This window comes from Marmota monax, unplaced genomic scaffold, assembly GCF_021218885.2.
Source record: "Marmota monax isolate L192 unplaced genomic scaffold, Marmota_monax_Labrador192_F-V1.1 WCK01_AAM20220418_F8-fsc00024, whole genome shotgun sequence".
In the NCBI taxonomy this organism is placed as follows: Eukaryota; Metazoa; Chordata; class Mammalia; order Rodentia; family Sciuridae; genus Marmota; species Marmota monax.
The window spans coordinates 8,582,259-8,653,307 of NW_026695224.1; the positions used below are offsets into that span (position 1 = coordinate 8,582,259).

The 71,049-nt window shown below is 48.7% G+C and overlaps 1 protein-coding gene and 1 long non-coding RNA gene across 7 annotated transcripts; one reads left to right on the forward strand and one right to left on the reverse strand.

Moving 5' to 3' along the window:
• Positions 1-17,100: 17,100 nt before the first annotated feature.
• On the reverse strand, positions 17,101-28,874 carry LOC124086790 (uncharacterized). Of its 5 annotated transcripts, none has more exons than XR_006849915.2 (4): positions 28,449-28,874; positions 23,366-23,488; positions 21,859-21,925; positions 17,101-17,386 (listed from the first exon to the last, which is right to left on the reverse strand). It is a non-coding gene; the product is annotated as an uncharacterized LOC124086790 (long non-coding RNA). The 5 variants fall into 5 exon arrangements; XR_006849916.2 differs by lacking the exon at positions 28,449-28,874 and adding an exon at positions 28,306-28,430; XR_006849914.2 differs by lacking the exon at positions 28,449-28,874 and adding an exon at positions 27,015-27,146.
• A 155-nt stretch (positions 28,875-29,029) lies between these two features.
• On the forward strand, positions 29,030-34,544 carry Irx5 (iroquois homeobox 5). 2 transcript variants are annotated; one of them, XM_046434847.2, is made up of 4 exons: positions 29,030-29,739; positions 30,785-31,190; positions 31,363-32,139; positions 33,719-34,544. In XM_046434847.2, the coding sequence occupies exons 1-4, from the start codon at positions 29,491-29,493 to the stop codon at positions 33,970-33,972; spliced, it is 1,686 nt and encodes a 561-aa protein (XP_046290803.1). In that variant the 5' UTR covers positions 29,030-29,490; the 3' UTR covers positions 33,973-34,544. The 2 variants fall into 2 exon arrangements, with proteins under 2 accessions (XP_046290803.1, XP_046290804.1); XM_046434848.2 differs by lacking the exon at positions 33,719-34,544 and having other exon boundaries at positions 29,032-29,739; positions 31,363-32,781.
• Positions 34,545-71,049: the final 36,505 nt, after the last annotated feature.

Genomic DNA, 71,049 nt, shown 5'->3' on the forward strand with positions numbered 1-71,049 from the left:
ATTTTATAGAGTATGTCAACCTAAGGGCTGGGATGCTTGTCTTTAATGTCTACTGGCTAAATTTATGGAATGCTCTTCTGTCCGCCACTCTATAACCTCAAAGATATTAGCCATCTTTGCATTTGTCCCCGTGGAGTATGAATAATGGACATGGGGATGGGATCCCCCTAACTCCCAGCCTCCCCCCAGTTTATGATCAGTTAAATTCTATTCTCAGGTCCCAAACTCATACGTCCGCCATCACACAGGCAGGAACTGCTGACATTACAAGATTATACTATGGCATGGTTTTAGTTCTCAAATGTTTTCATGATAAGAATTTCCTGCATCTGCCTTTTTAAAACCTGGGTTAAAGATTTTAGAGTCACAGGGTGACTTAGGGTGCGCCATTCACTTCTTACTTCACCAGTGAAGGACATTTCAGACCTCTTCAACTGGTGAGAAGAGGCAGATTAAGACAGAGAAAAGACCTGGGGAGGCAGGAACTCTAAATTTTCAACCCCAGGAGGCCTCTGGCAGCTGGTAAGAGGGCGCTGCATAAGGGGGATGTTTTCTCTCTTCAGAATCTAGTCTGAAGCCTGTTTTTGAAAATGGAACACTTTTATAAGAAAATATCCCTGGAATACAGCCACCCCCGTGTCTACGGCTTCTGCAATGACAAAGTAGTTTCAAGAGAGATTGCCTGGTCCAGAAAACCCAAAATATTCACTGTCTGGAAAAAAGTTGACCAATCCCTGCTCTGGAGTGTCTCCCCTGAAAGGATGGGGACCCAGCAAAGAGCTTCCATGCTGGGAAGCTACTCCCTGCCACCCAGTCTTAATAACCTCTTCCCTGCCCCCCACCTCACCCCAGAGCTCAGATACTGAGATGCTGGCTCCAGTGTTTCTTGGCGATGACTTCTGTCTAAAGGTCTAAGACACACCCCTCTTTCCAGATGTGGAGATACCAGCTGTGAAACTATCCAAGGCTTGGCTCAACTGGTAAGCTCCCGCTCTGGCTCCAGGTTCACTCAGGACTGACTGAGCCCCTGGGCCTGTTCTGTGCATTTGGCCTCAAGTGTGTGAAAGTCTCAAAAAGGCAGATGTCGGTTGGGAGAAGAACACAATGGCGAAGTGCATGTTTAGCACGTGCAAGCAGCTGAGTTCAATCCTCTGCAGGCGCCCACAAAATAATAAAAATGAATAAAGAAGACAGATGTTAAAGGAAGTATGGACTGTTGCCTGGAAAGGCCAAGAGGAGGAAGAACCTTCTAGACCAAAGAAGGAGCAGAAGCTCAGGCCTGGAGGCGGCAGGGCACCAGGTCTGCTCTAGGAAAATGAGAAGGGCAGATGTGCTGGAGGGTGGGAAGCAGCAGTCTGAGTGTGTCAGTCAGGTGGTGCGACCTTGGGAATGACATTGAGGAGCGTTAGGCAGAGGGCATCTCTGAAGAATTTAACTAAGGGTATGACATGATTGGATCTCATTTTAGGAAGGTCCCTCTAATAGCAAGAGCGAGGTCATGGGGAGTGGTGAGGGTCTGCTCTGTCCACCACATCCACCCCGCACACTCATATTTATCCTTGCTTAAGCATGCCGGACTGCTTGACCTTCCTGGGCTCTCAGGAAACTCCTAGACAACTGGAAGGATGGGATAGAATCCCCAGTTGTCACCCTCTCCCTTTCTTGACGGCCTCCTGGTCCCATCTTCCTGTCTGTGCAGTGAAGGACTAATTGTTGTTGCTTTCTTTTCTTTCCAATGTCTAATCTGCCGTTTCTGTTAGTTAGTTTTCTGTTGCTACAACAAAATACCCAAGATCGTAAACTTATAAGGAGAAAAGGTTTATCTTGGCTTATAGTTTTGGAGATTCTGGTTCATCATCAGTTGGCCCCATTGATTTGGGCTTGTGGCGAGGCAGCACAGCATGGAGGGAGCATATGGCGGAGCAAAACCATTGACTTCACAAGCCCAGGAGCAAAGGAAACTGGGAAAGATCAGGGTCCCACAATCACCTTTGAAGCCACAGCCCCCAGTGAGTAGGCCTCACCTCCTGAAGATTCCATTGCCTCCCAATAGCACCACCCTGAAGACCAGCCTTTAACACAACAGCCTTTTGGGGACATTCAAGATCCAAACTATGGCTGCCGTAGAGAGATTTTATTTAGTATAGAATCACATACTTGGTTCTTGTGCAATGTCCAGTTGCTGGGAACGTCTCTCAATGCTTTCTTTCATTTTCTGCTTCTCTTTCTTTCTTTTTCTGTCATAGGCTGATGAAAACAAAAACAAAACAACAACAACAAAAAAATGTGTTTGCAGACTTCCAGTTCCCGGTTTGGCAAGTAAAGACCTTAAAAGCCACACCCCCATTCTAAGAAGTAAAAAGTTGGACCAATTGAAAAATCATCAACTTGTCTTACATCTGCCTGAGTGAGGTCACAGGGCAAGGTGCTGTCCCCAAAACTGGAGAGACGGACCGGTAGTACAGAGACCGACATACGAGAACAGGTAGCTCGGTGGGAACAGGAGCAGGTAGGAAACCTGATCTGTAATCCACCAACCACCAGGGACTTAATGTGCACAAACCTGACAGCTAGAAACTTGGATCTACAAAAAAGGAAAAAAAAAAAAAAAAGATGAGGAAGAAGAAAGAAAAGGGAAAGGAAGACCACTAGAGAAGGAATAAGTGAAGGTAAAATAAAAAATTTATTGGGCTGGGAATGTGGCTCAAGCGGTAACACGCTTGCCTGGCATGCGTGGGGCGCTGGGTTCGATCCTCAGCACCACATACAAATAAAATAAAGATTTTGTGTGCACCGAGAACTGAAAAATAAATATTAAAAAATACTCTCTCTCTCTTAAAAAAATTATTTATTTTATTTTTCATTGACCTAAAGGTAAAGACTATTCAAAATCATAGCGGTAACAGAATAGTAGTATCTGATTATGCGTACACACACACACACACACACACACATACACACATTTATGTTTAAGTTAAATGAATGGCAAGGAGATGAATGGGAGAAAGTAGGAGCATTTTATTATTGTAAAATACTTGCACTGCCTGTGAAGCAGTGTACTACTACCTGAAAGAAGACCTGGAGTGGTTGTGAGGGTAGGTTACAAACTTAATGTTTCAAAACTAGTGTAATTGCTTGCTAAGAGAGGAGAGAAAATGCTAAATTAAAAAACACAACGGAGCTGGGTGCAGTGGCACAGGCTGTCATCCCAGCAGCTCAGGAGGCTGAAAGTGGAGGATGGCGAGTTCAAAGCCATCCTCAGCAATGGTGAGGCACTAAGCGACTCAGTGAGACCCTCTCTCTAAATAAAATACCACATGGGGCTGGGGAGGTGGCTCAGTGGACAGGTGTCCCTGAGTTCAATCCCCAGAACCAAAAACAACATTAAGAAAAACAAAAACCCCACCAAGGGTAGAAAATCAGTGGAAGAAAAATTTTAAAAAGGATCAAAGAACAAGGGCAACAAATAGAAAACTGTAACAAATATGGTACATAGTGATTCAAATATACCATTAATCACTTTAATGCCAATGATCTAAGTGCACCAATTAAAAGACAGAGCATGACAGTGAATCAAAAAATAAGGACCAACTGGGTATTGTCTACAAGAAGCCCATTTAAAATTAAATACACATGCAAATTTAAAGTAAGTGGAGGAGAAATATAGATCATTTATATTATCAATTAAAAGAAAGTGAAAGTAACTGTAATAATTTCAGAGTACATTTTAGAGCAAGGAAAGTTATTAAGGATAAATATGGGCATTGCATCATGATAAAGGGTCAGAAAGACATAACAATCCTTAATGTTTCCATGCCCACAACAGGTTACCAAAACTATAGGAGGCAGAAACAGAAAGAGAAGTGGGTGGATCTGCTGTGACAGTTGGAGGTTTCAGCACACCTCTCTCAGGCATGGAGAGACCAGCAGGCAGAAAGTCAGCTCCTCTGTCCTGTACTTTTCTACAATTGTTATTGTATTTATTATTTTTATTCATTCTTGTCTTCTTCTTGCTTGGATTTAACTTGCTCTTCTTTTTCTACTTTCCTAAGGTTGATATTTAGATCCTTTATAGATCTTTTTCCTTTCCCAATAGATTTATTCAATACTATAAATTCAGCTCTACATCAGCAACCAACTGGATATTAACTGACATCTACAGACGACTTCAACCAACTAGAGCAGAACACACAGTTTTCTCAAGCTCACGTGGAACATTCATCAAGACAGAACACATGCTGGGCACTAAAACACACATTAACAGATTTAAAAGAATAAAAATCATATAATATTTGCTCTCAGAACACAAAGGAAATAAACAAGAAACCATTAACAGAAAGATAGGTGGGAAAAAAATCCCATATGCTTGAATATTTAACAACATACTTGTACTAATACTTAGGCCAAAGAAGAAATATAGAAAGAAAATTTAAAACATTTAACTAAGTAAAATGAAAACATAACAAAAAATTATGAAATTCAGAGGAAGTATTGCTTAGAGGGAAATTTGTAGCATTGAATAAATATAATAGGAAAGAAGAAAGATCTATCAAGAACCAAAATTTAAACCTTAGGAAAGTATAAAAAGAAAAGCAAGTTAAATCCAAAGTAAGAAGATAACAATGAATAAAAATAAACAAAGTAAATAAGTAAAAATAAATAAATAACACAAAAAAGTAGCAAGAAGCAAAAATCAATTGCTGTCCTATATACTAGCAATGAACAAGAATTTGAAATTAAAAACATGATATATTTTCACTAGCTACTCCCCCAGAAGAAGTACTTAGGTATAAATGTGTATATACCTTAAAAAAACTACAAAAATCTGATGAAAAAAATTTAAACCCTAAATAAGTAGAAAGGTATCCCATATTCATGGATAGACTCAATGTTGTCAAGAATTCAGCTCTTCCAACTTGATCTAGAAAGTCAATGAGATCCCAGAAAGTTATTTTGTGATATTGACAAACTGATTCTAAAGTTGATGCAGAGATGCAAGTGACTTAAAATAACTAACACAATATTAAAGTGGAAGAAAAAGTAAGAGTGCTGAGAGTATCAATTTCATGAGTTCCTGTAAACATACAGTAATAAAAGCACTGCTATTGGTGAAGAATAAGTAAATAGATCAGTGGGACAGGAAAGAACCTATAAATATATCCATAAGTAAAGTTGACTTATCTTGGACAAATAAAGAAAGGTGATACAATAGTCCTAACTATAGTACCTGAAATCGCAAAACTCCTAGATGAAAATATAGGAGAAGGTTTTTATGACATTGGTTTTAGCAAGACAGTATTTTCAACAAATGTTGCTGAAATAATCGAACAACCACATGCAATAAATAAACAAATAAATAAATAAATAAATAAAAAATAAGTGTCCAGGCAGATCTTAACCCCCCTTCACAAAAAAATGACCCCAAATGGATCATAAACCTAATATAGCTGGGGATATAGTTCAGTTGGTAGAATTCTTGCTTTGCATGCACAAAGCCCTGGGCTCAATCCCCAGCACCACAAACAAACAACAACAACAACAACAACAACCTTAAATATAAAATACAAAGCCATAAAACACTAGAAGATAATTGTAAGAGAAAAATATAGATGACCTTGGGGTTGGTGATGGATTTTTATATACAAGGCTGAAGACATGATCCATGAAGGATAGAATCGACAAGCTGGACTTAAATAAAACTAAAAAATTATGCTCTGTGAGAGACATTGTCTGGAGAATTAAAAGACAAACTATAGGACTCGGAGAAAATATCTGGGAAGGGCACATTTGATAAGGAAATGCTGTTAGGCTTTAAATGTGAGGTGTCCCCCAAAAGCTCACGTGTGAGACAGTGCAAGAAGGCTCAGAGGTGAGAAGAATTCTAACCTCATCAGCCCATTAATCCCCTAATCGGGAATAACTAGGTGGTAACTGGGGGCAGGCAGGTGTGGCTGGAGGAGGTGAGTCACTGTAGGGTGGGGACGTGCCTTTGGGGTATATACTTTGTTCCTGGTGAGCAGAGCTCTCTCTGCTTCCTGGTTCCATGTCCTGAGAGGCTTTCCTCCTCCACTGGACCTTCCCACCATGATGTTCTGCATCCTTCAGGCCCAAATCAACAGAGTGGGCCATCTTTTCCTCCTATAATTGTTGTTTCCAGATCCTTTGGTCACATCACTGAAACACTGGTATCCAAAGAACTCTTAAAACTCAGCCATTAAAAAAATAAATAAATAAAAGCAATCTGTTTTTAAAAAACAGAGCAAAGACTTTGACACCTCACCCAAGGAGACAGACAGATGGAAAATCATCCCATGTATATAAGGTTGACTGATCTTCAAAAAGGATGCCAAGAACATTGAGCGGGGAAAGACAGTCTCTTCAACAAATGGTGCTGGGAAAATGGAATAACAACCTAGGAAAGAATGAAACTGAGCTTTATCTTAGACGCAGCAAAAAATCAAGTCACATGGATTAAAGTCCTAACTATAGTACCTGAAATCGCAAAACTCCTAGATGAAAATATAGGAGAAGGTTTTTATGACATTGGTTTTAGCAATGATTTCATGGCTAAGACACCAAGAGCACAGGAATCAAGAGCATAAATAGACAATGGGGACTGCTTCAAACTAAAAAGCTTCTGCACATCAAAGGAAATAATCAAAAGAGTGAGGAGACATCCTAAGGAGGGGGAGAAAATATTGCAAGCCATAAGCCAGATAAGAGGCTAACTTCTGAAATATACAAGTGACTCCTGCAATTCAATAGCAAAAATAACAAAACAAACAACAACAACAACAACAAAAAAACCCTGATGACCCAGTTTTTAAAATGGCTAAAGACTTGACTAGACATTTCCCCAAAGAAGATATCAAAGCAAGCAATGTGGATATGGAAAGGTGCTCAACATCACTAATCAGCAAAGAAACGCAAATCAAAGCCACATTGAGATGTTGCCTTAAACCTGCTAGGGTGGTTATCACACAGAGAAAAACCCCCCAAACCAAGTGTTGACAAGGACGGGGAGAGACTGGGAACCTTCTACAATGTTTAGGAATGCAAAACTGGCAGTCTCTGTGGAAAACAGTATGGAGATTCCTCAAAACATGAAAAATAGAATTACTATATGATATAGCCATCCTGCTTCTAGGTATATATCTAAAATAAAAAAGTGAAGTCAGGTCTTGAAGACACACTGCACACCAGTATTTACTGCAGTACTATTCACAATAGTCGATATGTGGAAATAACCTATGTTTCTATTACCAGAAGAACAGATTTTTTAAATGAGGTATATACACATGATTGAATAATATTCAGCCTTAAAAAAGGAAAATCTGAGAAATGCTATAATATCCATGAACCATGAGAACATAATGCTAAGTCAAATAAGCCTGTCCCAGAAGGATAAATACTGTACAATTTCATTTATATGAGTTATTTAAAATAGTCAAACTTACAGAATTAAAGAGTAAAACTGTGGTTGTCAGGGATTAGGGGTTAAGAATTTGGAGAGTTGCTAATCATTAGATATACTGTCTCAATCATGCAGGATGAATAAATTCAACATTGTATAATTCACAGTACTGTATTGTGCACCTAAAATTTTGTTATGATTTCATACTATGTGTACTTATCGCAACAAAATTAAAAAATGTAAAAGAAGAAATACAAATAGCAAATAGACATATCTTACTAGGAAACTGCAGATTAAACGAGATACTACTATAAACCTACTAAAATAGCCCAAAGCCAGAATACAGACAACACCAAATACTGACAAGGGTGTGAAGTGACATGTGCTCTCGTTCATTGCTGGTGAAAATGCAAAATGGCACAGCCACTTTGGAAGACAGTTTAGCAGTACGTTATAAAATTAAATATCCTGTTACCATTTGAGTTAGCATTCAGGCTCTTTGGAATTTACCCAGGGAGGATGAAACACAGATATTTATAGCAATTTCATTCATAATCGCCAAAATGTGGAAGCAACCAAGATGTTCTTCAGTTGGTGAATGGATTAAAAAAACCTGACGTATCCATATTATGAAATATTACTCATCCCTAAAAGAAGTGAATTACAAAGTCATAAAAAGACATGGAGGAAATATGTGTATTCTTTTTTAACTTTTTGGTTCTGGAGATTGAACCCAGGGGCACTTAACCACTGAGCCACATCCCCAGCCCTTTAATATTTTATTTAGAGACAGGGTCTCATTAAGTTGCTTAGGGCCTCAATAACATGCTGAGGCTGGCTTTGAATTTGTGATCCTCCTGCCTCAGCCTCCTGAGCTGCTGGGATGACAGGATGCGCTGTGACGCCCACGTGAAACGTGCATTACTAAGTAAAACAAATCAGTCGTAGAAGGCTCCATGATGCAGGATTCCAGCAACGTGACATTCTGCAAAGGTGAAGTTATGGAGGCAATGAAGATATCGGTGGTAGCCAGGGGCTGGGGAGAAGGAAGGGTGGACACAAGGAGTGGGATTCGCCGGGCAGAGACGTGACTGTAGGAGACTGCACGTGTGGACACAGGTCATCACGCTCCTCCACACCCGCAGAGGTGCCACGACGTCGGTGCAGGCTCCTTCACTGTGACACAGAGGCTGCGCCGTGCGCAGGGGACACATGGACGTGGGCCTCTGTAGGTAGAGACGTGACTTCCTCCCCTGTGCGCCCGGCCCCTGGCCCAGGTTCTGAGACTCTGCAGCAGGCTGCGCTGTGGGCGGGGGAAAGCCGTAGAAGCAGAGTGACCTGACCTGACCGAGACGAGGGTCCCCACGGGGTGTAGGGGGCAGGAGGGGTGTCAGGAATCAGGCGAGATGTGGAAGGGGGCAGAGAAAGAGGCTGGGCGTAGGGCCAGGGGGCAGAGGAGGGCAGCTGGAGAGGTCCAGCAGGCGAGGCCAGGAGAGCAGAGGTGGAGGGCAGCCTGGCAGGGGCAGCCGCCCAGGGAGGAGGAAGGCCACCCGAGGGCGTGCCTGTGGCCGCCTTCCTACACCTCAGCAGCCAAGGGGCCGATATCCCCAGTGGAGCCCAGGGAATATTCTAGAATGGAGCCCTTGAGGAAAACAAATCCATGGACAGGGAGAATCTCAGGACAAATAAGAGAAGTAAGATATTAAAAGAAGATAGGAAAGGAGAATCCAGAGAGAAGGAGGTAAAGGTGGGCACAGGAAAGATCGAGAAATAGTACTTTGGGATTTGCTCCAGAAATGTTTTCCTGCAGATAAACATTTATTATACAAATGTTTATCTGCAGGAAATTTTATTATATAAAAATTTTATTATATAAATTTTATTATATAAAAATAAAAATATATATAATATTATATATATATATATATATATATATATATATATATATATATAATTTTTTAGTTGTAGTTGGACACAATACCTTTATTTTTATTGGTTTATTTTTATGGGGTGCTGAGGAGCAAACCCAGGGCCTCACCCGTCCTAGGTGAGTGCTCTACCACAGAGCCACCCCCCAGCCCTTTTCCAGGGTTTAAAGTCAGCGTGGGTTTGGCTTCTTAGTGGATCTCAAGGTTTCCATCATGAACATTTCAAGGCTCCAACTCTCCAACTCGGGTGTGTTCAACCTCTGCGTTTCTGTGTCTTCCCCTCTTTAAGTAAACAAGTCATAACTGCTTACCTCTCAGCCACTCAAGAATAATGAGGAGCTACTGTCCTTATCTGGTCCTGCTCCCTGCTCAGAAGAGTCATCCCCAGCCCCACGTCCAAGGGCAGCACCTGCTCCTTGCCTTGATTTCCCACCTTTGAACACGGCAGTCCCTCTAGAGGTGCGCTGTTTATTGTTACAGGACTTCAGAGTCATAAATCATGCTCATGACATATGCTAATTGTGGTAAGCAGATACAGACAGGAACAGCATAGAAAGCTACCTCCAGAGTTACAACACACCAGCTAGAATACAAACGCAGCGGGGCAGGACCATGGCCCACACTGTCCCAGCACCCAGAACTAAGTAGGTACTGAGCTGAGTATCTGTGGCACAACTATTCAAGGCAATATCAAAAACATGAAGATATACTGATCATTTAAGTATATGTCATAATCCAACCTGATCAAGTTTCTAAAAATATTCCCAAGTCCTTTTTTCTTTGAATTGTCTCACCCTTCTGTCTCTGTAAACCTCCGTGCACAACTGAAATTCCTACACTTAGTTCACTGAAATGTTTAGAGGACAACAGAGATAGGAATGCTCTGCTTTTTCCCTCCTTTGCATTTTTTGTTTGTTTTTGGTGGTACCAGGAATTGAACTCAGGGGGCACTCGTCCACTGAGCCACATCCCCAGCCCTATTTGTATTTTATTTAGAGACAGGGCATCACTGAGTTACTTAGCACCTTGAAGTTGCGGAGGCTGCCTTTGAACTCATGATCCTCCTGTCTCAGCCTCCAGAGCTGCTGGAATTACAGGCATGCGCCCCAGCCCAGCCCTTTGCATATGTTGAACCACTTTTAAAACAAACAACACCTGATAATATCGAGCCGGTTTGTCTAAAGACTTGTTTCGCATAGGATCATTACAGCTGTGTTACCAAAAATCAATAAAAATAATGAAAGAAAGCACATTTTTTAAAAATTTTGCCCTTGCCAGGTGTGGTGGTGCCCACCTGTAACCCCAGTGGCTCCTGAAGCTAAGGCAGGAGGATTGCAAGTTCGAAGAAGCCAGCCTCAGTGAATAACTAGAACATTCTATTGGCTAAAATCCAGTTCTGAGATGAACACATGAGGCCCTAAGCAAACTAGCTACTTAGCAAGAAACTGTCTAAATAAAAAATAAAAAACAAGCTGGGGATGTGGCTCAGTGGTTAAGTGCCCCTGGGTTCAATCCCTGGTACAAGGGAAAAAAAAAAAAAAAAGAAATTTGCCCTTCAAGAGGAAGAAGAAGTGCACCAATATGAAAGAATAGATGAGTTTCAACCCCCTGAGTACTTCACCAGCTCCTCCAAACCAAAATCTGGGCCCACACTGGACACCTGTCTTATTCCCTCTAGGTCTGTCCTTCTGGGTTCCATTTCAAAACATGTTGTGATCTTGTGCTCAGCCTTCTGCTGGGCCTTGTGGACATGCTTTTCCTCTGCCCGTGAATGCCACCAGTCCCCAGGTCCTTCCTTCCTGTCATCTCCATTCCCCATCTGCTTCTCAACCCCCTCTTGCCCTGGACACACTGGTGGCTTCGACCACAGTCTCTCTCACCTGGATGACCACTCGCACAGCAGAACTGGTTCCCCACATCCAACCTTGCTGCCTCCAGTATGCTCCCCCGCCAACACCAACATGGTACCTGCAAAATGCAGACCCGCTCAGGTGAATGCTCCAAGCCTTAAGGGGCCTCCTGTTTCCAGGGTGAAGTCCAAGCTCAGCAGCCAGACACTTAAATGCCCTTCCCAGCCTGGCCCTGCCTGCTAGCCCTCCACACCCATCCCTGGTGCGCCTCTCCAACTGGACTCCTGCAAGGCTCCCAAAGGTACCATGCTCTTCCTGGTCCTTGCTGCCCCTCCTGTCCCTTAGGATTCAACCCACTGAGCCCTCTCCTCCAGGAAGGCCTCCTTGGCCTCTCACCCTTGGCCTGGCCAAAGGCTGCCCCTGCCCTGTGCTCCTGGGCACCTGGCCTTGCTCCCATGTCAAGCTGAGCTGAAATGGGTGTTTCCAGCTGTGTCCACGGGACACACCAAGCTCCCAGCCCACTGCTCATCTCCTGGCCTGAGCCCAATGCCCACCTTGTTGAAAGACGCCATCTCCCTATTTGATTCTCCAGATCCAGCGCCATGTAAAAACAGTATGAACAACAGTGAATGACTAGAACATTCGGTTGGCTAAAATCCAGTTCTGAGATGAACACGCTGACGTGTGCCACCTATATCCATATTTGGTGCCAACCCTAACCCTACCCTAACCCACTTGCAGAACTTGTATGAGGGGCAAGTAGATATTTATTTCTGACATGCACAGAATAAAACATTACTATGGCTAGGTCTGTGGCACAAACATCTGGGAACTTCTAGATGTCAGGACAAGCGTCTTCCATTTGGCAGCACTTGATTAGACATCAAAAGGTGAGTTTAAATCCTCATTAACACTTAGTAGTCTGTCACTGGTCCTTCCTGGGACCCAGTTTCCTCATCTGAAAAACAAATCTTCCCCAGTTGCCCAGAAGTTGAAATTGTCTGCCATTTTTCATGCACTAAATTTGAAAGAAGTTTGAATCAGAAGATTTCTAGGGGAGAAAAATAGGCTACTAGTGTGTCTCACATCTGACACTGAGTTATATTTACATGTAAAATGTAAAGATGGCAAGTGGTTTAAAATAATTTAGCCATAAGTTGTTCTAAAAACATTCTGTGGAGAAAATATATATAAACAATTATGGACCAAATTATAAAGTGCCTGGTGTTTTAAAAGAAAACACAGAGAATACAGCAATCATTGCAGAGTCAGGAAGTCTAGTGGTAAACAACCTATGATTTACAGTATTTGTAAAATTTTTTCAAAAACTGCCTAAAATTGCACCATTTTCCTTTTCTTTCATTTTTTAACTGCTACATAAACAGTATGACAAGACGATTCCACGGTGCTTTGTCATTATACATACTCAGAATGCTTAAGCTGCTGGCTTAATGTAGCCCTTTTGCAGAACACAATTTCCTAGAACAATTTATTTTGGCCTCCCCGTTGGCAATGCCATGTAGCTGAGGATACTGGAATCGATATTGCTACATTTAAATCATGAATATCTTAATTTTAATGTGCTTTATAACCACTTCGATCAAATCTATGGTTTACATCAATTTAAAGAAACTCTGATGGAAACCTTTGTCTTCCATTTTCCAAGTTTCTAAGTGTGACCAGAGTGTCCTAGTGTCTGAAAATTGGATATACATTCAGCAAAAGCTCTTAGCATTTAGTACATTGTACACTTAAAACATATACATATGCATTCCACGGGTTCCCTCCATCTCAGCTCTGCCCGTGTCCCTCTCCTCCCACATTGTGAGCTTCCAATGATGCAAAATTACTAGATTCCTAATTGCTTTTGATTTTTTTTCCTGTCCTCATCGCCCAATCTAGGAGCTGTGGGAACTATGCTGGGACAGGGGCGGCTGCACCGTCTCCTTTACTGTTAGGTTTCCAAGGGCTTGAAGCACTTGCGGCTCTTCTAGCACATTCTAGTGTGTATTCTAGTATATATATATTTGCACATGTATATATGTATGCACACACACACACACACATATACATATACATGTAGGGCTGGGCATGTAGCTCAGTGGTAAAGCACTTGTCTGGCACATATGAGGCTCCAGGTTTGATCCTAGCACTGAAAAATAATAAGTAAGTAAATAAATGAATGCACACTCTTACTTGAATTTTCTTAGATTGCTCCAAATAATTTCTTAGTAAAATCATTGTCACTTCTGTGTATAATCTTATGAATGTAGTCTTTATAGAACTCTTTATCTACTTGTGATCTAGCAGTTTTAATTTTGAAGCTTTTCCAAAAGAGCATTAGGTTCTTGCATTATTTTTAAACCTAACAGAGCCTACAATTTTTAAAATGATTACAGTTTTATAGATTAGGCATTTAACTCACCAGAAAAGTATAAAATATCTTATTCTTTCTTATCAGATCGAACCTCATAACCTAAAGGAATCTTTCAAGCCCTAGTTGTCTGAAGATAACCCATTTGCTTTTCACACTCTCAGTCTATTTATTTATTCACTTGTGGATTATTTGCAGAGCTGGAGACTGGACCCAGAGCCCTGCATGAACTCGACAGGCACCAAGTGTCGTGCCACTGAGCTACAGCCCCGGCCCCAAACCCACATATTTAAATTAAAATAGTACTCTTAAACATGTCTCATTTCTGGTAAGTTCCTAAGCCATAGCAAGCTGTTAAATATACTCTGGGGCAAAAACATACCACTTTTGCTACTCCCAGACATTCTATCCTGACCAGGTTCCGCCTGGCGGACAGCAGCTGCAGCCTGTCACTGACCTTTCCTCTCTGCTGTCCTCCTGGCAGGACTTGGCTCCTTCCACAGGCCAGCCTGTCCTTCCTGTGCCGCGGGTTCCCTCCGTCTCAGCTCTGCCGGTGTCCCTCTCCTCCCGCATTGTGAGCTTCCAATAATGTAAAATTATGTAGATTCTATTCCTAGTTGCTTTTGATATTTTTCCTGTCCTCATCGCCCAATCTAGGAGCTGTGGGAACTATGCTGGGACAGGGGCGGCTGCACCGTCTCCTTTACTGTTAGGTTTCCAGGGGCTTGAAGCACTCGCGGCTCTTCTAGCACATTCTAGTGAGTTTTCACGGGATGCTCCACTCCCTGCGTCATGAGTGAATGACTGCATCAGCATTTAAAGATTCCCGGTGTGTACTCGTATCTTTTATCCAGTCATTTTGAAGAGCAAGGGCTATTTTACTATCTCCTGGCCCCTGTGTCCCTATGGTCATGACCACTGTGGGCTAAAGATGAAACCATACTTAGAAGCATTGAAGATCGAGGTCTCCTGGGTCTCATATCTCACTCTAAAAAATAAAGATTATAACATGGACAGTTGTTGGAGGGATCATTGGGGCCAGTTAATCACATCCAATTTTTTTTATTATTATTAAAAACAAACAAACCAAAAGTATAAAGTCACATTGTTACACCTGTAGTAAGAGTTCTAATGTCAATATACATGATGGAAAATCAGAGTAAAAACTTTCTCTGAAAGTTCTTTCTATGCATCTCCCCTAAAATATAGCATACATGGTCTTGTACACACCTCATCATGATTTAGTAAATATAACAGCATGATTTCCACCAGGGTTTGGCGGAAACAGAGCTGTTTCTTCCCTCAGGCATTTTGTAAAGTAGTTGCACTTTTAGAGATCATGGACCAGGAAAAGCTCCTTTTTGTTTTTGAGTCCGTCCATTTTCCTAGTAAGTGCAAACAGTTCAAAATGAGCTTTTTCTGGAACACCATTGACTAGATTGTGCCAATGAGCTCATTCGACAAAGAAGAACCGCAGGCAAGATGGTGGTGACAAAGGCCTGGCTCACAATCAGCCCTTGAATGTCAAGTCTTGATGAACACTTTGAAAATTGGGCCCCAAATTTCTCCAAGTAATGTATTAATTTTCTAGTATATGTGTTAGCCTTGTTCTCTTATATAGGAATTGTTTTACCGAGAAGTAATTTTTTGCAGAAGTATTTCTATAAAATGAGAATAAAATCTATATTCTGGAAACATAGTTTCCTTATATGTAGCTACAAGTTATTTAAGGTAGTCTGTGTTTTAAAATCATAAAAAATTCACTTGATTTAGTGAATGTGAAAACACTACAAAAATGTAGGTGCCCTTCTTGCCACTTCTGTTCCACAAAATCAATTCTAGTCTTAAAAAGAAATAGTCTATGTAATTAACATGTGACCCACAATTTCACTCCTGGGCATTTGGCCCAGAAAAACGAAAACTTATATTCACACAAAAACTGCTGCATCGATGTTTATAGCAGTTTTATTTGTAACAAATACTGGAAAGTATCCTGAAGTCCCAATACCAGGGGACTGGTTAAAGGAGCTGTTACTCCCGTCCTGCGGAATATTACTCAACAAAAAGGGAACAGACTATGGACACACACAAGTGGAATGTCCAGAGAACAATGCCAACTAAAAAAAGCCAGTCCCAAAGGGTTACCTGCCATCATCCCATTTATACAACATTCTTAAAAGGGCAAAATTATAGAAATGAGGACAGTTAGGCGGTTGATAGGTTTATCAGCTTTTCATCACTGTAACCAAAACACCTGACAAGGAAAGTTTATTTGGGGCTCACAGTTCCAGAGGCTCAGTCCGTGGTCCACCCACTCAGCAGCCCTGGGCCTGAGTGGGGCAGAACATCATGGCGGAAGGGAGCAGCAGAGGAAGCTGCTCAGCTCAGGGGAGTCAGGAGCAGAGAGAGAGGAAGAAGGGGTAGGACACCATCCCCAAGGGTACACTCCCAGGGACCCACTTCCTCCAGCCAAGCCCCACTTGCCTACAGTTACTACCCAGGAGTCCATTCACATTATTAATCCATCAAATGGATTAATCTACCCAAGTGGCTGCAGCTCTCATAATCATTTCCCCACTGGACACTCCTGCACTGTCTAACACAGCTTTGCAGGGGACACCTCACATCCACACCACAACACGAGGGTTAAAGAGCAGGTGGGATGGGAGAGGAGCAGGTGTGGCCGCACACGGGCAATATGAGGGATCCCCGTGGTGGCGAGAGCAGTTCCTGTCTTGCCTGTAAGGACATCAACATCCAGGCTGTGATATTCTACTGTATTTTGCAAGATATGGGGGAACCTGGGTAGGGGTTCAAGCACTTCTCTGCATTATACTGTACAGCTGCCTGTGAATCTAGAATCCTCTCAAAAATATACAAATTCAATAAAAATGAAAAAGGAAACATTCTAGCCTACCAAATGTACGTGGCCTCACTGAGATCAGGGTTAAGAATTCATTATGGCCCCTGGAGTCTGCGAAAACTGTGGAATCAGATGGTTCCAAAATGGGCCACACCCAGCAGTTTCTGCGAGGGTCCTGGGACTCTCCCAGGTCCCTGTAGGGGTACCTCTGGCCACAGGGCAGGAGGCCTCCTTTGGAGAGCTACCCCTCCATTTTTGCCATAGGTGCTACAGAGGTCATGACAAGGAATTCGCCAATAGCAAAGTAACCCCAAATGTGTCCACTCCACGGAGACCCGGATGCCAATCTTTTTTGCGTTTTAAATCAAACGTTCCAACACATAGCCAATGCTCCACCTCTTGTGGCAATTTTTTCTTTTATCTGAATTGCACTAATAGAGCTGTTCAGGAAGGAAATGTTCCATCCCACAGGGGCTAATATAGAGAATTAAAATACACATACGATACCTTTCAAGACTTTTATGTCCAATAACTATAATAGAGTCATATTAGAAAGTGATCTTAAACCACCTCTAATGCTCTCTGACAGAATTACTGAGATAAAGGGATTTTTTTGGACCCTCTTTTTCAGGTCTAAATATTCATTCAATCCAATAAAGACATTTTAGAAAAACAGTCACCATATAAAATTTATTTCATTTTTTTCCTTCACTTTGTTTCAAACAGGAATTATTTCAGCAACATTTTATGTCTTAAGCATTTTCAATAAAATTGATGATGAAGAAGAGTTTACCCTTCCCCTACAGGGACACCAAGGAGCTCAACTGGAAAAATACTGTCGTCTATAAACAGAAACATTCAAAACATATTTAAATCCCCTGAGCGCTTGATTTTTCCAATTCTTTTCCATCTAGACTGAAACGGATGTCAGGAAATTTCAAAGACCGATGGCTGAATCTAAAAGGAAAAAAAAAGTCATTTAGTCGTCATGATCACTGCCAGGGTCAGTCCCCAGTACCTTACACTTTCTGATCACACTGAACGTCACCAGGCTGCTTCTGCCTGGGAGAAGACAAATCACCAATCAATTATGTACACTAATTAAAAATGCTAACTTAGGAGGTATTTTAATAACTTGGTAATGGGGTGAAGTGTTTCTTCTAATTGCTTACTTTAAAACATTTTTGGTAACAAAAACACTAGCCAGGCGGCACCGAACACTTACAAACATTTCGTGCTACAGTCTACATGGACTATCCAGGGGCCCCCGGCAGTGGTGGTACAATTCTGCAACTGGTTGAGGTCACATGGAAAATAGAATTATATGCTAATTTGTCCCTATATTAAGTTATCATAAAGGTTAGACGAAACACAGTAAAGTGAATTCTGGAAAAATAATTAACTAAATAGGTTGGTATGTACCGTATCAAAGTAAACTGTTTATCTTAATAGATACAAATATAAGAAAGATTTTTTAAGGCAGGGGTATTTCGTCATTTTCAAAAACAAGTGTTTTAACTAACCCCAGGCAATGACTTGCAAAATTTAAAAATTTTTATATAAATAGTTGTTCTCTATAGAAGCACAGGGGCAGGGTAATTTTTTTTCAAGGGGAAAAAAAAAAGAAAAAGAGAGAAGGGCATAGTATCCAGAAGAGAATAATTTTCCCAGAAAAAAACTTCACTTTACCTACACATCTCTTAAAGTTAACTCACATAAACAGTTCTCTGTGTGCCGTAAAATGAGCACACACGTTCATACTAAATGGTGGGGTCACAAAGTATTGATTTTAATGCATTTTTAATTTTACTCCAAACTAAACATCAACATAGGTGTTTTTCTTGGCATAGATCTGCCTGAAGAAAATATGCTTTATTCAAAAATCTACTGAGAAAGAAAAATCTAAATTATTTTTTCTGGAAGACATAAGTCATTCTATGGACACTGCGTTGATTTAAAAAAACCATAAGACCAAATCAATCGTTGAAGAATTGGGCCTACTAGTTTCATATACGATGACGGCACTTTCCTCATATTTCTGGATTTTAAAACTACTTTTGTAGAAAAAGAGAAAGAACATGGGAGGCAGGTACCGATGGCCACATGAAATCTTGCAGCATGTGGAATCACAAGTGTAGGATTTCGTGAAGCACCCAGTTCATTTAAGAACACAACAAAGACAGTGGCAGAGATCATCTGTGTCATACCCTTAGGCAAATTCCTGGGGAAAAAACACAATTATTTTATACTCTCAAGTCTATCCTTTCTGCCATCAAAGGATGTATTTATAATTTCCATATAAGAAATATGCCATGCCGTAGGAGAGCTTGCATTCATACAGCCACCTGAAGTTCCTTTAAATCATAACTCCTTTTTAATTTCTGAAGGGATTTTGCCTATTGGTTTTAATGATTTTATGACTACTAGTTACCACAGAATGAGTTAGGTGCTCATGAAATATCAGTTTGACATCTTGTTCAAATGCTTACTTTTCTCCCTGCACTCCCAGCCCTGTCTACCCTATTTTTCCGCCTACCAAGTTAGATATGGAGATATTCAGACATAAAATCTTCAAACACCTGGGCACATAAACATGCAGGTATATACTTCTATTATTTTGTTGGAAGGATTGAGATCTTAATACACTCCTCCCCCTCCCCAAAAAAAGAGCAAAAGTCTAACAAAAATGAAAACCTGCACTGATGCCTAAAAAAATCAGTACTTAAGTAAATTGATCTTCATTCCCAGGGAACGCAATCTGATGTCCAGAGACTGAAAGTCAGTCTACCATAAAATATGGCACATTAAATACTACGATGACCCATTTGAAATGTCTTCATGCAATTATGAGGTCCTCTACAAACAACTGTGGATACAGTTATATTTTAATATTCAGTACCAGAGGTTTCCATGCAAAATATATTGAAATTGTAAAGATACTGAAGTCAGTTTAAGATAGCATCAAACAAATCAGTAGCTATTCCATGGCAAAAATGCTGGCTGAAAATCAGACTTGAAAAGAATTATTAAAATGAGGAAGAAATATTGAGTTATCACAAGCAACACTACCATTCCTGCTTATAAAATTCAGGATTTCAACCAGCTACTGGGAAGAATGAAAAGCTTCTTCTAACCAGCTAAAAAGAAAGTCTTTACCAAGCCCCTTGAAAAAGCTCATTTTCACATTACTCAGGCTTCATTATGCTAAATCAATATTCGTTTAGTCACTGGGGTTATTGACATATTTTAAAATAAAAGTATACCCTTCAGCTACTGCACTCATTACAGGTAATTTGTCTTGTCAGAGAGCAGGGAATATTATCCTAGTCTTTCAGGGGCTGACAGCCCATGGAAATACCTCCCCATGGTTACAACTGTAAATAATTTTAAGGTAAAATATTGAAAAATCAATGACTGTTTCCTGCAATCTGTCACAAACAAATCAATCATAATCTGCACTGCCAGAGAGTATGATTTGAAGGAGATGGGAGCAGATGTAATTCTTGGCTGGAATCTCTCATTTCAAAATCACTTCACATAATGGTGTCATCACTTAAACACTTAACAGTCGGTGCGACTGCCACTGGAACATCCAGTTGGACAAAACCACAAGCAGGAGGAGGAGAAAATGCCATCACTATTATGTTAACAAACATTTAATTTAAAGGGTTGCTGCATTAGTAAATTTCCGCTGAAAACGGTTTTACCTGCCTCTTTTGCAGTTTGAAATTAATCAAGGCTGCTTTTCTGTGTTCTGATGCCTAGAAAATTAGCCCAGGACTCAAAGTATACTCACAGGCCTTTTATTTTAAAAGTCCATTATAGAGAATAAAATTTGGAATGACAAATAAGACATTTCCATTTCAGAATATCCATAATTCTGTGTTCAAAACAATGATTAAAAAACAGTGCCATTGATGTCAAGATGATACTTTGATGACTTAAGAGCAGCTGTAAAGGAATACAGTAAGACCCGTTCAATCTAAACACACCCCTGCGCTCCATATAAAAGCTACACCACAGAGGGATATACAAAACACCAGTGTGATAACCCAGCATCCAAGAGCAAAAGTTGCTCAAGGTCATAATATTGAATAGTTTTACAAATGTAAACTGCTTTTCAAATAATCGCTTTGATATTCCCATTTTTTCTTACACTATATTTTACGGTTTCCTCAGCTGCTTATAACCCTCTGTATAGGCGTGAATAAAAGAATCCGAAAATTGGTATATTTTGCCTTTCTGTTGGGTTAACCCCAAACACTATTTGACATGAAGATTAGTCTCTTTTCTGAAGGTTTGTGTTTTTAAATGTTCACTAGTTCCTTTAGTGGATGAAACCAATTTTAGCTATCACATTTCTTACCAATTGCCTAATTATACAATTAGACACCATGAAGTCCTTTATTGTTTTATTAATATTCCTCCCTAGATAGAGTTCAGGGGGCAGACATCTTTGATGACTAGAAAAGTAGTTTTTCTTAACAAGGAAAACAAATAGATACAAATACCATTCCACAACAGAAGCCTGTAGAAACCTCTGAGACGAAGTAATTGGTCTTTTACAAACACCAATTTCTAATCTAACCTGCATCATCAATGTGGAGATTGGCATCAGGAAGTAGAGTCTTTTCTGATAGATCCAAATCGAACCCAATTTTTGTTCTTCAAGAATCTTAGGTGTATTTCTCCAAGGCCAACTCCAGGTTTTTGAAAACGAAAAAGCACGTGGGTAAAGCACCAAAGGCATCCCCCAGAACCAAGCAAGAGTCCTCCTTCCATGGGAATCCCCACAACAGCTGCAGGCTCAGTAGCCAAGCAATCTCGCCAGTGGAAAAGGAAAGCTTTACCCCGGCCTAGGATTACAGGAAGAGCAGAGAGAGACCCACAGCTCGGAACCAGGACAGGCAGCCATGTGCTGAGCTGCTGGTGCACGCACTGGAACGCCCCAGGCGGGCCCAGCTCACTTCTCGCCAGGGCTCTGGAACCAGCTGCCAACCACCAAGTCCTTCCCTCTGAGCCTGGCTATGGCTGGCAGCAAATCACCCTGCAGAGAACACATCCCCCAGTGAACCAACAAAGGACCGCGAGGTAAACGGGGACAGTGGGACAAGGCTGCAGGCGTGCGTGTCAACCACAAACTGAAATGTTAGTCACCTACTAGCACCGACCAGGACACCATCACAGAGCTCAGTCTCAGAAAGAAGCTATTTTAAGGGTGCTGAGTCTGCCAAAAGGATATTTCTCAGTGTTCCCAACGCAGCCCTTACATACCCTAAGAGAAGCAGGCTCAAAAACTTAGCAGAGGAAAATAAGTCTGCTTGCATATCCCAAATTCAAAGAAAAGGTGTCTAGTGGACAAAATTCTTATATATAATGATGGTTCGGGATTACAAAGAAAAGTCTTCTTTTAAGAGAGAGAATATTACCTTTCTGTCTGCACAATCTCCTCCTTCCAACAGCCAGGACACTAGATCCATCAGGAACTGTGGACTCCTAGAAACAAGAACAGAATGGTCAGCCCCCTCTCTCCTTCCTCTTCCTCCCTTCGTGGGATCACAATTTAATTACCAATACTTCAATTGATTTTATTCCTGAATGATACATTTCTCAAAAAGCATACTCGTTAGCTATTTCCACCAGAGAACATTTAGTATGACCTTATCCATTAATCAACCCTAGCCCAAGACTGGAGGCCGCTTCCTTCTGGTTTCTACAGTGGCAGACCTTGCCCACGTCTATTTTATTATAAAAGGAATAGAGTTTAAATACATTTGAGTTACACCTTCAGTGCATGTGAAATATAAGTTTTCATAATAAATTTGGCAGTTGACAGATGTGAAATTCAACAAATCTGCATATATGTTTAGATTTTTTTTCCCATATTTATCCTTAGAAGGAAAAAGAAACAACCATCTAGATCCTTTCATCTCTTAAATTCAACAACTCTGTACATGGTTTAAAACAAAACAAAAAAGAAAGCTTAAAGGTAAACAAAGAGGAATCAGACTGCCCTCCCCCTCCCCGCTGAGCATTTTCTTGATATTTGTGTCATGTTTTCTCACTTGCTGGAATGCCTCAGCTCTCGGCCATACACGAAACTCCCTTCCATAAGTCCCAATCAGTAACAGGGGAAGTCAAGTGTATTATTTATAATCAATTATTATTTCACATTACAGTAAAAATCACTTTAATGCCTTAGAAAGTATCACAGAGAAGCATTTTTTTTCTATCGAAATATATGCTAACTATACTGCCTTCTGTAGAACTAGATTTTTATTTTTGTCATATACTAATTTTTTTACTCAACAAAATATTCTCATACTAAGTCCTATTCCTTGCTCTGCCCACTAGACAACACAAATATTCTGCAAAATAATTCTTTCTCATGCACCTATATTCAGCCGCCAAATTTTCATGAGAAATGGCAAGTTCTGCCTACACCTGTATACTCTTCACCACTAAGAGTTTGGTACTCATGACTGGATCACAAAATTCACCATTAAAAGAACTAGGTAATTAAAATAATCCCAAAATGTGATTTGGTACAAGTAGAGTCTTTTTAAAAAATAATAATTGTATTTCTATAAAATATCTTAGTCTTCATATTTATGAAAGGTAATGAGTTACTTTATAAATTTTGCTACCCAGTAGTATCATTCAAATGAATTATTCAATGTAATTCCAGGAAACATGACAAATAAAAATAAATAAATTATCCAGTGTCATTCTACGAATCCAAAAATTTTCTATTTACTACACTCTCGGTGAATGCAATAATGGAATTTCAATATTGAAAGGCCTCAAGTGGCATTCTCTACCTTCTGTACTTAGCCTCTGTCACCAGTGTCAATTCTTTGGTAAAGCCAACCCTCATGCTATTTTGAGTCACTCCACACACAAGCATCCCCACGGTGTGTGTGTGCAGACACTCACCTGCAGATGAGCCTTGGGACATGCAAGAATAAATTTCAGCCAACATTTGGAGGAACCCCACAGTTTGAAAGTGAACTTAGCTGAAAACATCCAAACGTATTATGGAAGCATCATACTTATCACCTGTATAGAAAATGGAAATGATTCTGTTTAAGGAAACACAGAAGACTAGCAATACTACTGGGATATTAGATATGAATATCTAATCTAATTTTCTCCAAGGTATCACTCCATATTATGGTGAATAAACAAATAAAAGCTGTATCAAGGTGTGGAATATCATTAGCTTGAGAAAAGGCTAGAAAAATGGATTACATAAATCACAACTGCAGGAGAAAATTATATTCCCTTCTCCTGAACAAATGTCAAGTTCATCCTCACTAATAAAGACTTAAACTCAAACTACATTAGAATATACTGGTTTTCAATTTTGAAGCATTTAAGTTAATTTGCCAAGCTAAATTGGTGCTTAGGAATAATACAGCTATAAAAACATTGCAGATTTATGCAGAAATAAGTTATCAGTATCACACTTCAGAGTAGTGCCGAGAAAGCAATCCAAACTCATTATTGAAAAGGAAAATAGAATTTCTAGATTTTTACACATTCTTAAAGCTGTCCCAGCTGTTATCCTATTTAGAAAAATTATTCTCCACCAAACAGCTACCAAATATGCCAAAAAGATGTTAAAAATACAGACATCAACACATAACCTAGAAAATGAGGAGGAAAAAAAAAAACAAAACAAAGATACTGAGATACTACCACTCAAAAACAGGCTGGGCTAGTTTAGAATAAAAACATGGTTTCAAAGTATAATATTTATAATCTATTTAAAAGAACATATTTAATCCATTCAGGATTATAGGATTTCATTTATTTCTATGTTATCAACTAAAGAACATTTTTAATTTTTCCTAAGATTTCTAGAATATACAAATATATTAATAATTACTTGATGCTATCAATCAAAACTGATGATATGCAATTAGTTCATGTTCCTATTTCATCTCTTCCAACACAATAAATTTTTAAATAACACATGGATAATAGCATGAGGATGGGGATGCAGCTGCCAAAGAAAAAAATTTTGATGGGGGGCTGAGGGATAAATAAAGCAATTATCTCTAAATTAACGCTCTTGTTTTAGTTTGAGCAAACAAATCTAAATAAGTCTCCCTTTGATTTTAGTTTACCATGTAATTCTAACCAGCTAATTATCCTTGGAGTCAAGAATGAGCTGTGACTCTACACCTGGCTTTTCCGATCATGATCATATGCCTGTGGTCTCCTCTACTTTCATTTCCTCTTTCTACAATGAGTTTTAATATTAAAGGGAAAACACACACACCTCTCTCACACACACTGATGGACAGCCAGCTTCCAGGAAAGAGTGAGCTACAAAGAGAGGGGGAAATCTTAATGTAATCCTTATGTTAAGGGGTATTAGGTGCTGGGTAAGCCAAAGGTAATATAATCAGCAGCATCCGCCTTGCCATTGTTTTTGCAGTCAGAGATTTAGAGTGAAGGACAGTAATGTTATTTTAGTGGACACCCAGGTTATGATTCAGATCCTTAAACTAATGCATCGTCTCCACTTGCTCATCAATTCAAATTTACAGAACAATATTTTGGAAAAGATAAGTTCTCCTCTATTTCTAGAACTAAAAACAAGGCATTCCACGAATGTTGTAGCTAGGCACTTGATAATATGGAAAAGAAACTGTTTTCCACCATTGAGACATCATGGGAGACTCTTTCCTCTCCAAAAAAATTCCAGTGGCATACATTTCTCATGCATTCACCTTTTTGTCATATTCCTGTTTCTGAACATTAAGCATGGCTTCCTCAAAAGGTGTTTTCTAAACACCAATGTTTGCTTAATCATATACTGCAGTCTTATGTTTTTAATTTTTTTTTTCAAAATTAGAAACCATTTATTCTACAAAGGTAGAGTACAAAGAAAGCAAGCTGAGAAAATGTATTGCCAAAAAGCCACAAGTAGTATTACTACATGCCAGAACACTTAACATTAAACTACCATTTCTCTCTAAAACTTCTGATGCCAAGCTGCTCACAAAATCTGCAAGCAGAAAGAGAGGTTTCAAGTGCAATTAAATTCTCCAAAAGCAAAACTGTACAAAAAAATATGCTGCCCTTCTTATGTCTCCATTTATAGACAACATTTTCTCAGGATCTTAATTAAGATAACGATGCACACCTGTGTCAACATTCTCTGGCAAGACAGCCTTATCAATCATAATCCTTTAAGTACACTCTAAAACAGCCAAGCGATATGACAGAAGCAATCTGTTGCCTTTCCTGGAGTTGGTGTTGTGTCTCTCCCACAAGAATGATGAGATCTTTAAAATACAGCAGCCTTACTTTTATGAGTCTTTAAAGTTTTAACAGTAAACAGCTATTACACTAAGTAAACAGGAGTAACCTCTTTTGCACTTGATTGAAACAATGACAACTATACAGTCAAAACTCGAAGAGCAAGCTTCATGGCCATGTCCTGACAATACAATTATGGATCATGTTTGAAAGCTTTACCTTTTAAGAGTTATGCATAACTGGATCCAAGCAGACAGGACAAACCAATAAACCCTTAGTAAGTTTAAATATGAAGTTTAAGAGCCCCATGTTAAAAACAATCAGAGCAAACCTATCCCTAGTGTAAGTTAACATATTCAGAAAGATATAAATGCAGTGGTAAGTAAAAAGAAAAGCCAAGAAAAAAAAAAAAATTGTGGGTAATCTGAGATGAGTTGGGTTGGTCTCACCTCTGCTGGTGGAGAAAAGAGATTCAGTGACAAGAGACCTGTGAAACTACGGCTAACAAGTAAACTGATTCTCAAATGGAAAAGCTGATGAACAGAAAGGGAAAGAATGGGGAACAGATCCTCACCACCAAGATACAAAGTTAAAACTCATTGTTTACCAGAGAAAACGTGAAAGCGATCATCTAAAAAAAGGGAGGACATCAGCCTGATGCAATCTGAATTCCGCCTACCTACTAATAATCAGTCCTTCCCTTTCACATATTAGCACAATTCTATCTCAGAAGCCGGGCGGCCGTGGCCAGCCGAGCAGCAGAGCCATCAATGTGCAAATAAAGCAGAAAATAGAGACATCCTTAAGAAATGAGTCTTAAATTTGACGTAGAGCGGAGGTGACAACCACGGCAACAGAACCATAAATTCTAAATGCTTCAATATCTTTCAGGATTCTTTCCAGTCCTCCCTGACACAAAAAAAGAAGAGACCAAAAGCGGGGTGGGGGGATCAGGGTGGTGGTGGGGGCGGGAGAGAAACAGCCGTGGGTCCAGAGTGGTAGGATTATGTAATGAGGATGTCTGCGTGACAGACTCGGATTCTCGGTGGCACAAACCTCCACGGCTCCATTTCAGAAACCCATCGTACTGGACCAGAGCCGAGAGAGTGATGGAGAGGACACGCGTGGACGCAGGGGACACGCTCACGCGCGTCCTCCCGCGAACCGTGACACCGAGAGAGGCGTATCGGAGGTTCTCGCGGCCCACGCGCGGGGCCCCGCCGCGTCCTCCTGGTCCACCAGGGGACGCGGCCGTGGCTCGGAGGCGGAAGCCGGCGGCGCGGCACTGGGACTCGGCTCGGAGGGGGCTCACCTCTGCTCCGCGGAGCGGGCTCGCGGGACGCGGACGCTCCCTCGTGGCAGGCGCGAGTCCCCGGCGGGCGGCGCACGCGGGCTGCCACCGACAGTTAGCGCGAAGGGCTGCAGCGGCGGCGGCGGCGGGCGGAGCCGGGGGCGGGCGCCGAGGAGCCGCGCGGCCGCGGGAGGCGGGAGCCCAGGCAGCGGGGCGGGGACGCTCCGGCTGCTCCCTGCCGCCACCAAGACCGCCCCGAGCCCGCGAGGGTGAGCCGAGAGGCCGCCACTGGCCTGCTCCGCGCTTCCCGAGTTCGGGCTGTGCTGGCCGCTGCGCCTCGCTCCAGTGTCGGCGGGCTCGCCACCCCCTCGGCCCCGAATCCCGTACCGGCAGCACGCTGCCGTCGGCTTCTCGTCTCCATGACAATAGTGCAACCGAAGCCCCGCCCGGCCCCGCCCCTTCGGTGCTGGGACTCGGAGGGAAGCGAGTCTACGTCATTAGGGGGCGGAGACAATGGAAGACGGCGTCCAATCAGAGGTGAAGGCCGTGTAACGGGAAGGGCGGAGCTGACCGAGAGGCTCTCGGATACTGTAGTCCGGAGCGCTCTGTCGGCCTGGGGGGCGGAACCTCGATAGGGAGCAGACGGAGGGGAGGAGTCAGCGCGCGTGCGTGAAGGCGCGCCGCCGGGCGGGTGCCAGTGTGAGGAGTTGGGGTTAGTGTTTGCTCTGGCTGAAGCTCAGGATATAAAGTGTGTCTTGCGCGTCAAAGTCATTGTAAGAAACTTTGTGTATGTTGTGCTTCGGTGGCGTGTGGCTCCATTATAAAAGCTCACGAAGTCTCTGATACACAGAACTCGACCGCAGTGCCCGACACTGGGCAGGCCCCTGTCTGGTTCACCAGCGCCCCTGTCTGTCCCGGAGTTCGAGTGCGTCGGTGACTTGAGGCGGCGGGAGGCGGAGAGATTGGGAGAGGATCTGTTTTGTATTCTAACTGAGTGGCCGTGGTGGGCAAGGGCTCTGCCTGTGACTCAGTTGTGTTTGTCTTGCCAGCGCCTCGCTGAACAAACAGTGGTTGGGTTGGGCACTGCTCTGCCTAGTGTTTGCAGTGGACCTTGGGCGGGTGCGAGAGTGCATGTGAAAGGCAAGGCAACTTAGTTGAACAAAAGGGAAGGGGACCCGCACCCTCCGCCACTACCGACCTAGCAGGGCGAGCTGCCGATGGAAAACCGACAGAAGGACGCTGCGCCACAGGGGGGTGGAAGGGGAGGTGGGGGGGGGGCGAGGAGGTCTGGGGACCTACTCCAGTGTCGCACCTTCTCCGTTTGGTAGTTCTTGCCCACTACCTCTCCTCTAGAAAAAGGCTACCTCGGCAGTCGGACCCCAGTGTCGCCTCCCTCGCTGTCCCGCCGGGCGGTCAGTGGAAAGAAGGCCGAGCCGAGGCCTGGCTTTCGCCCACCTGCTGCTGCCGCCGCCGCTGATGCTTCTGCTGCTGCCAGCGCAGAGGGGCAGTCATCCCGGACTCCCTGTGCCCAGGGCGCCGGCATCCATTGGCTGTCTCGGGGACCTTAATCCCGGATCTCCAACTCGCTCCAGGGACCCCTGGCTTGAGGGAGAAGCCAGTGGGGAGTGGGTGGCGAACCACCTCGTAGCCCAGCCTCCCAGAGAACAAGAAATCCGCTAACAGCGAGGAGAGGAGAGCACCAAGCGTTCGCCCGAGCAGCCTGCGGCTTCGCTCCCTTTGTGCTTTCAAGAGGCCGGACCCGTTACCGGGGCCCGCCGAGCGTCGAGACTGCCGCTCCGCCCCGAGTTAGCCAGGGAGGAAAGTTGGAAGAGATCGGCGCGCTCGGGATGTGACTGTCATCCTGGGGCCGGCGCTCGAGAGTCTGGGAGAAAGAGCGAGAGGGAGAGACCGGGGAGGGGAGAAGGGGGAGGCAAGAGAAAGGGGGGAGAGGGGGTTGGCGGAGGAGAGGCGGGCGCTAGGGAGGGGCGAGGGGAACGCCAGCGAGCGGGAGAGGGAGCCGGGGAGGAAGAGGGAGAGGGCGAGGCGCGCCTGGCGGCCGGGTTGGCTGTGGCCGCCCAGAGGCTCCTGCCAGTCCTCCCACCGACTACACCCCAGGAAGGAGGAGCTTCGGGCGCGCACAAGGCGTCAGAATCCTCAATTTCCAACTTAGCATCTTGGCAGGACCTTTGCGAAGCCAAAAGCAGAGCCCCCCGGTGCAAAGAGCGAGGGGGGAAAAGAGAAAGCAGCAAGGGCGGGGAGGGGGAAAAAAGCCTAGCCTGGGCGAGCGAGGCGCGCAGAGGAGCGGGCGCGGCGGTCGCAGCCGGAGGCGCGCGGGAAGCCAACAAGGAGGCGCCGCGGGCCGGAGCCCCGGAGCCCGGGCTCGAGGAGCAGCGGCCCAGGGCAGCCAGAGGCCAGGTGCCCGCCCGCTCGCCCTCGCAGGGCGCCGCCCGACTCGTTGGCGGCCGCGGCGCGGCGCGCCCCATGCCCCTGTGTGGCCATGTCCTACCCGCAGGGCTACTTGTACCAGCCGTCCGCCTCGCTGGCGCTCTACTCGTGCCCCGCATACAGCACCAGCGTCATTTCGGGGCCCCGTACGGATGAGCTCGGCCGCTCGTCTTCGGGTTCTGCGTTCTCTCCCTACGCTGGCTCCACTGCCTTCACGGCGCCCTCGCCGGGCTACAACTCGCACCTCCAATACGGCGCCGACCCCGCGGCTGCCGCCGCCGCCGCCTTCTCCTCGTACGTGGTGAGTGAGCGGGATCCGCCGAGGGCGAGGGCAGCCGGGCCCGGCTAACGGGCGAGGGCTGCTGGGGACACGGGCCTAGGCACCACTGCCGACCTCCCCCGCCAGGCTTCGCGGTCCCTACAAACTTGGGCGATTGTCTCGCTGGGCTTCGCCCGGGCCTTGGGCTCAGGAGTTGTTGGGAGAAAAGCCGCGTCTAGCTCGGATCCTTGAGGTGGAGGGAAGGGTTTTGAGGGGAAAGGTCGTTGTAATTAAAGCCGGATTTGGTTCAAACGGAAACTCCGGGCCGCCCTGCAAATTTTATTTTATTTTTTGGTTTTTGGAAAAGTTCAAAAGAAATAGATCCGAAATCAGAACAGAAGCGTGCTAAATCTATGCAAATGTGTTTGGCCTCGCCTTTAATTAATCCTCCAAAATGTTGCAAATCCGTAATCCTATCTTCACAATCCGATTTGGAGGTATTAAATTTCTGAAAAGTCGACCGAGCTGCGGTGCATCCGGGATTTTTCGGCCGGGTGCACTTTCTGGAAAAGCGCAGTGGCTTCGATTCGGGTTAGCATTTCTGGAGGGTGGGAGTGCTAGGCAAGGCTCAGCCTTTCCTTTGCGTTTCTTTGTGGATTAAAAGAGAAAGAAAGCAAGCCTTGGCTTCTCTTGTTCTACCCCCGTGCGCCCAACGTGAGGTCGCCCCAGAGCGGAGCATGGAGTCCCTGCTCCTGCCCAGGCCTCTATCTGGATGGTGGGCCGGGCGCGGAGGCCAGATTTGCGCACAGGGCACGGTCGTTCCCCGGCAGACCGGGTGGCACCGAGGTCGGGACAGCTTCAGGGGTCCCCGAAGGACCAGATTCAGGAATTGGGGCCTCTGCTGTCTTCTGAGGAGGGGGGCGGTGTGCTTCTGGGTCTGAGTCAACCAGCCCTCCCCCAGGGGAAGCTGGTTTGAGGGCCTGGCTCCCCCGCAAACCCCGGGGCGTAGGCAAAGAGTGCTATGGTCCTTCAACTGGCAGTGGAGACCCAGGCCCACACTTACCTCCTCTCTGCCTGTCCCCCGCAGGGCTCTCCCTACGACCACACACCCGGCATGGCGGGCTCCTTGGGGTACCACCCATACGCTGCGCCCCTGGGCTCCTACCCGTACGGGGACCCTGCATACCGGAAGAACGCCACCAGGGACGCCACGGCCACTCTCAAGGCCTGGCTCAACGAGCACCGCAAGAACCCCTACCCCACCAAGGGCGAGAAGATCATGCTGGCCATCATCACCAAGATGACCCTCACCCAGGTATCCACCTGGTTCGCCAACGCGCGCCGTCGCCTAAAGAAGGAGAACAAGATGACGTGGACTCCGCGAAACCGCAGCGAGGACGAAGAGGAGGAGGAGAACATTGATCTGGAGAAGAATGACGAGGACGAGCCCCAGAAGCCCGAGGACAAGGGCGACCCCGAAGGCCCTGAAGCAGGTTGGTGGATGAGGGAAAGGATTTGTGGAGCTGGAGTTAAGTGAATAGGGGGCCTGGAGGGGGCGCGCACGGGGCCTGGAGGTTTGGGGCCAGGGTCTCTGCCTTTGCAGGCGGGAACCGGGGCCCCGCCGCGTGGCCTCTGCGTTTCTGACAGCCTGGGTTTCGCCCACAGGAGCCGAGCCGAAGGCTACTTCGGGCTGCGAACGGCTTCAGGGGCCGCCCACCCCCGCCGGCAAGGAGACCGAAGGCAGTCTCAGCGACTCGGATTTTAAGGAGCCGCCCTCCGAGGGCCGCCACGACACGCTGCCCCGGCCCCCCCGCGCCGGCGGGCCCTCCCCAGCGGGGCCAGCGACGGCGCGGCTAGCGGAGGACCCGGCCCCTCACTACCCCGCGGGTGCGCCGCCGCCCGGATCGCACCCGTCCGCGGGAGAGCTGCCCCCCGGTCCCGGCGGGCCCTCGGTGATCCACTCGCCACCACCGCCGCCGCCGCCAGCGGTGCTCGCCAAGCCCAAATTGTGGTCTTTGGCAGAGATCGCCACATCCTCGGACAAGGTCAAGGACGGGGGCAGCGGGAGCGACGGCTCTCCGTGCCCACCGTGCCCCGGGCCTGTAGCCGGGCAAACCCTGGGAGGCAGCCGCGCGTCGCCGGCCCCGGCGCCGTCGCGCTCGCCCTCCGCGCAGTGTCCTTTTCCGGGCGGGACGGTGCTGTCCCGGCCTCTCTACTACACCGCGCCCTTCTATCCCGGCTACACGAACTATGGCTCCTTCGGACACCTTCACGGCCACCCGGGGCCCGGGCCAGGTCCCACCACCGGTCCGGGCTCTCATTTCAATGGATTAAACCAGACGGTGTTGAACCGTGCGGACGCTTTGGCTAAAGACCCGAAAATGTTGCGGAGCCAGTCTCAGCTAGACCTGTGCAAAGACTCTCCCTATGAACTGAAGAAAGGTATGTCCGACATTTAACGCGGGCTGCGTGGGTCCCGGACTTGCATAATTTATTAAAACCATGGCCTTGGCAGTTATTTTTCCATCACCAAGAGAAAGAGAGAGAGAGACAGAGAAATAAACTACCCTTCTATTCAAAAGTTTATAGTTTATGGAGATGGATGACATAAAGATGTAAACATCTCCAAATACAAAAAAAAAAAAAAATGTCTTAACCAACCGAAAAGAAAGAATTAAAAAAGGATTTGTATTAAATCTTATTCTGTATATTTAATGTAGCATTTTTGTATTTAAATTGATAATTCAATATCTTTGAAGTAAATTATGAAATCGAGACACCTGTACAGGCATTTAATGTTTTTTGTAATATAAATATATACATTTGTGTTTTCCCCAAAACTGTTTCATAGTTTAAAAATACCAAGTTTAATTTAATTTTTTACACCTATTGATTTTTCTGGGTATGAGCTAAAGTATTATTACGGAAAGGAAACAGGTTATACTCTTAGATTTAAAAAGTAAAAGAAACTGCAGCCGCCTTTGTAAAATGCAAAATATTTAATTAAAAGAGATTTTAACAGAATCAGAGCCACTCATTACTCTTTAGAAGCCTCAATAAACTGTCCATTGCCTTGGTCCAAAAGGTGCAAATGCAACTTTTTTTTCCAAGTGGGAAATGAAAGGTTCCACAGCCCCTCAGAGCCCCATGGGGAAAGCCATAATTAGGCTCCAAGCCTGGGGGAACCCGGCCCTGCCCGGGCAATGCGGATTTGGATCACTGATGCGGGCTGCTCCGGGAAGATTGGACCCTGGAGGAAGGAGAAGAGACCCAAGTGTATGCCCAGAAGGGAGAAAAGATGGCAAATCGAGCTAGAGACTCGCAGCACCCGAGCGCCAGCGCTTAACCTAATTACTTCCAATCAGTGTCGTGTTTTATGCAAAGCAATCAGCTGGTGAACTTTGCTAATGAGTTCGATTTTATGCCGGATTTAGCCCTTATTACTATTTCAAAGGTGCTGCTGGCTAATGCGGGAGGGGAGCGTTAGGGGATACCAAGGGAAGGCTTTCCCAAGTCACTGTCTCCTCTACTCCTTCAATATGGGGCATTGATCTCTTCTTTGGATTTGATTAAATTAGTGAACGTTCCATCCGCGACCACTCGGAGGGCGGGGGGCCCTGTGGATGCCCAAGCAGCCTTGGGGCTGGGGTCTTGGGACCGGCGAGGGGACTGTTCCCCCCTTTCACAGGTAGGTGTCACACTTGTCCTGAATTTCAAGCCTGCACTTTGCAGAGTTGGAGATCCGGTAGTGGGAGGAAGGGGGTGGGGTGGTAGGGAAGGCCACAGTCATTTGGGGGGAAGCTAGGGGAGCCCCCGAAGGAATCCAGAGACCCTCCCCCAAGGGCCTCTTTTTGGACAAGTGGCTTTTAGAAGCTGGAGGTCATATGCCTAGATAAGGAGGCCTTTGTGGACTCGATGAGGCTTGTCGTCGCTTTAGCACTTTTCCCCAGTTCAGATTCAAGAGTTTTGGCCCAGTAGCTACAGAAGTATTTTTGAGGCTTTTTTTTTTTTTTCATCTTAGTATCGCATATTTCATCTCAAAATGTGAACTCAGGATGCATCTCAAATCTAAATGAGGAAGAGACACCACCCAGCGTCGGAGGCCAGCCAACCCTCACTGTTCCGGCTTGGCTGGGGTGCCAGAGTCTCCATTTTGCGCCTGACATGGAGCCGCCAACGTGTTTCACTTCGTGGGAAATTTTTGGTGGTGGGGGGAGACGGGGTGTGTTACAGCAAAAACATACTCAGGCGAGGGGAATTAATTTGCTCTATTAAACCCAAGTCTCAGTGTAGAGAGAGCATGTGTTTGCACATAACACCGGTTTAATTAGGCTAAATCAAAATGCACATATTTGCATTTCTACTCAGGATTGCTTTAACCCTACTCGGCTTTTTAAACACATGCCAAAGTTGCACCGAAGTTGTTGCTCTTTTTTCCCCCCCTGATTTTCACCTGCAACGGGGCTTCTTTAGTCTATTCGAATTTAAACAAGTTTTGAAAGTAGCGTTTGTACAGATATTTTAGCGAAGAGTGGTCGAACTTGAAGGCTTAAATTAGTGAGAAAATTCACGCCGGGAAAATAATTTTAAAGTTGGAAGTGTGAATGATCAAATATGCATGAGACGATCGTATTTTATTTTGTCCCTTTAATTATAAATGATTTTTTAAACAATTGAATTCCAGAGATGACTATCTCCTTCCCGACCACCGCCTCCAGCTCCTCATCCCTCCCTCCATGCCTCCCCCCTCCTCCAGCCTGGCTCACAATCAGTTTTTCACCCCCTGTTGAATATGCAGCCCCAGGAGTCACCTTGTCTACTAAAAAGTGGGAAGAATAGGCCAGTCTCCTTCTCTTAAGGGGGGAGTTTAAGGACGACTTCAACTCGGCGGGGTTTTGGAAGCAACGGCCCTAAACCCTGACCAACGATTTTAAAAAGAAAATTACAGGCCTCCTTGTGCTCCTGGGTGTATGCAAATGATGCGGCCTCCAAAGTCAGACTGCGAGGGCTCAGGGCTGCAAGCCGAACGCCCGCCGCCGGGCAGCCTGGGAACCCGCACCGCGCCCCCGGGAGCGCGCGGCCTTTCTCCCCACCGAGGGGCTGCACTTGGAGCCTGCCGGCCGGGCAGCAAAACCACCCAGGGCTCGGCTGTTGGTGCCCAAGTCGCTGTCCTCTGCCCACATCCCTACCTCCCTTGACCTCTGCAGGGTCTATAGTTTTTCTTCGCCTGGTGGTCTGGAGTAAAAGCCCTCACTTAAGTCCGGGGTTTTCTTTTCAGGGCAGGGTTTCGATGGCCAGAGGCCTTTCTGATGTCTGTCTAGTGACTTTCCAGTTCGGAGATGGCCTGCCAGGTAGATGTAGGTTGCGGACGTTTAGGAAATCCTGGCTACGTTTGATCCCAGAAGTAGTTGTCTGTCTGTAGGGTCCCAAGTCCTTCCCAGAATCTCTGTTTTGTCACCTCTCCGGTCGTCTAGGGAGGCACGGGCTGGGGATTGGGGACCTTCTTGCATGTGCGGGGATTAGTGTTTGTTCGCAGGTTTGGATTGGGATGCTCAAGCTGCGACAAGCAGTGCCCAAGACACTTCGGTGCTGGGTTGCAGGGGCTGTAGCCACCTGCGCCTGGCTGGGCCGATTCCTGGTCCCAAGGAGAGCTTCATTCGGTATTTAGGGACTAGAAGGCACTGAATCAATCCCAAGCCACAAGGGTCATGGGATCACTGAGTGGGGTCTGTGCAGACAGTCCCCTGAGGCAGCGCCAAACCAGGAACGGGCTGGGTCCCTTTCCCTACCCCTTTGCACGGGGCCGATTTTCAGATCATGGGATTTGGGAGTGAGGGGACAGTAACTACAACTAATTTCCCGAGGGGGCATACGCGGACCTTGGGAGGTTGCGAGATGGGACCTTTCTCCTTCCTGCTCCCGAGTTTGGGGTACCTGGCCCCTAAATGTCTTTCCACCAGCTCGGGTGCGGGGCCTGCTGCGAGGCCTCCTAGTTTGTAAAGCTGTCGGGGCCAGTCATTCCCGAGACGTGCACAGCTCTTGGGATCTGGAAGGTTGAGGCGAGAGAGGGTCGTGAATGCGATTCCCGCGCAAGCCTTGTCTTTCAGCCCACCTGTCCCGGGCAAGTGGCTGCCAGATCCGGTGGAGGCACGCAACAGCGCATTGCAAAATGCCCAAAGTGAAAGGAATGTGATTGCACTCCTAAGGAGCCCGAAGCGGATGCAGTTTAGGAAGGGCGCCGCCTACTGGTCCCCCAGAGCCACCGGGCTCTCCGAGAGGGGGAGTTAAGAGAAACCCTGCTAAGCCCCCACCCACAGCAGGGCTTAAGTTCTGAACTCTGAGCTGGTCAAACTTAAGCTGTTCACCACCCCAGGTTGCCTCGGCCCTGGACCCCAGGACCCAGTTAGCATTGGGGATTTGTGGAACAGGGCCCATGACTAAAACAGCTTTAACCCTATGGATTCCCGCCATGGCTTCGCACTGTTTCAAAAACCTGGCATCAGACAACTGAGAAATATGTGAGCTACCAGATAGCCCGCGGGTGGGGCCGCAGCTGCGCCGCCCAGGCCGTGCGCTACGTTCCCGCTCTGCGCCAGGTGCGCACACGGGCACCTGGGTAGGCCGGTCCACGCTGGCACTCAGGACGCAGCGCAGTCGGGTTCCAGCTGCAGTTTGGAAAGCTCGGGTGCGGGTACCACGCAACCGTTTTGGTCTTAAGAGCTTTCCCCCCCCTTGGGGTGATCGTTATAGAAAAAGGGAAAGCAAAGAAAACAAAAGCTACCCCGCCATCGCTTAGAACCCTATTTCGAAAGCACCTTCAATGGCAAAGGTGCGACGCTTACCCCTGCGTCCGCCCACCCGGCCGGAAGTGCTAACGGGTGGTGTTGACTGGTCTCCCTCTGCTTCGGGGACGTGTGGGTGAGCAGAGCGCACCGTCGGGCTGTCGCTTCCCATCCCTTGGGGCTGCACCATCTGACAGAGAAATCGGGCCCAACTGAGACCTGGCCGTCTGTCTTTCCCTCAAACTAACCAAAGCTTTGGTGGGACTATCCCTGGACTCACCCTGCAGGTCTCCCTTTGTGACAGGGCCAGACCCGGTCTCCTTTTCGTTTGGGGCGATAAATGTGACTTGGGTCCCCGGTACTAGGCGGGACCAGATGGCCTAACAGGAGAAGGCCTCGGGGAGAGGGCAGCCGCTCTTGGCTGGACCCCCTAAGCTGGCCTGCCCCCTCGGGGCCCCTGGGGGTCTCCCGCCTCCTGTCGACTGAAGCTCCCAGCCCTTCGTCCCCCAAGGCCGCCCGCAGGGCAGCGCTCGTTTCCGGCGCCCGAACGAGCCCCGCGCGCCCGGACGCCACTTCCCAGTGAGATCTGCTTTTATTTGCTCCGAGCGAACCCCAGGCTCTCAGCGCTCCCGCCTGATGGATGCAAATGTAAATGTGCACTTATTTAATTGGATCAGGCCCCAAGATAAAAGAGATAAACGGCTCCCCGTTTGCTAACTTATTTTCCGAGGCATGCAGCGCCGCGTGGAGGGGAAGCTAATGAAGGAGCCGCGCGTCGCTCAGCGCTCCAGCTCTCCGCGGCGGTGGCGGGTTGGCCGGAGGACTCCGCGTGGGCTGCGACTCCTCCTGGACATCCTTGGCTCTGGCCCTCCACGCCCGGTGGGCTTCCCGCGGGACCTTTGCGAGGCCAGGCTGGGAAAATGAGAAGGCACATACCCGCCCTCGCCACAGACGTCTCCACTGAGGCTTGGACCTCTCTCCTTCGTACCCAGCTCTCCAGGCTTGGGTCACGCCGGGAAAGCCCACCTCCCCTCCCCGCAGGCGTCGTCCTTACACCCCAGGAAGCGTTTTCAGTAAGAAAGACAAGAGGGCAAGGAGGGAAAACCTTGCGCACCTCTCTGGCCACCATGGTCAGGTGGACCTGCCCTCCACACGGGCAGACCCCCTTCTCTATGACCGGGTGGCCTTCTCTGGGGAGTCTGGGGTGTGTTTCCGAATTGGCTGAACTCCATGGATTAACCCCTCCTCCCCCCAATAATGTACGTACTTAATACACACGACAATTTAATAATCGCCAGGGGTCTCAGAACCCGGACAGCTAGATGCTAGGAGGAGAAAGGGCTGTCCGACTTTTTTTCCCCCTCGGGGACAGAGTTCAGAGCCAGCGCGTCCTCCTGCCCCTCCAGTTCATTCCCCAATTTGGGGTTTCGATTTTTCCGGGAAAAGTTAATCTGTCTTGATGGGCTGGAGAGGGGGTCTGGGCGCGCCAGGCGGAGACCTGAGAAGACGCTGGCGGAGGAGGTGTGCGAAAGAGGAAAGAGGCGCGCTCTGGACGGAGACCCTCCCCGACTTGCCTCTGGAGGCTGTGCTAGGAGAGCGTCGAAACCTGACGAGGCTGGAGAGATCCGAGTCGGGAGAGGCCGGGCTGGGCAGGACGTCCCGGCCGCGCCCCGTCCGACGCGCTGATGGATTGGCTTGTCAGGAGAGCTCCGTGCGCGGAGCCCATCAGAAAGCACTTACCTCGCTAAACTGAAATTACTGTCTTTTCAAGGGCTAATTTGTGTAACTCCCATGGAGGGGCATGCAGGGGGTTTGATGAGGCATAAAATGATGATTAATGAATTTATTGGCCGATGCTCATCAAACAGCGGCTCAGAGCTCGCGTCCGCCCTGGCGGCCTGGCGGCGGCGCTCAACACAGCTGGGGTTCAACCTTCGGGCCCCAGAGTCTGCAAGGGTTTCCGCAAGTGGCTGGCTCTGGGCTCTTTCCCTGGCTCGGACCCTGTGACTGCTTGCTGCTGGCGGGCCCAGTCCCCAGATTAAGGAGTGCGAACCGAGTCAGGAAGGGATGGGGGCGCAGGTTCTAGCGCCGCGCCATCGCCCCCTGCGGGCAGGTTGACGGAGCCTGGAGGCAGCCTGGGGTTGCTGCAGGCCCACAGGTAAGCCAAGGCCTCTCGGATGGCAGTGAGACCTTAACGTGGAGCCTCGGGGAGCATAAAGCCATGAGCGGGGGCTGTCCTGTAGAGCCCATATGGCTTCCTGGGTGGGTGCTTGGGCCTTGGTGGCTCAGCCCAGACCTTGCAACTTACTTTGCTCTGTGTCCTTGGACAGGTCCAATAACCCATCTGAGCCTCCTGTCTTCACCTGGGGCTGGACCCCCTGGCCTTAACGTGGATTGTAGTGCACGGCTGGTGGACATTCTTCAACGCAGTTATTAAAGCCACACTATCTTAAAGACAGAAGCTCACTGGTGTCACCAATCCAGACTTGGGGAAGAGGAGGAGGTGGGAGACAGAGCCTTTGGGTTCTGATTTGAAGGGGAGAATCCTGCTACAATAGCCTGTCCCTTAGCACTCCCACTTCCTAGCTAGCACTGCTCCCAGGGACTTAAAGGAGGGCCGTGGGGGAGGCAGAGAAGGCAGAACCTGCTCAAGGCTGAACTTCCGGGGTGCTGACTGGAGTTCCCCTGGAGTCCCCTTAGGTAGCAGAACCCAGTTTCAGGTGAGTTGCAGGACAGGTCAGGGCTCCTCCCACCAGCCCCTTGTCTGCAGGCTCACATTATTTAGAATATATACACAGGGACCTTTGGACTGGTCTCTAGGGATTTTAAAGGTGAGCTTGGGTTCTTTTCTCTGTATTCAACACCTTCCCTTCTGACCTTACACCCCCTCAAACTGTCCCTAGATTTCTCAACAACCAACTGTACTTTTGCCTCCAGGAGGCATCCTGACTTCCTGCAACAGAAGGCCAGAGAGACCTTGGCATTGGCCTCTCCAGGGGAATGCTTTCCACTGGTCTCCTTGTGAGTGCAGCTTCAGTTAAATGGTTTCCTTCTTTTCCTCCAACTGATGTTAATTGAGCACCTACATTATGCCAGATGCAGGGTTCCAGGTGCTGATGATGCAACATGGATAAAATCAAATCCCTGCCCTCCTGGAGCTTACACTTCAGAGGGAAAGACAGAAACTAAACAAATGAGTGTGCCAATGACATCACCATGTCCTAGTGGCAAGGGTTTTAAGAAATTCTAAGGTGGGTAAGGAGTATACTCTTTCAGTGACATTGTCTGGGAAGGCTCCCTCAGGGAGTGGAACTTAAGCCGAGATCTGAAAGAATTTAGGGATACAGATATTTGGGGGAAGAGAGTTTTAGGCAGAAGGCATAGCAAATGCAAAGATCCTGAGATAGGAGCAGGTTGAGCAACAGCAAGGAGACCCTTGTAGGAGGGGAGGAGGCCAAGGCAAAGGGGAGGAGGCGCGGGGACCCTTTCCTCATGAGATGTTTGGAATTCATGGCGGGACAGCTTGCACTTCAGAGGGGACCTTTTGGCTCATTTCACTTGGAGTAGAAAGTGCGAGGTCTTGATGGGAGTGACGAGTGACATCCCTAGGTGTGAGGAGCTGAAATTCTGGAAGGGCCAGAGTGGAATCAGGGAGCAGTTGGGAGGCCGATGGAGGATCCTGTGGAGGGTGATACTGCCTTGGGCCACCAGTAGCCAGAGAGTGGGGAGAAGTGGCCAGGTTTGGGCCACACTTTGGAGGATGAGAGAAGGAAGAGATTTCTGGGTACTTCCAAGGATTGGGGCCTGAGCACCCAGGGGAGTAGGAGGGCCATTTGCTGAAATGTCAAACATTAAGGGAGGAGCAGGGTTAGATACTCTGATGGACCCCAAGCCCTTCGGCTCACAGTGCTTGTTCTCATGGACACATTGGGTGGACAGTCACCAGGTACCCAACCGTCCAGAATGAGATGCATGTAGGGAAAATCCCAGAGCCAACAGAATCCCTGTCCTCTGCCCCCAGCTTCCCCTCCCTTCCTGTCTCTTCTCCCAGGGGACACACTGAGGCTCAGGAAGCAAACAGGACTCGTCCAGGCAGATACAGAGAGTGCACAGGCAGAGCCAGGTCCCAAGCCCAGGTCCGAGTCCCCCCCTCCTGTCCAAGCTAAGTTCTCCAGGATGTCTGTATTTCCACAGAGAAGTCCCCGAAACAAAATGACTTAACAGACAGGGATGAATTTATAATGGCAGCCTCTCAGACGCGGTGACAGGCTGTCAAGGGAGATATTTTTAGGTTGGGCCGGGAAACATCTTAGGCCTCCTCAGGACTGTGTGTGAAGTACAGATGAGGAGTGCGCCATCTCTCCCAGAGACCCAGAGACAGCGAGGAGGAGGCGCGGGGACCCTTTCCCTGCCAGGAAGCGTTTTCTTCCCCACATAATTGCGCTCTGAGAGGATCTGCTCATTCCTCTACTGGAAGCCACTTGTGCCTGCCCACAATTATCTCTCAAAGTGTAAGCAAAAATTAATGTCCTCCGTCAGTCCTTCTATGGAGCACCTTCTATCAAACATAGATCTGAGTAGGAGCACGGCTCTGAGCCCTGACTCTTTCATGCATTTATTTTGAATTTTTTTTTTTTGACATTTCAGCCTGCTTCCTCTCAATCCCTTTCTTGACTTTTTGTATTGAATTGTATGTACAGTCGTCAGCTGGGGAAATTTTTTTTTTCCTCTCCTGTAAACTATCAGTGACTTTGTCCCCAAGGGAACCCACAGGCCCTTAGCAGCTCAACATCTTTCAAGCCGAGTGAGACATCTGTTAGCCCCACATTCCGAATACCCTCATGGTTTCCAGAATGTTCCAGACACCTTCCCGGCTAACTCGGTCTGACATCAGACTCACTACATAGTTGTTTCTGAGTCTTTTTTTTTTTTTTTTTAGATTCAAACCACAAGGGTTTTTGTTGTTGTTGTTGTTGTTATTGTTTGTCTTTTTTTTACCTTCTATTTGTATCCGGTACCTAAATGCAGACCCTGTGTAATCGGCGGCTCTTTCTCCAAATACCCAGATGTACAAAGACGCTCCCGGTGAGCTGAGGACCAATTTTCCTGGATCACATAAAAGAGCAGATGAGTGGCAAGTTGGAGAAAAGGGCTCATTTGGAATAAACGCCACCTCTCTGCTGTCACAAGGAGTGTGGCGGAGAAACACTGCCCTGGTTTGTTTGGGTTGGTGGAGTTGTTTTTCTCTGCAGATTTTTGTTTTCTTCTTTTTCATTTCCCTTTCAATCTGCTCAGGCTCCTGCCAGCCCCAGCGCATCTGGGGGGGATGTCTGAGAAGGCCCCCAGGACTCCAGGCCGCAGGCTCCGGCCCCACCCTGCCTTTCCTTGTCAGGATCTTTGACTCTTAGAACTAATATCATTTTTTCCTTAAAATTTTGTCACCATTTCCTGATTTTGAAAGGGGTATGGATAGAGCTACTGTGACTGTAGCAGGAGACAATTAGAATAAAAATTGAATTCAGTGAATGTGCCCCCGGACTTGAAGGCCTTCGGTGGCTCTTCTGGCCCTTCCTCTGCCCTATCCTGTCTGCTTTGCAGGCGGCCCTCAGAATGACGTGGGTGCCCCATGAGTGTCTCTTCACCCCCCGAAATCATCTCATGTGCCCCCCTCCCCCAGTTACATTCGGGATTTAGCTTTTCTTTTTCTGCAGTCTGGGGATCAAACACCAGAGCCCAGGGTCTCATGTGCGCTAGGCAAGCGGTCGACCACTGGGCTACACCCCCAGTTTCGTTTCCTCTTGAGACAGAGTCTTGTTGGGTCATCCAGGCTCAGGGCATATTCCTGGTCCCGAGTGACTCCTCCTGCTTCAACCTCCCCAGGGGCATGAGACTTGCCCTTCCTACACTTTGGGAAATCGCTTTGGCTCCTTTTGTAGGTATGGAAGCTAAGGACCTCAGGAGTCCAGCAACTTGCTGAAGGTCCCATAGGTTGGTGACAGAGTCAGGGACATGCTGTCCTTCCCTAACCTGATCCCCCCACGCCTCCACCAATAAAGCCCATCTCAGGCTGAGCTTCTGGGGAGGCACCACTCAAAAGGAGGATCCTCACAAGCCTGCCCAGCTTCGTCCCTCCTGTCCCACTGGGGCTGCCATGCCTGGCCTGTCTTCCGGCCTGTGGTCACACTCTGGGGATACAAGGCCAAAGCCAACAACCGACTATGCTTCTTGGCAACAGAAAGGGTCTCGATCCTGTGTCCTGCTGGGGTAGAGGGGCCGAGCCCCCAGCTCTGAGCAAAGCTTGGAGGTGGTGGTACTAGGGACACACTGAAAGGGCTTTAGTGGGTGGCTGCCATCTCCCTTTGAGAGTCCTTTCCCCCAGGCTCCCCCATGTGCCTCTTCTCCTGCTGCTGGCTGTGGGAGCGCCCCAACCTGCTGGCCTCCCCTGTTCCTGCAGACTGTTAATGAGTGGGGGCCGATGGGTTCCCAGGTTAGGGCTGCTCACGGTCGTGTCTCGCCCCTTCCCCCTCCCCCGTGGGGATTCAGGTGGGCCCTCCCCTGCGTGCACTGGCAGGTCGGCCACGCCCCTCGGCCCGCTGCAGCTGCGCCTGGCTCAGCATCCAGACCCTCCTCCGCCCTGGCTCCAAGCAACATGTCAGCGGCCACCCAAATATATATCCCTAGCTGGAAGGACCACAGCACCCGATTCCAAAAGGCACCCAACTGAAGCCACCCTCCCCGATGCCACTCAAATCAGCCTCTCCTCCCGGCCTCCACTGGTGGAAGACTTTGGAAACCTCCTTACGTCTTTCTCCTTTCACATTTCACAAGCGCTCACTCCCACGTCCCCTGGATCCTTCCGAGGGGTCTCCTTCAAGTCTCCCTCTCCACAACTCTAGCCCCGGTCTTTGTCGTCTGGGGCATGTGTGGTCCCTTGCTGGGATCTTCTCTGTAGCCACAGAGCCCAAAGCCCGCTGTGTCCTGGGTATTGATAGAATTTTTTTTTTAAATCCATGGATCCTAATCCAACATATTTGTTGGTACTCAGGAGTCAGATATGGGTTCAAATCCTGACTGCTGCCCTCTGTTACTTGGGGTGAATTAGGGACCCAGGTTACTCTGAACACAGGACCCAGGACCGGAGGTGGTGACCAAGGTGGGCTGCAGAGCCTGCCTGCCCAAATCCCTGCCCCATCTGTGCCCCCAGCCAGCTCTGGAGGCCTGAGCAAGTTCCTCACCTCTCTGGACCTCAGTATCGTCCTCCGTAAGGCAGGGATGATAACAGTTATCAATCTCAGAGGGTAAATTAGAGCATGTGCACAAAGCCCACCAAAGCACGCAGCCGACTCTGAACAAAGATACGTCCCAACCAGTATGACTTCATAAATATTGTTTCCTAGGATGGAAAAATGACTTCATCTGAGAATTTCTAAAATTGTGTGTAGTGTATTTTCCCCAATTTGTAACTGCTTCACATCTTTTTGCTGACCTGTCAATGTTTAAGATGTCTAGAGTTAAAAAAAAAAAAAGAAGAAGAAAGAAAGAAAGAAAGAAAAGAAAAAAAAAAAGCTTATTTTAGGAATCACTCCTTGGAACATTATTTCATTACTTAAACTCATTGCTGACTCATCGGTCCCTTGGTAACTGAGTCTTTCTTTACCAATAACTTTAATTACATCAATCACTCATTCCAAAAACAGCTGAATAATGAAAACTCCTGGAGGTGACACTCTGGACTTCTGTCACACAAGAGGGGACCTGTGGCAGAAGGACCGGTTTTTCTTTTCTTTTCCTTTTTCTTTTTAATAGCATTCAGAACCTCAAACATAAAGAATATGTTTAGATCATATTATTTTTATCATCTGTTCATCTAGCGGTGTATCTACCACCAGCAATTCTCTGTGCAGAAGGAAATGACAATTTATAACTTTTTGAATTTCTTTTTTTTTTTTTTTGATATTTCTAATACATAAGGGCCAAATTTCTGCCTCTAGGGTCAAAGAAATGATACTTGAGAATTGCAACACCAATTCCTTTGCTAAGAGCTGCTAATTGCACAGTGCAAGGGATAACCTATTACTGAAATGATTATTTTGTCGTCAGTATTAAAAGCTGCCTTATTAAGCTTTAATGTGCGTTGCTTTGGGTTTTTTTTTTTTTTCGGTGTTTTTTTGCTTTGTTTGTACCAGGAATTGAACCCAGGGGCACTTAACCACTGAGCCACATCCCCAGACCTATATATATTTTATTTAGAGACAGGGTCCCTCTGAGTTGCTAAGTGCCTCGCTAAGTTGCTGAGACTGGCTTTGAACTCACGATCCTCCTGCCTCAGCCTCCCCAGTCTCTGGGATTACAGGTGTGCGCCACCGTGCCCGACCGTGCCAGTTATTGCACTAAAGTTTTTACACCTATCTTTTCCGGAGAGCCCCGTCAATTGCTGTGGAACAGGCTCTGTGTTTTTAACCTTTTTTCAGATGAGGAAACTAAGGCACTGAAAGATTCGCTTGGCTAAGTGGGTGTCAAAGTGAGATAAGAGCCCAGAATGTCTGACTGTCGTTTTCTGTGCTTAGACAGGACCAAGGGGGAGAGGCTGCTGTTCTGCTGCCTTAGGCATTAGCTGGTTTTCTAGCTATTTATGGCTCCCACCGACCGTGCATGGAGTGAGGTGGCTGCTGGTTGCTAGCCTGACATGTCATCTGACTCTGCCGGGAAGAAGCAGTCCCCGATTTGGTGAGAGGCCTAGGGGAAGCCAGGGCCAGCGTCACACAAAACCTCCCTCAGAGTGACACAGCTCCTCCTGCCCTCCAGGCTCTGGTCTGCCAGCCCTGGACTGGGACATTGGCCTCCTCATAGGTTCTGCCTCCCAGCCGTCCCCCCATCGTCCCATCTACCACTTTTACCTTGTTGGCTAAGAGACAATGGAGCTCTGGACGGTGGCAGAGCATGAGAGTGACAAAATGAAAGCAGCACTTCAAAACCTGAAGTCCCAGCCGGGTGCGGTGGCGCACGCCTGGAATCCCAGCGGCTCAGGAGGCTGAGGCAGGAGGACCGTGAGTTCAAAGCCAGCCTCAGCAAGGGTGAGGCACTAAGCGATTCAGGGAGACCCTGTCTCTCAATAAAATACAAATAGGGCTGGGGATGGGGCTCAGTGGTCGAGGTCCCCTGAGTTCAATCCCTGGCACCCCCCCAAAAAAAAACCCACCTGGGGTTCTATGGGAATCTACCTGGGGACTCCAGAGGATCTACCTGTGGTGTGACCCTGAGAGCCCAGGTATCTGCCCTGGGTCAGGCTCTGAGGCAGGACAGGGAGGAGCTCACACTCTGCTCCTGGGGGGCAGCAGAGCCACTTGGCACCTCTGGGCAGCGGTGGAGCTGCTGTGTGGTGACTTCCTGCCCCCTCACACAACCAGGGAGGTTTCCTTCCCTCCACCGGGGTTCCCTTAACTACCTCTGGCCCTGTCCCAGCCCTTTCCTACTGAACCACAAGTGTGGGGACCTTGAACGTCTCCACGCCATCTTCCTGGCGTGGCCCGGAGTCAGGCTCCTGGGTCCCTTCCACCTAGCAATGGGAGGGCCCACCAGCCTTCCCCCTTTTCTCCACAGTGTCACACCCACTTCCAAATCTGCTGGCTCAACATTTTTTCTTTGAACCTCCTCTCCATCCCCAGGGACATCCCAGCCACTGTCACCTCTCCACTGTCACATCTCACCTCCTGGGTGGCCTCTCAGCTCTAGTCTGTTCCCGGCAGTTGATTTTCCCCTCTGAGGCAGACTGCATACATGACGACGCAGATTCATTACGAAACCATGTCATGCTTCCTATTGTTCTCATACCAGGCCCCGAGAAACCTAAGTACCATGTTCCTTCAAACCCAATACTCTAAAGCTGTAAAATTATTTGCCATGTCTACGCACATTTCACCGCTGGGCCTTTGCACATGCTGTTTCCTCTGCCTCTTAAACCCTCTCACCCCCTTGGCTTCCCACCTTCCTACAGACCACAGAAACGTCTATACTTAAAGCCCCTGCCTCAGTGCCCTGCCCCTCTCAGTGCTGAAGGTTTAAACCAAGGGACGAGCATGAGTTCAACTCCACTTCTACCTTTTGTTCTATGTGTGAACTTGGATATTTAGTTCAGCTCTGAGATTCAGTTTCTCCATCTGTAAAATGGACACAGGTATAGGTAAGAGTCCATTCTAGGGGGACACTTAACCACTGAGTCACATCCCCAGCCCTTTTTATTTTATTTTATTTTTTTTATTTTGATACAGGGTCTTGCTGAGTTGCTGAGGCTGGCCTTGAATTTGTGATCCTCCTGCCTCAGCCTCCCAAGCCGCTGGGATTACAGGCTTACACCAACGTGCCCAGCTCTCTGTGCTTTTGAGGAAGTTAATTCAATTCTGGGTCCAGGGCTGGGCATGTGATTTACGTGTGGCCGACATTCCATCCCCTTGAATATAGGGATTGGTTCAGGAATGGGTACAAGACCTAACTGGACCCAGTGAGCTTGAGACCTAGGATTTTTATTAAAATTGAAGGGAAGGGGAAGCTTCCTTTTCCCATTGGACTTGAACCCTGGGACTATGAATCATACAAGGAAACAACACAGTGAACCCCCCCCCCCCGACATCCATAAGAACGGGAGCCTAATCAGAATAAGATGTATCCCATGCTCAGATACTTACATCAAAATGGATTCTGCTGTCATGTGTGACTATAGAAAACCAGTAAATAATTTTAAAAAGGAAGAAACCTGGGATGAAGTTCAGCAGAGCTGGAAGATGACAAGAGACCAGACCTTGGACACTTGGAGCCCTGGCATTACACTTTGCCTGAAGACAGTTGGAACCACTCAACTTGGGTTTGTGAGTCAACTTCCCTTTTGTTGAAGGAGTTTGAGTTTCACCTTCTGTTATTTGCAACCAAAAAGTCCCAACCAGGACAGATCCCTTCCAGCCCCAGAGCCCCTCAGAGAAATAGATGTTAAAGCTGTTCACAAACATTCCAGCTTCTCTTCCCTGGGCAGGTGGTGAGATGGCGCTTCGTCACTCATTCTGAGTGAGGCCTGGCATGTGGCATTCATTGTCAACAAAACATAAGTAGAAGTGATGGCTCTCACTTCTCGGTGGGCTGTTTAAGATTCAGTGTACAATTCACCTTCTCTCTTTCCTTCCCATAATGATATTGCAGATGGTGGAGGCTCCATCAGCCTGGGTCCCAGCTTGAGGACAACGTGAAGCACAGACCAAGCATAGATGTTTGGCGGATATGTATCGTGAGCCAGAAATAAACCTTTGTTGCTTTAAGCCGTTAAGATACTGAGTCATTTGTTATAGCATCAAACCTTAACCTATACTTACTGATATGCTCAGAATTCTTATTTCTGTCTCCTGCTCTCTCTCCTCCGCCTTCTTCTCTTTTCCTTCTTCTTTTCTTTCTTCCTCATCCTTTCCCTCTTTGTCTTCCCTTTTCTTTTTCTTCTCCCTTTCTTCTTCCTCCCATCTCTCCTTGTTGACTTGCTCTATCTTCTAATTCCATTTCTTAACTTATCTCTGTCAACAGATCATTAAAAATCTTCCATGATTGCTCATCTCCTGCTTTCTCAGCAATATCCAAGTGGACATTGGCAGGAGATAACCAGCCTGCCCCAACAAAGCCATGCCCCTGGCATCCACACCAGTGCCAATCAATTATAGCTGTCAGTCATTCATCCCCCCCAGCACGGGCCTCAGCAGGCCAACGTCCTAATCATCTTATTGGATTCACAGGGCTCTGAGTTCTGGAATAAAACCTTTCCAGAAATTCTCCTTCATTATCTTAGGAAAATGAACAGTATTCTGAAGTTTGTGGCAAAGTATTTATAACATGATGCTCTGCCAAGGTAAAACGTTGACAAGTAATAATATTATGTACATCAGTTTCAGTCCTTAATAAGCAATTTCTACAGTTAATGAAGCCAATGCACAAGGTTCTGCTGGGGAGGGGGTTTGAAAATGACTAAGCTTTTTCAAAGGTAGAAAAGTAGAGTAAATCATTCTCGAAGCTTGAACGGGGACATCATTATCAGTCTAGGCCACACTTGGAAGCTCAGGGGTCTCAGATTCACCTGCCAGTGAGAGCCAGGCAGGCCATGTCCATGGGCAAAGCTGGCCAAATGGGAGTGGTGGGAGCTACAGGGGACTTCATAGTGATCCTTCTACATTCACCTCTAGCTGATTGTCCCCAGGATGGAAGGCACACTGGAGGTGGCCAGTTCTTCCACTTTATTTATCCATGTATTTATTTTTTGCAGTACTGGGAAGTGAACTCAGGGGCACTCGGCCACTGAGGCACATCCCCAGCCCTATTTTGTATTTTATTTAGAGACAGGGTCTCACTGAGTTGCTTTGGCTTTGAACTCACGATCTTCCTGTCTCAGCCTCCTGAGCTGCTTTTATTTCTCTAAGGGAAACTTGAAATTCATACAAATTGCCAACTATCTCCTATATTTTCCTATTAAATACCATAAGGTTCACCCTTAGTTGGCAATCATGGGATGTGTGAGAGCACGTAACACACTGCTTCCTGTTATCTGTTCTCATCCTCCATCATCTTTGTTTTCAGATTAGGAGACCAAGGCTCAGGAAGGCCAAGTGCATCACTTAAAGGGGCACAGCCAGAGTCTGAACCCGGGGTCTGCACCTTCAGACTCAACTGCTTTCTGGTCCGCCTGTGATCCCCAGTTTCCTTTTAGTGCCGTGTGTGACACACCCAGGCTACCTGTACGCCAAGGACTCCTGCTCCCCTTTCCGTGGGGAAGGTTGGTAATGGGAAGTAGCCAAGAGCCAGACATGACCATAGGCTCCTTCTGGATGAAGTCCTATGTTTAATTGGCAAGAGCCAATGGAGTATGATTGGAGGTGACTTTCGTTAGTTCCAGCCAATGGCAGGTACAAGATGGGTGTTCCTTCTCCTCCTCCAGCTTGTTGAAGTGGAACACAGGCCCTGGGAAGCATTTATTGCAGATGAAATGAACCCCGAATTGCAAGATGGACTCAATCTACCTTCCCAAATCGTCATTTGGAGAAAAATCACCTCCAGTCCGGGGGATCTGTTTTGGACTTGACATCAGAGAGAATTTCTGTTATATCTGAGTCACGAACGTTTTGGGCATTGTTTGTTATAGCAGCTAGCAGGACCTAAACGGACACACGTAGGAATGAATTAAACAAAAACAACAAAAGTCTGTTCCTTTTCTCTTGCAATATTGGCAGGAAGAGTTTATAATAAAGGATCGTCCATGTGAATGGATGGGTCTAGAATGAGGAAATTATTCTAATGAGGTTTGGTTTTTGGCGATGGGGGTGTAGTGGCCCTGAGTGTACCCTGTCTCTGGCCCTCTCCCCACGCCTGGCTTTAAAGAGTGTTTCAGCTGGAGGGGAGCATACCATCCCTGAGCTCCCGGAGGAAGACAACAGTCAAAACAAGCACTTGGCCTGTCTAGGCCTCACACCCTCCTCCGTGATGGGCATCAACATGTTGGAAACATCAAAGGCAGTGAGATATCTTAAGCATAAGGAGATTAACATTTACAAAGGTTTGCCCCTCGGCCTACTCCCAGGGATCCAGCAGACAGAGCCAGAAGGGACGGATGGACACCCCCATCCTCACTGGGGTCTTCAGGCATCTTGTATTAGAAGATTTTGTTTTTTTCTTTTGAGCTTTCTGCTCAATTTGGGATGTAGGAGGCAAAGTTTGTTCTCAGATTTGAGCAAAGCACAGGAAAGATGTTGAACCTACTGGGCACGATGGTATGGTATAAAGTCCTGGGGAGACATCGGCCCTCCTAAGGACAGTGCACTGACTGAGAGAGAGAGAGAGAGAGAGAGAGAAACTTTACCCATCATCTTCCTAGAGCCAGAGAGGGCCCTTCCAAGCTAACCAGTCAGCCCAAAAGAAGGGCCGAGACAGGGGGGAGACGGGGGAGGGCTGAGCACTGGCTTCTCTCTTTGAAGCAAGAGGCCAAGAATACCTTACCACACTCCAAGGACCAGCAACAGTAGGCGATGGATGGGGACCAAAATCCCTTACAGCTGTTGGAAACCATACCCTATTCAGAGATAATTGGCAATTAGTTAAACAACTCCTGTTTAGAGCACGCCTCCGCCCCACCCTCCAGGACAGCTGTGTTTGAAAAGGGGCGGGTGCCACCGGCTCAGGAAGTGTGGAAACCTGATCTTCAAGTCAATAAAACATAACAGAGCTGCAGGAGCCAAGGAGTTAGAGAATTTAAAAATATGTCCAGGCAACGGAATCCCTCTCTAGAACGCTCTGCTGCATGGGCTCCTTCTGTAGAACAGAGTAGTACTTGGGGACAGAGAGGCCTCTCACCAGCTGTCCTGTGAGGCTGGGCAAGCGGCTTTGCCTCTCTAAGCCTCTGTCTTCTTATCTGTCAAATGGGGATGATGGTCATCGTACGGTGAAGGTTTAATGATGTGGCGCCCCCAGGGCCTGGAACAGAGGGAATGCCAACTCTCAGGCATTCGTGTTCACTCAGGCCGAGATTCCTTAGCCTGGCCCTCAAGGCCTCCAGCAACTTATCTGCAGACGACTCCCCCCCACATCCCCCATGTCCCATCCCCTATGACCTTGCAGCCAAAAAGCACCACTGAGTGCGACTCGGTTTCCTAATCTGTGAACTGAGGTAGCCACATGGGTTTTCCCTAAGGTCCCCATCCACCCACCAGGCTAGGCTCCCTCCAGTGCCTTTGGTCACACCATTCCCGGGGCCCAGAAGGCCTTTCTTCTCCTCTCAACCGGCAATTCTTAGCAGGTCTTCAAGGTCAAGTTCAAATGCCACCTTGAAGCCCTTCCTGGGGAGGGATTTATTTCTTCTTATAAACCAGCTCAATCCAGGGTTGATGTCCCTTTGTTTGACCTGCACTGTATTTTTAAAAACTCAAAAACTACCACATTTTTTTTTCTTTTTTTTAGTTTTCTTACCAAGTCAGAAGGCCAGCAGTCCTGGCCCCACGTCCTGGACAGCTGTCTGGGGATGGCTAACTGCTGCCCCCTACAGGCGGGGCAGGCCTTCTGATGCTTGCCTGGATGGACTGTGCCTCTCCTCCTGAGCTCAAGCAACAGGGGCCCTTCTCTGACTCCCCGACTCCCCTTCTTCCTTCTCCTCCTCTCCCTCCCCTTCCTCCTCCTGCTCCTCCGTCTTGTCCTCTGCTCCTTTTTTGGTAGGTACTATTTCTTATTTTCTACCTTAAGTTGGGGGGTCATCGATGTTTCAAGACACCTTAAACTCTGCTACCTCGAGGCCCTTGGAAACCGAACTCTTATTCATCAGTGAGACCCAAAGAACTTGGCCCAGGATCTGGTTGCAAAGAGGAAATGAGCAGGGCCTCTGCATGCTTGTGAACGGCACCCCTGGAGTTGTGCAATCCAGTCGTGTAAGTGAACGAAAGAGTGAATGACAAATGTGCCCCTATAGAGCACCTACTGTATGCCAGGCACTGACCCAGGTACATTACAGATACAAACTTATCTACAAAATGAATGAACATAGAAATGGATATTGAGTGAAAGGGTCCTTCTGCTTGTTTCTCAGGTCAGGACTGGTGCCCTCTCCTCTCTGGGAGACAGGAGCACGCTTCCCCAGGGCTGAGTCCCAGCTGGTTTGAAGGCTCTTTCTCAATGTTAGGTCTTGGCTTCAACAAGACGGGGATTGCTCAACCCCATGAGGTTTCCAAAGAGCTGCCCCATCCCCCACTGTCCTGCCAAATAGACTGTCCACTTGGCTTCCCTCCAGTGTCACTTACAGAATCTTCATGCGCCTGTCAGAATCCCATTCCCTGGGGGTGAGAGGAGGATGCTCCTGTGTTAGTACAAAGAGTTGTGCCAATCTGTTGTGCACACATTTAGAGCTCTGAAGTATTTTCTCCTTCATTATCTACTTTGATTATGAAGAAGTACCCATTTCTCCCATCTCCCCCATCTTCATCATGAAGTATGTAAGTGGCACATTACTGTATACCCATTTGACAGATGAGGAAACCGAGGTCAAAATGGAGAAAAGGATGGGCTGGGTCGTGCTGAGAGGTAGGGATTATAACTTGGACTTCTGGCTCAAAATTTTTTTTAATGTTTCATTGACAAAATCCATGCAGTTGGGGGAAAACATACCAATCAGTTGGCCACCACTGTGACATCAATAGAGAGGAGGACACGGTGGCAATGCAGATGAGGGCGATGGTGGGGAGGTGCCGGGAGGAGAGGTTTGGTTAGAGGGAGCTGGGGAGGGCCCCAAGAAGGGGCTTGGGGCAGAGACAGGACGGCTGAGGAAGACAGAGTGTGAGGCCAAGGGAAAGGATTCCTAAGAGCATCAAAGGGGCACAGAGCAGGAGAGTCTGGGACACCAAGAGAAAGCATCAGGGCAGAGTGACGGGGCACAGTCTCTGCAGCCGCGGGCCTGGGGCGGGCCTGGGCTCAGGTCTCCCTCACTTCTAGCCAGGCCTCTTGGCAATGCCTTAACCTCTCCATCCCGTTTGTCATCTGTAAATAGGGGTCCCGACTGCCACACACTCAGAGATGCTTGTGAAGGGGAACAGAGACGTGCAGAGAAAGGGCTCAAAGCTCCCCAGCACTTATGAGGATCACTACCTTGGTCCTCTGGGTACACCTGGTTGAGAAGGGAACAGGCTTGTCTCTGGTGACACGGTAAATGAGGGACAGAGAACGGGGTCCTGAATTCCAGCAACTGCTCTTTTAACACCTCACCCAGGCGGGTGTTCTGGGGGCCCCTGAGTGGGGAAGCCCCCTCCCCAGCAAACCCAAGTGCTGTCACAGCCACAGGTGGGCCTCGCCAAAGTGCCTGTAGGTCCAAAGCCTGGGCCAGGCGCCCAGCAGGAGATGGCCTATATACTCCCTTCAAGACACGTGTCCTTTGCCCCTAGGCTGGGTTCTGATGCGTCCCTGGCCCATCAGGAAGGTCCCAGGACCACAGGCAGCCCCAGCAGCCGGCCTCCCCCTGGGCTCCCTTAGCCAGCAGCTGCGGTCTCCCCCCTCCCCACCTTGTAATGCGCCCCCCTCGTCCTAAGCCTGCTGCCCCCTCCCCAAGTTCAACAGCACCCCTGCCTCGGAGGCTGAGCAAAGCCAACCATCGCAGAGCCATCAACAAACGCAGTGGAAATTGGAGCGGGGAAGAGAGGCGGATGCATAATTTATGGGCTGGCGGAGAGTGAGTGACAGGCGGCGGCGGGAGGCCTCGGCACCTTATCGATCTTTTCAAAAAACCCGAGGAAGGACCTCGGGCTGAGGGCCAGGGGAGGCACGGAGGGTGCGGGCGGGGGCGAGGCCATTAAGGACGCGGTGCGACCCGGCCAGCTGCTGGCGGTGGGCGGGGGCCCCGGCAGGTGGGGCGCGCAGGCGCAGGCGCGATCGATGACACCGTGGAGACATGAGGGGCGGACTGGCTCTTAAGCCAAATGCGCGTGAGATTTTTTAAAAGCATCGATTCAGGATGGATCAATGGAAATCGAGGCATATTTTTTTTTCCCTTGTGCAAAAAGGGGGTAATAACACTTGGCTGAGACTCCGGAGGGTGACGAGGATAAATGCTCCGTGAGGAGCGCCTCTCCCCCTGCAGGCCACCCGCAGGCTCCGGGAAGCAGGATGCAGTGTTCCCTCGCTTCTTCCCTTCCCGAGAGAAGGCCCCCACTAAAGCCAGGGACCGGGTCCCACCGGTCCCACCCCAGGTGCCCAGCTCTGACCGTGTCCAGGACCCCGTGGGGTCGTCGGGGGATGGCACCCTTCTTTCTCGGATTCCTTAGCGTGTCGCGCTAGCTCCGCCCCCAACACACATCCAGGGCCAGCCTCACCCCCAGCGGTACCCACGCGACAGTCGGCTTAGATCCTCCCTGTCCCTCCATCCAACCCTGTCCCACCCCATGACCTTTGGACATTTTCCCTTCCAGGCACTCAGCACTATTTATAGTATCGCTTGTGGGTTTGGTTCCACAGTTTCTCCCTAGAATGTGAGTTACAAGAGGGCAGGGACCCTGCTGCATTTCCAGAACTTCAAATAGCAGGGTAGGTGCTCAGCAAAGGTTTGTTGGAGGGAGAGAGGAGGAGAGAAAGGGAAGGGGAGAGAGAGGAGACCCACCCATGATGCTCCATCCATCACCAAGTGGGCAGAGGGGCCACCAGTTCAGATCCACAAAGAATCCACGGAGGCCGTTTCTCCCTAGCCGGGAGCTCTGCTGCAGGATTCAGGGCCCGGGGGAGAGTTGCTTTCTCCCGGGGGGACAAGGCCACCTCTTTGCTTGATTCCAGTGGAACCTAGTAACATCAGAAGCCACATTCCCCTCCCCAGGCCACCACCGCTGCAGCTGGCTGAGGTTGGAACCAGGCATGGTGTCCCCATTCTTTCCTGAGTCCAGGAGGAGAGCAGAGACCCCTGCCCTAAAAATGGGCGGAAGGACTGCAGACTTGGCTGGAGACAGTCCTGGGGGCCCCATCATCCCAGGTGCTGGGGTCTGGTTCCCATTTGGGGAGCAGGGCTGGAGGCCTGCTTTTATTTCTCTGATGCCCGTCCTGGGCCACAGGTCATGTTCCACTGTCTTGAGCAGGTATCTGCCCAGGTGGTCAGACCTGAGGATGCAGGGGGTGGGCAAGGGAACAGTAGCCCTGAGCGACATGGCGAGCCACCCATCCAGGGAAAAAAACAGGGCCAGGATCATTTTATTTGGCCAGTGCTCAAAAAGCCAGTTATTTAATTATTTCCCTAAATCTTTTTTTTTTTTTGATAAGCCAGGCTCATTCTGTTTGTTATTTATAGGATCACTTCATCACCCACTGGGATCAGGGAGGCAAACAGGGATGGGGCAGGAGGAAGAAGTGGTTGCTCAAAAGTCTTCCCTGGCCTTCTGCTGATTCTCCTGCAATTGCTTCAATGTGTCTCTCCCCCTCCGGCCCAGGTCCCCCTCCCACTCTCCACTCTCTGCTTTTGCTGTTGGAGCCGCCCCCTCCCCTCTTCCTCCCACTCCCCGCCATGGGCCCCCAGCCTGGCTGGCAGGCAAAGCTGACCCCTAATGGCTTCTGACAGCGGGATCACCCCTGCGCAGAGCAAGGTGCCCGCCTTCTCAATCAGCAGCCCCCTCTGCCGGGTGCGCCCTGGGGTTTCTATTAGCGAGATTCTACCTGATTCCACAGGCTGCCATCTGCGCACCCAGCCCCTGGGGGGCACATCTCATCCCAGGCCTCAGGGTCCCAGCTGAGGGCGTTTCCCGACCCCTGGTCAGGGCTGCGTCGGGGGCACTCAGCTATTCTCCGTGGGCCTTTGGGAGGAGAGGTGGGTGCTTCTCCAGGACCCTCCCCCATGGCCAGATGCTGTTTTGCAGTCTTCAGTGCCCCTCAGGCCTGAAGAAAGCCCTGGTCTGGAAGAGCAGGCAGCAAACCCCGAGGGCTCTGGAGCCAGCCTCTGCCACTTGGCCAGCTGTGTGATCTCCGCAGACCTCCCAATCTCTCTGGGCCTCGGTTTCCTCATCTGTATAACAGGGTCAGGGTCAGTCATACCTGTTTCCCGGGGTTCCTGTAAGGGTTCCGTGTGCTGATCCTTACAAATCACTCGGGACTGACTGCGACCACACATTTAATGCTACATGAGATGGTCAGAAGCTACCATCCCCTGTCGCCACTCCTGGGGTCAAGCCTTCAGGGAGCGGAACCCCACCGGACAAGCCTGTTGGCTTGCTGGAAATAAGGCGTCCACCCTGGGCGCCTCACCGTTCCTCCCGGAGTCTCAGTTTTATCATCTGTACAGGCAGGTCCCCAGAGTATCCTGCGCCGGGAGCGTGAAGATGATATGAGCAAATGTCTGTTAAGAGCAGACTCCAAAGCCAGGCCTGTGAGTTCAAGTTCCAGCTCTTCCACTTACTAGCTGTGTGACCTTGACCACGCTGCTTAACCTCTCTGTGCCTGGATACCTCATCTACCTGTGATACCGCCACCGCCACATCACAGGGTTACTGGGAGAGCGAAATCTGCTCATTTGAGTAGAGTGCTCCGGACAGCGTCTGGTGCAGAGTGACATGGGGCACGTGTTCCTTATTACTGTCATGGGAGTATCACAGATCATGCCTGAAAAACATTTCCCCACCTGCCTCTGTCTCTGAAGACTTCTTCTCTTCTCTCTCCTCTCTTCCCGCTGGGTGGCTCAGGGCAGAAGCCCCTCGTTTGCAACCAAAATCCAAATCATCCTGACAGGCTCAGCCCGGCCAGTCTTAGTTCTGGAGTCAGGGAGAGTGGTGACAAGCTGGAGGAGGTGACAGGCGCTGAGACTCCTAGAGCTGGACCTTGGGATCTGGTGTGGACCTTGAAGAGGCCTCTTGGCCCTTCTGGCCTCAGGGTTCCCATCTGTGAAGTGGGGGCGCCTCCTTGTCTGCTTCCCATGTTACCCCAAAGCCCAGATAACCAGCGAGGACATGGACTTAGGAGAAACACCACGAAGCCGGGAGCTGTCTGCGTGTCTGGGTTGTGTTGGGGGCAAGAGAGTGTCACTTGGGGACCTGATGTAAGGGAGGGTACATGGGCAGCGCAGAGCGGCAGACGGGCTGCCTCAGGAGGGCTGGCTCCCACCCTAAGGTGGGCGTGTGTGCATTACCGTCTACACTGGCTCTCCACCCTTGGGGACCCACCGGGGTCCCTGTCCCTCTGCTGTCACACCTGCTGCTTTCTCAGAGCTTTTGCTCCATGAACACTTGAACTTGCATAAGGTCCCCTTGCTTGGATTCTGGGTCCTCTGTCAACAGCCCGTGTCACATATGCGCCTGCTGTATGCCTGGGCAGGTAACATGATGGGTCCAGAGTGCCATGTGGCAGCACGGACGGCACCTTTGTCACCAGATGTGTGGCCGGCCACCTGCCTGTTGGCTCCCAGGTCCATTTATGACCAGAAAGGAGCTGCCTGGCCTGGCATGGAGCTGTGGCCACGGGTGGAGGTTGTGTCCCAAGGACGGCCGGGCAGCTGGGAGAGCCAGGTTGGGTCCCGGGAGTGAGGCAGTGTTGGTCTCAGGGAAGCTCCCAGCTGCTGCCCTGTGGACCCCACAGGGCTCTGGACACCCCACTCCGTCTGAGCCAGGCTCTGACCTGCCCTCTGCCTGTGCTTCAGGGGTGCCCTGGGGAGAAGGGTGATGGTGCCCGTGGAGTCACTGTGCAGGTGAAGGTCAGCCGTGCTGTTTCAATCTTCACTTCTGCTGACTAGCAGATGGCCTTGCTCTTGTTGTCCCTGAGCCCCAGTTTTCCCATCTGTGAAAAGGACACAACCACAGTGCCCTCCTACTGCCGTTGAGAGAATTAAATGAGATAATGCACCCAAGAGCTGGGCATCCAGAGCCCAACGCAGCTGAGCTCTTTCTTTTTGGGGGGTGGGGGGACACCGAGGATTGAACTCAGGGGCACTCCACCACTGAGCCCCATCCCCAGGCCTATTTTGTATTTTATTAGAGACAGGGTCTCCCTGAGTTGCTTAGCGCCTCACTAACTTTCTGAGGCTGGCTTTGAACTGGCGATCCTCCTCCTCTGCCTCCTGAGCTGCTGGGATGACAGGTGTGCGCCACTGCGCCCGGCCTGAACTGTTTTCTTATCTTTATGGCTCCAGCAGGAGCTGGGCTCTCTGCAGGCAGGTGGGGTAGAGAACCTGAGGGCTGCTTTTTTTCTCAGCTCAGTGCTCTGTTATAGACAGGGCCACTGTCACAAAAAACTGTCTCTCTCTCGGGGCTGGGGATGTGGCTCAAGCGGTAGTGCGCTCGCCTGGCATGCGTGGGGCCCGGGTTCGATCCTCAGCACCACATACAAACAAAGATGTTGTGTCCGCCGAAAACTAAAAAATAAATATTAAAATTCTCTCTCTCTTCTCTTTCTTAAAAAAAAACAAAACAAAACAAAAACTGTCTCTGTCCCAACTTACGTGTGGCTCGGACGCCCTAGTGTATCAGAAGTACCTGGACCCAATGCTCTCTGTGGCCCTTTCCCTCTGCCATCCTGAGGCCCAGCTCTGACCCCCGTGGAGGTAGGACTGAGTCTGCCGTGAACCAGGGAGAAGTTGCTCAGCCCTTGAGACTCACGTTTGGGCAGGGGGTCACCTGTGGGCTTGGGCTGACCCAGGGCACCCTTCTTATCTCCCGTATAGCTAAGCCCATAGTTTGGCCACCCAACTGGAAGAAAATGGCCAAGAATAGATAATGGTTCCCATTGCTTGGAAGACAGCTAACACACCTGGCGGTCATCTATCCACAACCACACCTCAGTGCACACTATGTCCCCGGCCAGGTACAAGATGACCTCCTGACTTGTCTTTGAAATAGATTTTATTTTTTTTCATTTTGTAGATGAGGAAACTGTGGATGGTACAGTTAAGTGCATGGTCCAAGGTCACACAGCTAATGCATGTCTGGATTCCACTCTCTCCCCATCTCTTCTCTGCTCCCCCGTGTCAAAGCCACCACCATCGCTCACCCAGAAAAAGTCAAAGGCCTCCCGACTGGCCTCTGGGCCTCCACAACCGCAGCCCTCTAATCCATTTTCCACTGAGAAGCCTGAGCGATCTTTAAGATGAATAGAAATGCCAAACTTTGCATGTACCAGGCCCTGTCCTAGGTGCTGGAGACGCGGCAGTGAGCGCTGTGTTCCTGGGTCTGTGAATTCCTGCTGCTCATGGGATAAAGTTCCAAATATAGGGCTGAGGTTGGCCCAGCGGCTCCGTATGTGCTCAGCATGTAGAAGGCCCTGGGTTCCATCCCAGCACCTCCTGCCCACAATCAAAGCACTAAGTGCTGACGTAGTGCTGGGATGGTGACAGCCGTCTGGGGAGAAGGAACCAACTCAAAGTTCTTCATCATCTCCCTGTGACAGCGATTCTCCATCATCACATGCAGTGGTTCCTCCTGAGGTGGATTCCTTGGGTCACATCGGCCTCAATCATAGAGCAGTTAGAAGACTCAACTCTTAGCAAACAGTGTCAGCCAACCAACCCGACAGCCATCCATCTGGAGCAACCAAACTGTGAGGTGAAGTGGACCCTTAGAGTCACAGCTAAGACCCCACCCGAGCAATTTTGGACATGTCGGTAATAAAAAGTCCTCCCTACTTGACCTGTAAGTGGGGGCCCATATGATTCATCACTCATCCTGGGGTGCTTTGGAGACTGAACGGGGTGCTACTCATAATGGTGTCCAGTAGGTCACCTGGGGTCACACAAACCGAGAGATCCAATGCTCTACCTGTGAGACCATGGGAACCGCCCCGCCTACCCCGCTAACCTAACACCTGGACAGTTTCTACTTCATTTAGCAAGAGGTCCACTCATTAGCTCCAAAAGTATTCTGTTCCAACCTTCTTTTTACCCTGAGGCTTTGCCTGAGACTTGAAGAATGAGACTAGTTCAGGGCCCAGGGGGACAGGACGTTACAGCCACAGGGAGCACCACGTCTCAGGGCTTTAGATACCTTTGGGGGTCCTCTTTCCAGATCTGCAGACCATGGGAACTCCATAGGTTCTGGGTGGAAAAGTCATGTCCCCAGAGAGGCCCTCCCTGATCCCACGCCCGGCAGAGGAGGTCTTTCCCGTCACATCATTTCTCACATCTGTTTGGCTGTTGGTGTGCTTACTATTTTATGACCCTCTCGAGCCCCAACAGGCTCTGCCCTGGACGCCGTTGGAGCTGTACCTGATTTGTTCACGGTGTACCCCCAACGCCTGACACAGTGCCCAGCCCCCAGCGAACACTCAAGCACGCACCCACTAAATATTGATTAGAAGGATGGGTGCCTGGTGGAGCCGAGACTCACATCTGGGCTGATTGGAAGGTCCCTGCTCTTCCCATCCGCCCCCCCCCACAGCAAGAATCCCAGCCTGTTGGAAAAGCAGATTATATCAGAGCAAGAGAGCCTCCTTCTCAGAGGAGGCCAAGGCCAAGATCAGTGGGAAAGAATCAGGTAGAAGCCAGGGATCCAGAGGTGCAAATTCCCTTCGATGAGGCAGATGTGACCCGAGGATTCCGCCCCCGGGAGTAACCAGGGCTTCCGATTGCTTGGTTCCATTAGAAGAATTGTAGCAGGTGCAAAAACCGGAGATTATCCCAAGAATTAAGATATGAAAAGCATGTTAGATCACTAAACTCCAATTAGGGAAATTAAATCGTGTGCACTCCCCTCCTGATGCAATATCGGGAGCTTGCATTAGCTCTGGGCTCCGGTTCTAATAAAATTAGAGAATAACACTTTAATTGAATTGTGCTTAAGAGGATCATGCTGACAAATTTGATTGTATCTGGCCGGGATGCACACCTTCCCCAGCCATCATTAAATCCAATGAAATGCCAGTCTCCGGATCTTGACAGTTTTCTGAAACAATCTGTGAACCGTGCTGTATCTTGGAATATCTAATCAATTTAGAGCTGCCTCATTAGGACTTGGCTGCTAACGGATACTTAAAAATCAAAGCAAATTACTGCACTCCATGGATAACTAGCTAATCATATCGATACAACATGGCTGGATTGTGTTGCAACAATTCATTTCCTCTTTAAGAAGCCACTGTCACCTATAATTTAGGGATTGAGATTCATAAGCCCTATGCAAACAGCTCCAATGTCAAGGATTTTCCTAAGCCTGGGACCAAGGGGTGCATGCTCCCCACCCCAGCTAATGGGGGTAAGCCAGCGCCGACTCCCATCATTCATGCCCTGCCTATTCCCTGAGCTCATTCCTGGATATTGAGTGCAAGACCCTATTGTATAAATGAAGGCTCAGATATGGGTAGCATCTTTCCTAAGATCACACAGCAAATGAGTGGCCAAGCCAGGATTTGGTCCTTTTTTGACAATACATCATATTTTCTAATATAATTTTAATATCAATTTAAAACAGTAATTATTCTTTTGCTCATAGTTTAATTGGGTCTTACTTTAATGTACTTACTAATGATGAACTTATTTTATTTTTACTCATATGGTGACCTACCATCCTAATTATGATTCTAATAGCCTATACTTACATAGGACTTATTAGGAATATAATTCATTTAATTACCTCAGCATCCCTAGAGGTGTTTCTGTGATAATTGTGGTAGGTATTAATGTCACTCACCAGATACTTCCTGTATTTCTGGCCCCTTGTGGTTGGATGAGCTGGGAGATTACTTCCAGCCCCGGGTGACCTACAGAAGGGACCTGTGTCATTTATAGGCCAGATCATCCGATTGTTGGTCCAAGATCTGCCATTCTTTCTCCCCTTCAGTTTCATCATCTATCAACATTTGAGCCTTTCGATGCTCCAAATGTGACAAGCAGAGGGCTACAGTTCAGATCTGGAGTATCCCCAAAGGCCCCTGTGTTAAGGGTGTGGTCCCCTGCTTGGTGCTATCCAGAGGTGGTGGAGGCTTCAAGAGGCGGGGCCTGGTGGCAGGTGGGGCCTAGTCATTGGGGCTGTGCCCTTGAAGGGATGACTGGGACCCTGGCCCCCCCTCTTCCTCTCCTTTGCACATCCCAGCCTCAAGATGAGGAGCTTTCTCTCTCTGCCCTGCCTGTCAGGATGGGCCCCAGAGCTGACTTTGGACTAACTCCTGTAAAACTGTGAGCCACAGTAAAATGTTTCACTTTACAAGTTGATGATCTCAGGTATTTGTTGAAAAAAATGGAAAGCTGACTACCACAGCAAGACTCTTCACTGACCCATGACGGACACAACATATGAGTGAGAAGTAATCTGCGCTGTTGAAAACCACTGAGATTTGGGGGTTGTTTGTTATTACAGCAGAACCTAGCTTGTCCTGACTAGAGGAGTTATCATTTTCATCTAACAGACGAGGAGACACCAACATACAGAGGTTAAGTGATTACAGCCATGTCTCATTCAGACGCTGGCAGTGAATTTTACAGCCCAGAGCTCTCAGGGAATGGTCAGAGCCCGGAACTGCTTTGCAGGAACTCCCGTCGGGCCTCCTCAGACCCCTCACCCCATGGCTCAGTCCGTGCCTGAGCAGATCCACTTGCTCATAGGTTCTTTACCGGCATCTGAACCAGTGGATTCTCTGAGGAAGTCCCTTTGATATCCTCGGGCATCAACACTGTCAGGCAGGTACCTCCTAAGAGCCAGGCTTTACCAAAAGGACCGACTGACATGGCGAAATTCCAGGTACAGCAAAGACCTGGACAGGAAGCCGCATTTAACAAGGACCTGTCTGTGCTCACCCCCACCCAGGCCTGAGGTAGCAGCTGCGGATATTAAGGGTGAGAAGACCCTGTAGTTATGGTCTCCGGAGAGGGCGCCTTTGGGATCTCCAAAGTGTGGGCCACTGGCAATCCCAGGAGCAGTTTTAGGGGTGGGGCTGGGGGGAGGGAACCCGAGCCCCCTCGGACCTGCAAGCAGGAGTGTCAGAGTGTCGGAGAAAGTTTGCAAAAACTGTACACAGCTTCAGGAAATGCCCACCCTGCGAGCCGTCGCTGAGTCGGTTAAGACGATAATTGCAGGCCTCCCAGCCCAGAGAGGGGCCAGGATGGCAGGGGCTGCTATTATCGTGTTCTGTCAGGCACGACAGCTTGTTTACAGGAGGGACGGGGACCGGGGAGCCATTGTCTGGTGGCTCCAGGGCCAGGGGCTGCTCCCCCTCCCCCTGCGAGCTCTGGGGCCCCAGGCTGGCCGAGTGCCCTTGCCAAGATGCTCAGGGAGCAGCTGCCCGGGGAGGACAGCTCTCCGGGTGCCCTTACCGGCTACCATTGATGCCAACCTACCACAGGCCCACAGACGGCCAGTGCTGCCCAGGACGCTTGGTCGGAAGGCGCTCAAGTCCTGGCGTGGACACCACTGCTCACCTGCTATAGGTTCTTTCTCCTGCAACATCTCTGGTCTTTCCCGTTTTAAAATAAGAGTCACAGCAGATGAGAGTTTCTCAGATTTCCATCGTGTGCCCAACCCCTGTAGGGGACAGCGGGAGTGTGTTTCTGGTGGATGCCAAGATTTGACCCAGAGCAGTTCTGTCTTAACATGATTTCAATATTCATAGGTCTGTTGCCAACAAAGGTATCTGACGGAAGGAGAAAATATCTTCATGAAATGATATTGGGTGGTTTCTAGAGTCTCCTGCAGCCCAGAGAACAAAGGCGGAGGCTTTAGAACAGCAAATAAATGATGAAGCTGGTCCTGCAGAGTCTGGTGAGAGGTCACTGCAGGGACAAGTGCAGGGACTGCTCCTGCAGACCCCACTCTGGCTGCACCCCAGAGGCTGCTGCTTGGACCTGGTGAGAGCCCCCCATGCCAATCCCACCACCACCGCCGCCGAAAACGCTCCACATAATTTCTCTTCTCTGTTCTATCACAGGACACTTATCACAGGTGTCTTACCCAAATCTTGGGCCCTGCATCTGATTGGGGGACCCAGATCATGGGAAGGTTCTCTAGATGCAAGGGAAAGCAAATTCCTGGTATTTTCACCCTTGAGGACGCAGACGCTGGTTCATGAGGTGGGGACAACACAGTCATAGGAGGAGAAGAGTTCACGTCCTAGGTGACAAATGCTCAGCCAGTGTCCCCTACAGATGGCAAACTCAAAACTAGCTTTTGAGAAAAGCTGCCAGACACAAATACATTGATGAATTAAATATAAATTGAGTTTGAAAAGCTGTGCCATCCAAACTTAAAAATATTTATTTAAGATGAATAACATCATGTTGACAAAATCTAATTTCCACTTGAAAGAAGACTTGGGTGCCGACCGCTATACCAATGTTCTTTTGAGTTCTGGAAACATCCTATGGTATATCCGTCTAGTGGTCCTCATTTGTCACCAAGGCATCTTTGCATATTCAAGTGCATCTGTTCTTTTCTCCTTTGCCTTCAATGATTATACTTGTACTTCTTGAAACAATATGATTGTAAACCCCAAAGCGGATGTGACACTGGGAAGTATAATAGTCCCCCCTTATAAAGTGACTATCCCAGTGTCCCGAAATATGCTTAGTAATGACGTGAAAGCTCTCGATTGACCCCAAAGTCCTCTGTGACACAAGGGACCCCCTCTGCAAGACATTAACCCAGGTCTCTTCCCCTTCCACACACACAGGGGGATTGCATTTCCTTCTCTCCTGAAAGGTAAACATGCCTTTGTAAGTTGCCAAGACTCATTATGAGTGTGTCAGTTTTGCTGGACGCTTTTCAGAGATGATTCACGATTCTTGTTTTCCCCTTTACCCTGTCACGATGGCCAGGGTGGTACCTCTGACAGCCTGTGGGAATGAAGATGTCACAGAGCAGAGCCCCTCCTAATGTGACATCTAGAATGAGTAGGTGCATAAATATTTCCTATTTTTGAACCACTGCGATTATGAGGCTCTTTGTTATGCAGCACAACTTAGCCTGTCCTGACTGATACACTTGGGTATCAGGTAGGGCTTAAAATGGCAGTTTCCTCCTTTTAACCTGACAAAGAATTCTGGCAGAGAGTGTATGTTCAAATTCAGACAGCTAGAAGAATTGAGATACAGGACTTGAATCCCAGGCTGTCATTACATGCTTCTTTAGCAGTTGACAGAGTCCCTGGAACCAGCTAGTGACGCTCACAGAAACCATAGTATGTCCTGGTGGCGGGGGTACACGGTTTCAGAGCCAGCTGGGTAAGAGATCATTGTGAGGGCCACTTCAGAGTTTCCCAACACCCAGCGAGGCATTCTGAATCTCTAAATTTAAAAGTCGTAGTTCTCAAATTTCCCCCAGCAGCCAGGGAGGTCAAGAAGATGGTACATGCATTTGGAACTGTTGAGCTTTGGTTCCAAGAAGCAGTCGGAGGCCGTAAGCTGCTTGTGTGAGGGATGTGTGTCCCCGTGTCTGGGGTGGCCATGCAGGGTACAGGGGGACCCCACTTTCTGCCTTGAGGGCTGCATCCACCTTCACTTGAGAAATGCACATCTGACCTGGTGGCAGATAATGTGGCTTATAGGACAGGTGGCTCAAGGAACACCAGAGTGTTCCCGGTTGTACCCTGCAGAATGACAAGGAGGAAGCAGGCAAAGGGGGCAGATCTCTAAATGTCTTTCCCCTGTTTTTTTTTTTTTTTTGGTGAATTATAGTTGTCCCTAGTGAAGGAAAGGGGGCATATCTTACCCAGTATTTTCTCCAAACAAAGCATCATTTATTGGGAGCTCACTTTTAAGCAGTATATTTTGAGAACCAAGTGTTTCCTGCAGTTTCTTGAACATTTCCAACGTGGGGCTTCTGGGCTGACACCAGGTGTAACATTGTCACAATTCTCTAGAAAACCAGAACCAATGCTCCAGTATCTGTTTACCTATTTATCTATCCATCTGTCAATTTTAAGAAAATATTTATTATAAGAAGCTGGATCCCACCTCTCTTGGTTGTGGGGCCCAGCAAGTCTCGATCCACAGGCCGCGTTCACAGCCTGGAGACAGAGGTGACAGTCAAGGCTCCGGGCTCCAGTCTGAAGGCCAGAAGCTCAGCTTCTACGCTGCCATCAGGGGCCAGAGTGTTTTACTTTGGGAAACCTTAGTCCTTCTCCTCAAGGCACCCAACCAGCTGCAAGGGGCCACCCACTTTATAAAGGCTGACCTGCCTTAGTTAACGTCCCCTGGTTGTAAATGTTAACTACGTTTTGGAAACATCGTGACAGCAGTCTCTAGGCTAGAACTGGACCTAGCAGTGGGTCACCGTGGTTTCACCAAGTGGCACATGGAATGAGCCATCCTTTGAGGTTGGCTTCTAAGAACGGGCCCAGGGGAAAAGCGCGTCTGTGAACAAGGAGGCCCGTCGAGGCCCGAGAGGCCCCGGTCATCCTCATGGTCATGGTCATCCACAAAGGACTTTCTCTTCTGCGGTCTCCAGGGTTCCAGACCCGGCTGCAGCCTGGGCCCCTCCTGGCAAGTGATCACATTTGTCACAGTATAAATCTCGATGGCAGAGGATTTATGACGGCGTCTGCTCTGCCCACGTGCCTTCCTTAGCTGTCGGAACAGTCCTGGGAGGAGGGACTGTGGTCGCTCCACTTGCCAGATGAGGACACTCAGCCATGGAGCAGTGACGTCATGCAGGAGGGAGGGCAGTCCCCAGACTCCCGCATCCTTCCTCTCATCAACCTCCTCCGTGGTCCACCCTGGCGCACCCTGGAGGGTGTCACCGCAACACTTGCTCGGCACCCACTCTGCGCTAGGTGCTCAGGTTAAAATAAAGAGAAATAATGTTGACAGTGGGGGTGGGGGTGGGGGTGCTGCTGCTGCTGATGGATGGTGACCTGAGGGATGGAGATGATGACACAGCTCCCGCATGGGCTCAGGGCAAGTCCAGCACCTCCCTTGTTCTGGATATGATGCTCCTATACATGCAACCCATGCTTGCTTTCGGGGGAACGAATTTCCTGCCACTTGGTGGTGTCATGACTGTGCAGTTGTTGAGCATGTACAATGCTGAACATGTGCATCACCCCACCCAGGCGCCAGGTCCTTCCATGTCTGTGAGTCAGGGTATGGTGGGTCCTACACCGTGGCTGGGTGGGGAGCAGCGTATTCTGTTTTTCTCTTGCCCTCGAGGTCCTGTGTGCCTGTGGTCAGGGCATGCATACACTGGCTGCTGATGGCAGGGGGTGACTGCCTGTGTCCCTTCAGTGAGAGAAGGTTCTCACCCAGTCCCATCTCTGTGAGACCCCTCTCCAAAAGAGATGCAGGGGGGTGGCCCTTCCTCTGGCCATGCCACCTCTTCAGTCTCTGCCAGACCAAAGGCTCGGGTGACAGTGGAGCGTCTGGGGTTCCTTGATGAAGGCCGGCTGCGTCTCAGAGAGTACAAGGCGGAGAACACGGGGTGGGAGCCGCCTTGGCCACTGCAGGGTCACGGCTTTATGAGCTGGTCCCCACTCCTCCCCACCCACAGGACCATGGGTGATATTTCTCTCCTGAATTCTCTCTTTTTTAAAAGAAAGAAATATTTATTTATTTATTGTACACTTCCACGTCTGCCACCGACGGGCCTTTTCAAACTCTTCCCAGTGGCCACTACGTTTGCTCCCCGAGAAACTCTGCCCTGGGGGACACAGGAGCAGGGCTCCCTCCTCAGCTCACCCCACTTCCTGTGTCTTAGAGCTTCCGCTTTTGGCCAGACCCACTTTGAGACTCTCCCAGCTCAGCCATTGCAAGCCCTCAAAGAGGACACGAGGTCAGCTCAGGCCCCATGAGTGGGGATGAGGTGGGCACTTCTGCTCGTCTCCCTATCCGAGAGTCACCCACACGGATGTTCCCACCGGGTCACCCAGGATGCCAGTCACCCCAGAAGAGTTCCCCTTGGGAGGCAGCTCGGTTGAATCCCTCGGGGAGGAAGGACTCTTTCTCTCAGTGTGGCTCGCCTGCTGCCCACTGGGAATCATTGCCACCCCCACTCCCAGCATGATTGTCCCCAGAAGCACCTCGGTTCCTTTTTCCTTAGCCCGAGCCTGGCTAGGTCTCCCTGCCCTCCTGGGGGGTCTTCCGGGTGGGCTCCATGCATCCTGCGACTCTGTTTTCTTATGACCTTATTTCCACCGTGTAGCTCACCTTTCTGGGTTAGGTCCATGTTTCCTAGCCCTCTGAGCTACTTTAGCATCTTCCAGAAACCTGTCGAAAGAGGATAATGCAAATGATTCTTGTCCACAGGAATGCAAATAAATTTCACTTGGTAGGAAAGCAATTGATTAATGTCCTGTGGGTGGATTACTTTTGCATCTATTTGTAAATTCATTTCGGCTTTCTTAATTGCCTATATATCTGTGTTCTTTGAATTCTCCCTTAAACAGACTGAAGCTTCCGAGTTGCCTCATTAATTAACGAGTTAAATAAAATCTTTGACGCGTGTTCTTTTCATGCTTACATATGAGTCGTGATTTTACCTTTTAAATGCACTTAAAAAAATCTTTTAACAACTAACAATCCCCAGAGGGAGGAGGAAAACCCATTATGCATTATCCTCTCTGGCTTCTCGGGAGTCTTAAGCTGTTCTGCAAGAAAGGCCGGGTGAGGACTGTTGATTCCATTCTGCAGTTGAGGAAACCGAGATCCAGAGAGGCAGGTGTCCGATGCCAGCGATCACACGGCCGGGAATTCAAACCCAGGCACGTCTGATCCCGAAGCCTCTGTTCTTAATTGTTTGGCCACGTGAGGCCAGCGGGTCACCAACAGGGCAGACACCTTTCCCACTTGGCTGAGGACGAGACCGAGGGTCAGAGAAGTTAGGTGACTTGGAGATAAATCTGGATCCAGCACCGTCCTCCATGTATCCCAGGACATCCTTATATAGCACAAGTGAGTGATTTTCTAGCTAGGACCTCCCTTGAACATCTGTTCTAGCTTTTGATTTGTTTCCTTAAAAAAAAAAAGTGGGGAAGATTGCTGGGTGTCTTTCCTTCCTAAAATGCTCTCTGGACCTTTATTCATAGAAGCACAGATGAGGTAGAACTGGGCCAAAACTGGCGGCAAGGTTACAAGGTTCAGGCCTGGGTCCCGGAGAGGGACGGGTGCTACGGGAAGGCACGCTGCTCCCCGAGGCCACAGCAAGGTCAAGGCCGATGGAGGCTCCCTGCTCACAGGGACCTGCCCAGGAGTCACCAAGGCAGAGTGGAACCAGGAAGGGGCAGCGTCTGGAAGACGAGGCAGACTCCTAGGTTTGGGGTCAGGCCGACCTGGGTTCAAATCCTTCCTTGGCCACTTATTCAAGGTGCTTGGTTCCTTCCTCTGCAGGAGGGAGGTGACAACTCCAAGTCCACAGGGACAGCAGTCCAGCTGCCTGCCACCGGACCCACCCCCGAGGCCTGCGGGCCGCTGCTGTGTGCAGCAAGTGCCATTTCTCCATGCAAACTTGTCACATGGGCTGGTGGCCTCCTGGGCAGCCACGAATGGCCGACGTGGAGGGGGCTGCGGTCTTGGAACCTTCTCACCGTCTACCCCCTCTCTCCTTTCTCTGAAAATAAACCTCCTTTCCTTCTGCAAGATGGCTGACCTTGTCACAGCCGGCGAGCCAGGTGACGTGGGCATTTGCTCACAAGAGGGAAACAGGCTCAGAGAGAAGGACACTGAGCCACAGAGCCAGGTCCACAACCTCGCCGTTCTGACTCCCCAGATGGGGCTCCCGGGCCTGAGCTGGCCCCTCCCTGGTAAGGCCGGTCAGTCTTGGCCTCGAAGCTTCTTTATTTCTACCCACCCTGGGAAAGGTCTGGGCGGCCACTTGCAGCCCGGCTCTTCCGGGCTCTTGCCTCCTCCGGGGCCCTGTTGTCCACTCCTGCAGGCCCAGGTCTTGCGGGAATCCTCTGTAAACCTCACCTCTCGTCAAAGCTCCCCCGCTCGGGAAAATTGGCTCCTTTGACACTGTTTTAGACAAACCATAATGTGTGTGGAGCTGAAGGAGATTCTATTTACACGTCTGCAGGAAATAGCCCTGGGCAGAGGGCAGTAATTGTAGGGAGAAGGCTCACCAGGAGCCCGGAAGAGCAGGACTGCCCAGGAGCCGGCAGCCCAGAGGAAGGGGACCTGGGGCCCCCTTCCCCCGGCAGGCGCAGGTGGGGTGAGCTCTGGGCAGCGTGGGCAGCGTGGAGGGTGCTGGGGTGGGCAAGATGGCCAGCAGGTGGGCCTCTGTCCCCAGGACCTGCAGGGACGGGCGATGGGAGGCCTGGCTGGGGAGGTCTTTCCTCCCTGACTGCTTTTAACCTCCCCCAGGGTGTGAGTGGCTTTCACTCTGTGTCCTCATGTGGTTCAGATGGGCCCTGCCCTGGACACCATTCCTCGCCCCTACACGCATGCACACACGCACACACACACGCACACACCTACCCCGTACCTGTAACTGGTGATTTACTGGCACCGTTTCTCTCTTTGTTGAAATCTCTACAAGTTCTCCACCACTGTGTTTCTAGTACCTAGAACAAGGCCACAGTCTACATGGGACTCACTCAAAGGACACTTAAAGAATGATGGACCAAGGAGCACATGAATGAACGAACTAACAGAAAGGCCACATTCAACATCAAGTGCCCCGAGCCCGCTCCCTGAGGCCCCCCGTGCCCCTGGGCTCAGAAGAACTGACTTCCAAGTGGATCGAGCTCAGATCCTGTCCCCGTGCATCTGCCATCTGGATGAAGCCTCCGGACAGATGTTTGCCAGGTGTTCAGAGCCAAAGACGTGAGGCCCAGGAAACTGGGTGACGCCCTGGGGTTGGCCCAAGATCCAGGGGTGACAGTCCTGCTGCTCCTGGTCCCCAGGGCCCACCCGTGTGGATTCCTACTTGGTACATGAGGAAGCAGCGGAGAGACCCCACCAGCTGGGGTCCTGACTGCAGATGTCCTGCGGGGGGTTGACCGTGAGCTTGTGGGTCTAGATGTGTGGAGAAAGGCCCCAGGTGGTGTTGGTGGGGTACTTGGGGTGTCCCCTGGGTGGTGACATCATCATGAAGACTCCTCCAAGCCCTGTCCTCATTGGGATGTCACCTGCCTCGACTTCTAGCTGCTTCTCCTGGTCACCTCTGCAGGCCACTTCACCTCTGGGACCTCCTGACTAATGGTGGCCGTGACTCAG

What these genes read in the sequence shown, in the direction of transcription:
- Irx5 (XM_046434847.2), top strand. Translation starts at nt 29,491, where the DNA reads ATGTCCTACCCGCAGGGCTACTTGTACCAGCCGTCCGCCTCGCTGGCG. An exon ending in CCGCCTTCTCCTCGTACGTG is followed by an intron (nt 29,740 to 30,784) that starts GTGAGTGAGCGG and finishes TGTCCCCCGCAG; the next exon opens with GGCTCTCCCTACGACCACAC. An exon ending in TCCCTATGAACTGAAGAAAG is followed by an intron (nt 32,140 to 33,718) that starts GTATGTCCGACA and finishes TTTTCATCTTAG; the next exon opens with TATCGCATATTTCATCTCAA.